Source organism: Vanessa atalanta, chromosome 4 (genome assembly GCF_905147765.1).
Source record: "Vanessa atalanta chromosome 4, ilVanAtal1.2, whole genome shotgun sequence".
NCBI lineage: Eukaryota > Metazoa > Arthropoda > Insecta > Lepidoptera > Nymphalidae > Vanessa > Vanessa atalanta.
In genome coordinates this window covers 7438294-7510382 of record NC_061874.1, presented here as the reverse complement: position 1 = coordinate 7510382, position 72089 = coordinate 7438294, and the positions used below count along the sequence as shown (strand labels likewise).

Sequence of the window (72089 nt, the reverse complement as noted above, 5' to 3'; positions counted from 1 at the left end):
AGTTAATTGAGTTAATTACTGCGCCTTTCACGGTGTGGCGACTGCGAATTACGATCGTAGTCAGTCAGCTACAGAATAAATATAGTAACAGGAATATTACAACTAAATTGATTAAAAGTTGTTATGACAAGCTAGAATTTAATTTTGAAGACCGTTCTAATAAATATAATGTTTAGACGTAACGAAATTTATAGTATACAATAAACTGATCAAAATATTGTAATATTGAAAATATTTACTAAACGTAATGAACATGCCTATTTGAGTGTAATACCAACCGTATTAGAATAACATTATTTAAACCTTAATCATAGCTTCTCTATGTATCCTGTGAATATTTCCTTAATACCACTATACTACGAATGTACTGGCCACCTTACTTAAAATCTACGAAACTCAAAATAACGAACGAATCCAAAAGTGAAAATTTGTGTGTTTTTTGTTTTGTTTTTTTTTTTTTTTTTTATTGCAGTTTTCTATTATGTTTACACCATTAAATGGTTAATATTGTGTTGCCCTTGCAACAATTGTTAAGTGACATTGCAGCATCTCGCAAAATTGTAAGGATCGAATTCTGTCATTTCTCGTAAGGATATGGCAGACTGCAGAATATACGAGACGATGTTGCAAATAAATAAAAAATGCGAGGGTTTTGGTAAAACCTATGATATGTAGAAATAAAAGTTTTCGAGTGGTCAGTGTTAGACCCTAATTCAATAAAGTATCTATCCTTGAAGGTTTACTGATAACTTAATAAAAGTACATATATAGCTTTGACAGCAAAATTATGAACACTAAGTACTGAGTGTAACAAACTTTTAGTAAAGTTTCATACGGTACAAAAATATTTCAATTTTCACAATAAAAAACAACAATGCTAATTGACGACATCGGTACATATTCAAGTTAATATCTCATTATTTAATAACTAAACGCGAATGAAGCTTTATTTAAAGTTATTTGTGTCTTAATTGGAGTTATTTTGTTTGCGAGTGTGTATCAATATTTTTCCTATATGAGTGTTTTTTTTTTTTAATTTATAAATTTCCATTAGAATTATTTATATCAAGGTTATAAAGAAACAAAAAATATAAATAGATTCTGTAAAAATTCACGATTTCACAGTATCTTTTACCTTATAGAGTGGCGGCAATAATGCTAGCAACATTTCCCCGTTGAATAGTCATTCCGATCCTTTGGACAAAAAATGAACTAGTCCTTCTGTCACCAGTGAAGGCTCCAATGCCCAAACCCAAGTGTTTTGTCTCTAAAAGTATAATATTTTCATCGTTTGTTCGCTTGAGCCTTTTCTACGGTGGTTTCGACACTGATTATTTTTGTTCCTGCTTTGACTGGGCGCCCATGTGTCAACGCATGTAGCGTCCTACGCATTTTTTAACATTTTACTTATTTATTTTGAAAACAAACACGCTTACTTACAGATAAAGTAGAAAATAATAATAAACTTAATTTAAAGAGAGAGAGAGAGAATCAAAGATTATCAAATTAAAACACAAACATAAACTACATATAAAACTAAATAAATAATAAAAATGAAATAAATCACAGCAACTTTTTATTAAAATATCCATAACATTAAATTTCAATTTATTAAGAGAGAAATGAAATATGACATTATTTAAAAACAGTTTATTGCACTGGATAGAACTTTAATTCGTAAACGAATATTTGACAAATTTAGTTTTGTTAGCGGAAACATATAGCATATATAATGTTACCACTTTATGTCTAGAATTACTATTACGTGGACTTTTGGAATTTAATTCAGAAAGAAAATTAGGTGAGTCTGTTATCTAGTTTAAGATATAAATAAAAAGATAATTAATTAATTGATTTTTCGTAAATAAAATGCGATACGTAATAAAACAATTTATACAAGCATTTTTGAGGGTAAATATCCGAAAGAACTCGAGAAAACATACGCCGGTCACATTAAAAAAAAACAAGCTAATTATACTTTAATATTTTAACATTCGCGCATAAAATACAAAAAATCTGACACTGGACAGGTTTTTAATTAAACGAATAAGTAAATTAGCAATCGAGTTTAATTAATAATATGCAAATAAATGTAATTCCAATTAACAGTCTTGCATTATCCGTACGCTGTTGTGCTAAAGTCAATTAATCATCGCTTAGCGTCGATTTGAATACTGATTAGACTTACAAGTACAATCGGCAACATTAAAGTGCTTAATATTGTAAAGTTCTTCGAAATGTTTTTTATTTTTATTAATTCTGTTTTGTTAGGCTTACAGTATATAATTATAAGTGGAACCAATCTGGAAATGTCTTATTGCTTGGTATTGGCTTCCTTTCCTTTTAAGGAGAAGGGTTACAGCATACGCAGTTCAAGTGCTGATTGACGGATCGGATATGCGACAAAATTTTATACAACGCGTCCTTCACGACATTTTTTTTCGCTGCCAAATATATCTTGAATTATAAACACAAATTATTTAAACATATATAAATAAAATATAAGCCGGCGACTTCCGTTTAATATTCACGTTTCGTTCACACACATGTTTAAAAGCAGAAAACCATAAAAGCTTTTTGATATAATTGTAAAGGCATGTTACGTATTAGTAAAAATATGTATTTGTCCGTTTCCAATATTCCAAGTATTTGTTTACAAATAACACACAACATTATGCACTGATAAATTTACAATCAAAAGTCCTGCCTTTTACAATTGTGTCTTAAAAAAATTAAAAAGTAAACATTCCAGCTATACAAACTGTAGTTAGGTTAAGTATCATGTAATCAAAAACGATTGATTTCTCGTATTTAAGATATTACTGTGATAATTTTATTAAGCCCCACGCAGGCTTTTAAAACGTTTGGTAAGGTAGATTTATCGGCCTCTCTTAAACCTTATAAATCATTGGATAAATGGTGTTAAATACAGAGTACAATATCAGTCATATAACTTTCTAATTCTATTTTGAAATACAGCATTACCAAAACCTTTGTTGACTTATGTACAATAATACCTTGTAGCAATGGACGTGACGATAAAGGCCGTGTTGTACGCATTTAAAGCTTGTAGCGCCCGGTCTGTTACTCCCCACGCAGCCTGTTAAAGTGTTAGTCGGGACAGGTTTATTGGTATCTCTTGACTCTTATAATTTTCAGACATTGTTCTGCATAGCCGTGCTCAGTAAAAACAATGTACTTTTCATTCTTTTTATAGTCAAGTTTTACGTTAACACTGAAAAAATAATTCATAAAGTGTAAAAATAATAGAGATACATTATTTAATAAGTTTTGTAAAAAAACTTTATTCTATTCATGATAGCTTTCTTTTGTGATAACATTGCTATCGCAATATTACTTTTCGCCCGTGCTCACACAGAGCCAGCTCGAACATTCACGAAAGTCAAACTAGATGAGACGGGCTCCTCACTCGCTATCTGTAATTAGGATCAAGAGCCGGAAGAGCTTCTAAAGTATTTGGATGTCCGACCCGGCCAACCGGGCACAATCCTTCCATAATTAGATCCTATGTAAATAATTAAGAGATTAAATTAATTTATTCGAACTCATAATGTGTATCATACGTCAATATTTATAGCCGCGCCAAATTCGCTTGTCAATAATGTTCATTGAAAATTATTGCGTTAATGGATTGTTGCTACTGACTTAGCTTAATTAAACAAGTCGAGAGTCGACACTCAGACGCATAATACTGCTAATTAAACGCGGGTTTACAGAGATCCGAAAAAGAGGCACTCAAACACGCTTAGCTGGTATTATTACAGTGTATTCAGGAGGCTCGGCAAACAGGCTCTCGTCGCCGAGGGTGCTACTCTCAAGTTTCGCGTTTAATTAGACAGATAGAGGCGCGGACGGGCCTTATTAGTATTGTCTACGGGGGCCCAATTAACACCCGGGTGGCACCGTGGGTGGCTCCAAGTTCGTTTTAATAATCAAGGGATACCCTTGCCTTCGTTAGCCGAATAACAGGATCGAGTTCTCATCACAAAAACCTGTATACATAGTTAATGTTCCCGCATCTTTGTTACCGGCTCGAATATATCATCCGCTTATTAGTATAACGCGCCTTGTAATTAGAGCTGCCCGGTTTGGTGTTTCTAAAAAATAGCAAATATAATTCGTTTCTAACAAAGTAATGAAAGATAATTGCGTCGTAATTACAATTTCGCCATCTTATAGCAATTTTTATTAGCGATTATGAGGAAAACAGTCATTAATTAGTGTTCAGTGAATTCTCTTTGCCGGCCGGTAATGGCTTTATTCATTATTCTTTGCTTTTAATTATGATACAAAGGCTTGTTCTTAATTAATTTGTATGTGGGCGCTATCAATTAGGCAGGAGCTCGGGCCGACAGCGCCTGCAGTCTTGCACCGCATGAAGCATATCGCTGCATCTCCGCCATAAAACTCTCATTACTGAAAGAGCAATTTCTCTCATTAATGAACATTGCAGAATATACGTTGTTTCCAATTAAGGATATTACTTAAGCTCAGTTATTTTAATTACATTCATGTTCGTAATGTTTAATTTCATTAACTTTATTCGTTCGCTGAAAATCTAAATAATGTTTAATATTATATAAAAAAAACCTGATAGATGTTACATAATTATACGGGTATATGCGTTGTAATAAATTGTAGCAAATCTTTAAAACCTCATACTTAATTACAGTTTTCAATAATATTTCCACATCTACTAACATAGCCATATCTAGCATTCCCGGTTCTTGAACAAACACATATAAAAAATAAATTCTGCGATTAAAACGATTATACAAACAAAGATACACGATATTATTTATAAAAACTCCAATGCGAGTGAGAACCAATGTATGAGACAGTTCGAGCGATGGCATATTCACTTAGCATTACATTTTTTTGTTGGCATCATTAGTGTATGTATCTGTGACAGATGTTCGATCCGAGTCATTATTAAACTACCCATTTAAATCCGTACTTGGCAAACATCGTTTACAATAATATACGTAAGCTAAAATTGTTTGAATAGCTTCGTCTGTACAAGTAAAAAAATAATAAGAAGCGAGCTCTAATTAATGTTTTATATATCTTATTATCCTTCAATTATTGCATTTTTTTCATTTTATGGCATTTCGTACTGCGATTTCAGTCCTAATTGCAATTAATTTACGATTTGCGTAGAAAAAGTCGCATGCGAGTCTAGTTGTAAATTAAATTGGCTTGGTACAAATCCGGAGTTGCTCTTCATAAGGCCTCTTTAATCACAGATTCTGTATAAATGATCCGTTAAAACCACTGTCAATTATAACAATTCTTTTAAGGCAACCGCGCTAAGGATTGCTCGTTAATTAAATGTCATGTTATATGATCAAATAGATAAATAAACGATTGGGTTTTTAAATTGTTCGAGAGCTTAATTAAAGGCTACTTCAGTATGTTTTAAACACGTACATAGTATCGAATCGTTAACTGAATCATTAAAATAAAATTCTGATTTTAATACTTTTTATAAGAGACCCATTATATTTCTCATAAATGTGTTTTTCGATTTTTAAAAATAATAAGAAGCGAGCGGTGAATTTTTTAATGATATTTTTATTTATGTCAAAGTTGTAATTGTATAGTAAGTATTTTTATAAAGATAAAAACATTTGTATGAAATCCAATACATGTGTTCATTAAAAAGGAAGTATCATAATGAAAATTGCTTAATGTTAAGTCATAAGATTGGCGCCAACGCTGGAATTGCGCACTCTCTACAACACAGTGACCATCATTTGTATGACTTCATTCGGACTTGAAACTTACAATACGTGTTTAACATCGTAATCATGCAAAGACACACAAAACATATGAAATTATATCTAATAACTTTTAAATATATTTATTAACAATAACTCAATATCCATAAAATATAATCTATCTCTCGTGTATGAATATTGCTAGCCGAAAGATTCAATTTATTATTTTATACAGACAGATTATACAAAAATCGAGAAAGTCATGACGTGGTTACCGTAGTGCTTGCGGTACTCCGCGTCGTCGCCGCGGGCTCGAGTGGCAAAACGTGCCCAGTAATAAGGAGCAAGTTATTCATTAGTGTTTTAAGAAAAAGTTATTAGTGCCGACAAGTTGAGCGTGCGCATGCGCTTGCATTTCTCTACACAATTTTCTGGGTCAAAACGTAAATCTTATGAGCTCGAGGGTATACCTCACTACGGGGATACCTCTAAATTCATGAATGTATGCATTTTCGACGGTTATTTTAGGGATTAATAAAAACAAAAAGCAAAATCAATCTTAATGTACTTTAAAGAGCTGTTGTATCTGAGACTTGACTGCGAATTTTTCATAAAAAAAGTAAAAGTAAAAATCATACAAAAGTAAATCTCAATGACTGTTCGTTTTTCTCCTTTATGAAATATGTATGTATCCTGTCGTATTATGGAATAGAAAGTGATATTCAGCCAATCAGCCATCAACATAACGAATTTCCATTAAAAGTATAAAAAATACACTATACGTTTAAAAATATCATCAGTTTAAAATAGAGTCAATAGTTTATACATTTTCAAAAGCTTTTTCTTGCTATGTTCAATTGCGAATACTTATCAAATGTTTAACTTCTAATTTGTATCGGAAAATTGAGATAAGTAGATACATAATACAAAACTAAATTGAAAATAAAGTATAACTCCTATAAATGTGATATTTATTTATTATTTATACAAAGTTGGTAACCAGTAATAAATAATAACTTTCAAAATAATAATAACTTATATATGTATACATACGCATATATATTTATCATCACTACTAGTATAAATAAGTAAATAAATGTTATTATTTTGGTACAGGTTTCCTTAGAAACTATGTCAAACTATGCTAATACAACGCTCCGGATTATCTATACAGACCTAGCTATGCCCCCCGTTGTCAAGGGGCCCTGCGATCCGTGAGAAAAATAACTTAAGGGGAAATGTTCCTCAAGAATTGCGTTTTATAGGCGCCTCGCTAATACATACTCCTTCTAATATATATTATATATAGGGTTAGGTTAATAATATTATAATATAGTTATAATCATTTTTATAAAATATGTTATTATTAAGATGGTGTATATATATCATAATAATGTTAGTAATGTGACAGAAATTAATAATCATGTCTATTCAATTGGGAGAAAATACAGAATACATTTGATGTTAGTTTTATTATGATAATATGTGATAAAAATGCGCGGGCGCATATAAAATTTTATGATAAAACCATCAACGGATATCGCCAACGAGAAACAGGTATGTGCACGACCGGAATACTCTTGAATTTATTGTCCTATAATAATAAATTGTTGGCATAACAATATGTGTTTTTTTTTTCGTTCAATTATGCAGAAGTAGCGTTATGACGATTCAAGAATTGTACTATTATAAATTATTTTATGTTAACTTAACTAAGCCCGAATTGTCTGGGAGAAATAAACATAATTATCTAAAGAATTTATATTACATCGTGTACAAACATATACATAACAAAAGTAGGCTTGAACTAGGGCTTTAATAACATAAGTTTGTCGTGTGGCTCCCGTGTTTAAATTCCAGAGAACGTTGAGACACCATCCTCAAGTAATTACAACAAATACCAGGATTATGCAAGTAATAACATTGTTAAAGACATTTTTGCCCGCTTTTACTCTAAAAACAAATAACACTTATCATTTTAATTGAATCCCCGCAATTCAGAATCCCCCGAATTGATTAGCAATTTTAGATATTCAGTTGTTTTTTAATAACATTACAAAGTTACTAGCTGTGTTTGAACGATAAAAATAATTATCGCTTAATTGAACTACTTTGAAATATCTCGTTTTTTCTTTTTTTTAGCGGCGATTGACTTCACATTAAGCAATTAAATTTGCTACAAGTTTATCAGAAATTATATAAGAGTATATATATTTATTAAATAAACTTTGCTATTTATTATTAAACAGTAACATGTAAAGTTTATGTCCCAACGTTAACACATAATTCTCGTAGTGGAGTAGTTCATGAAATCCCGCTAATGGATCAAGCGAGACGATGCTTTAAAAATATCCATCTAATCTCGGAGTCGATTTGGCTAAAACATTCCCGATCCATGCCCGCGCAGAAACGGGAAATGGGACGTCTCGCCCACTTATGATGAGCCCTGTCACACCGCACAACATACTTTAACTTAATCGACGTTTGGCGATTGCACTAATTTCTGTACATTTTAAACACAAAATGATGCAACGTTTACACAAGATTTGTGATCTAAACACTAGTAATTTTGGAATAAAATATAAACTTAAAACACAAAATCGCAATATCGCTTTTTTTTGAAAAATTGTGGTTTTAATAGCTTTAATAAAATTATATTATGGCAAAAAATCTTGCCAATAAATTTAAGAGAAGAGAGAGATATGCTCCTAACTGCTAAGCTATGAAAATCTCTTAAGTAATATTTATTTATAATAAGCAATAAGATGAGTTTAGGGCATAGCATACATTAAGTAGTCTTTTGAAATTAAAAAAGGCTTCGACTAAACGAAATATCACGCTATATGATCGTTAACTGGGTAGCATAAGTAATTTTGAACCAAATAGTCCCATTGCTCAAAACTACAATGACTGAAATATTTCTATAGGCCTTTAAAACAAATATTTTCCTATGCGAAGTTGATACGGATTCGGTAGTGTTGATTTGTTCATATTTAATGGACAGTTAGTCGGTATCACTGGACACGAGGAGGGAGGTAGATGGTATTTATTCAGCATTAGAAAGCAGGCACTCTCTGTTGATGCGGCACTGACATATCCGTTAATGTCTTTTCCATTTCCCGCCACTATACCAATCCCCTCCCCCGCCTGAATGGCGGCTTGACCGAAATGTTATTTACGAACTAAATAATGGTACTTTTCTATGTAGCCTACTTAATATTAATGTTCTTGATTATTATCGATATTTAAGTGTATCAAAAATCAACTAAAACCATCATCGAGTTGTTATCGATTCATGAACATATAGAACCGAAACAGCTCGGAATGTATGAATATATATTGATCTAATAAGTTACTGAAATCAAAAAGCCTTTAGAGATGCAAAAGTTTAATGACTTTTGAAAGTTTATCATAGTGTATACAAAAGTATATTAAACTATATTTGACTCAAATCCTTTTGAAACGTAAGTATTTTGTAACGTTTAACATGCCAACGCATCCAATACCATTTAAATTGATATCTTGGTAAATTAAATTCTTGAAATATTATAATTGACTTATATATGCACAGGTAATTTTAGAACCCGCCTTATCCCAGTTATTTAATTTGAAAAAAAAAATATCTTTACTATGCACAGAAATTATATGAGAATATTAATGAGTGGGATATTAAATATCGCTATAATTATTATATTATTTTACGACGATAATAAAAACAAAATTTATAAACGTTGATTGTCTGAACGAAAAGTGATAATTTGTGTTGAAAAAGTAATTAAAACTAATTCGTAAAAAGAAGATCGGTGGGATGGGTGTTTCTCCCCCGTTGCATCGCCCTCGCGTAGCCCTTGTGGTTGCCCGCTGCCCTTTTGATTGCGCATTATTCGCGTGTTTATATCTTAGCATAAAGAAAACATTACAAGTGGCAAATATTTATACGACATGCCATAGCCAAAAAAGAAAACATTGACCGCCATTTTTGTTATACTTTTAAAATTAAAGTCTAACCAACTACAGAAAAATCACGTTAGGCTGATTTTAAAATACCATTCAGTATAATTCACATAACGAACATCATTAAAAATATATAGGTCTGTCTGCTCTGTAGATATTTTTTATTTTTAAATTTAAACGTGGCATTTCTAACATATTCTATGTTCTCGCGTTTATACAGTCAGATCGTTTCCTAGATTGTTGCTATTGTGATAAGGTTTTTTGTTGGCGCAGTTTTGAAGGGGGCTTTAATTAAAAATGCTTGTTTAGACTGAGCTGAGAGGTTTTTTTTCTATTTGTATTTCAATAAATACTCAATTGTTTACTTTGGAAAATATGATTGGTAAATGTTCTCGCGTTTGATGTAATGTGTTCTATTAAAAAAAGAGCTTTGTGCAGACTAGCTAAAACGTACAAGTCACTCTACTGCCTCACAGCCATACTTTATCAATATAATGTGTTCAGGTTTAAATGATGAGTCAATGTTATCACAGGCACTACGGGCAATAACTTAATACACCTTAGATATCATGTTTAGCGGTGTTAGAAAGATTTATACAGTGACATTATCTGTGAACGAAGGTGACCCATTTCCTCGACTTACTTCATAAAATAAAAAAAAGATCCTAAGAAATGATTTCAATCTATTGCTAAAAATAAAATTGTGTATCCGAACAGTGCAACAGATCAGATTTATTTACCTAAAAAGACAATATGAAACATAGATTGTCTAAACGGAAAAAAAGTTTTTTGAAATATATTTTTATAAATTAAAATATTTTTTAAAATGCTCACTTACAAGCAAAATAATCTCCCATCATCTCTGCTCCACCCACATCGTCGTCCATTCATTTCTCCATCGTATTTATACATTACACACGGCTCAAGTATCCGATTATATAACACGCAAAATTTCAATTACAACTTGTAATTAGTTTTTCGAGAGTTTTTCTTTCAGTAAGGGAGGTGGAGGCGTGGAGGTGCGAGTGTGTGAGCGAGAAACGACTTGCGTACTGCTCTAACATGCAGCTGCGACGCGCTTTGAGTAATGTCCATGCCACTTATTTGATTATTTTTATGCAATCTGCGCAGGAAAATGAAGGATTTATTTACTGCATTCCCACCCACTGTTAATTAATTTTGCAAAGTCCGACCTGAGTATAAGCGCACTTATTAGCTTTATGCATATTTTTTCCTAGTGGCGTATCAAAAGATTCATCATAACATTAAGCATTGCAATAGTGTGTAGAATGTAGATACTAGATACTTCATTTATTTAAACTAAAACTATATCAGTACCTTTAAAAACTTTAAACGCTTGAAAAAAAAATACAATTTATTATAATGCTGCGAATGCTCGTCATCTTACAATAATAAAACAAAATCTATGTCTTAAATATATATCGATAAACTAACTTAATATACGGAAAATTCAATAAAAGGTAGTTAGTTTATTTATATTATTAAGGTGTAATATTTATGTTAGTTCTATTGAGAGGGGTATATTGTTCGGATGGTGACCCTTCTTGTGGATTGGCAGCACCGAAGCTGCCCGCTAATGCACGGAAGCCGAGCCATGCGAATTAATGGCAAGAATAATGGCGATCCCATTATGGATTGCCGCCAACATACTTTAGCCATGAAAAGAACCGAAAGTTACATTTGCGATACTCTGAATACTGAGAGCGCTTGGACGCCTCCACCCGCTACCCTCGGGGGTGGCACATAGAATGTTATAGAGCGACATATACAATTATTGTAATGTTTAATTTTAAACACATTAATACAATTTCTGAATTATGTTTATTATACATAAATATCTTTTTTCCGTTGTTAATAGTGTGAAAAAAATACAATTGTTGCTACATATTTATTATTATCTGACTAGGCTATATCTATGTTAAATATAACACGTATAATTTAATTTATTATATTTTTCAATATTAAAAAAAAAATATCATTTATACTTCTCCATAGTTTTCGTCGTTCCTTTGTCACAATTTTCTATGTAAAAGTTTGAATGAAACTCTTTTAAAACTGCTTTTAAGAAAATTAAAGCATTAATAGCGACAAGTCTAACGGGGGTCTTAGGTAGTGTATGTCTTAGAGTCGGGTGGCGGGACAGAGGGGCGGCGTGTCATCCCGAGTCCCGACACCCGCTTGCAGCGTCCCGGGCTTCAAGCTCGAAGGCTAGCGCGCCACTAATTGGCAATTTGTTCGATCCTTAGATCTGACATAATGATGCGAGTTCGTTTATTTAAATGATTCAACAGAAAGTTCTCTGTGGCTCCATTATCCGAACTCTGATGTCAATAAATGTCAACGCGTTCATTTATTTTCATTTAATGGTGTTTACTGACTAAGTAAACTTGTAAAATTGATAACACGTCTTTGAAATTAAGAAAGTTAAATCAATATTATTTAATTTGACTTATCTTCCATCGACAGCATTACATTACATAATTCTAATGTCATTAATTTCTATACTATATAAACATCAAGAAACATTTTTTTTAAATTATATACTTTGATAATCATTTCTATCACGTATACAATTCAGAACAATTATTTAAGCACGCGCATATTAGATTTCGTTTTATTGCATTTACAGTTTGCAAATATCTGATTTTTTTTAAATTTCTCAGCTGAAAATCAAACCCTTTGATTAAACTGTAAATATACAATATAAAACGGAACAATTGTGTAGCCTTATTTTGATTTAATATATTTATATTGACATATTAATTATAACAAAATCTTTATAAGACAACGATTTTTCTCACCGATTCGATTTCAATGAAATAATTTTTAAATCGATTACATTTTTATTTTATTTTCTTAAAGCTTATGTTTATAGATAAAGAGTATTAATATTTGTAGTCAAAATTCCTATATACAACCATATTTGCGGATAATTATAATGTTCACAGTAATTATGTATGAAAAAAATAGGCAGTGACAGCTATCACATAGCAATTCTATTAAAGGTTTTTCTTTCGATGGGTCGTAGAAAAGCTTACAATTAAAAATATATATATATTTGTATAAACTGTCAAATTGTTAAGCATTTAATAGGAGACTTACATAATTAAGACAATATTTTTGAATTAGTTGTGTAGATTAAGAGAAATTATTTAATATATCTATATATTATGTAACAGAATGTATGTCATGCAAATTTTATTGGAATTAGTAATAATAATGATAATGTTAGTTTGACGTTTATAGTTTGTATTCGTTGAAATATATTAATAATTATATATTTTAGCTTATTTTATAATTATGATATGGGTAATATATAAAATTGAAAAATGTAAAAAATGTATTTCAAATAAGATATTCCTGGAGTTCTATACCTTAAAGACAACAAAGTCCGTGACTGCAAACGTCGCGGAGCGGCTTGAAAGTTGATTACAATCATTAGCCACCAGTAAGCTAACTAATTAATATAACATTTTCAATAAAGGTCCTTTATAAGATTCTTCATGGCACGAAGAAAAATCAGAAATTTAATTAAAAAGTTTAAGTGGGATTTCACTGTCGAGCGTACGCTTCGCAACTCTTAATAACGCAAGCAAATTCTGTTCTTTTAAAAATTAATATTGAACATCCCTAGAAAAAAAAAATAGATTTGGCTGAGCAATTAATGCCCATGCCAAAAACTTGAATTATAAGTGATGAAAAACTAAAATTGACGGTAACATAAAGAATCAAACCATATTGTACTTATATACACCGTCATTAGTCAGTGCGCCGGCGTCGCTTGATACAGAGAAATACGCACACATTTTTGTGAGCTCATTAAAATTACATTACTGCTCTTATTTAAACAGCAAACAACTAAACGACGCTCGTTAATGCGTCTCGTCGTGGAGAATTTTATGGACATTCCCAGCGAGCGCGGTACACAATAAAAACGCAGTGCCGACCTAATTATAAAGAATAAAACACACATGTTTGAATTTGTGTTGTTAAGCGTATTCAAAAAGCGTCGGGTCACACATCTCACTCGTTCGAGTTTTTCTGTATAATTTTATCATGTAGACTCATAAAAGTCGTATCGTTAATGCATTTAAACTGATATAGGTATTTAGTAACGCAAAATGCAATAAGAAATAACTCCATACTGTATTAAGAATCTTATTACTACTTATCTGACCACAACCGGTTATATTTCACTTGAGCATGTCTCCATGTTTCTAACCGGGATTGCGACTCGCGTTTTGTTTAACAACCTGATGTATTTTTAAGTGATTCAAAAATATTGTTGTTGTATGAGGTCTCTTGCCAATTAGCACAATGTTCAAAGCTTTAAAGCCCAAAATATATTACATGACCGCGAGAATTCTTTTAAATCCACTTTACAAATGAAATGGTTTATTTACGAGTATTCTACCTTTATCTACCTACACGCTTCGAACCAACATGAGTAGTAAAACTTAAAGAATTATTTTCTTAATAGACAGTTATGTAAAAAAAAATGCACTACCCTCCTTATAGTAGGTAATTTTTTTTCTATTTATGCGTTTGATTGTATTTTTCTTTCGTATCTCAAAACTAAGAGTGTAATCAAAACCATTAGATATTAGATTTACACATAGGCAATTTCACACCTTTTTACTAATTGTTATATTCCTAAAATAGTGTTGTAATTTTTTATTTATTAATAAATAAATATACTATTTAATTAAATGACGGTTATCTCATGTAATTAATAATAAATTAAAATATTAATATAATAAAAGCGAAAATAACTCGGTCTGTCTGTTGGTCTTACACGGCCAAACCACTGAGTCGGATTTGATGAAATTTGGTATTAAGCGAGATTGAATTCACAGGAAGGACATACTTTTTTATGCCTAGTACCTGACGACTAACGCGAGTGTAGCCGCGGACGACAACTAGTAAACTATATTACAATGATGGCATGTGAATACAAGGTGATATTTTACGCTTTTTTAGAATATTATGTAATCTTGATCATGCACTTAGTTATACCTACTACTTATAAAATAGTAAATGTATACGTGCGGAACATTGATATTTACATACGTATATTTGACAAGCACTATGAATATTTTTTGTGTATTTTTTTCCTTCTTGTCCATTAAATAATACTTTTAATACGAATATTCTAGATGTTCCTCGAGTCACGAAATTTAACATTTATCGTTAATGTTTCAAAATTGACATAGAGATTAATAAGCCTTTAATTTTTACATGTCACTTATTCTATAAGTATACGCTGCTTAAAATTGCAAAAGAGCAAACACTACTTGGGGTAAGTTTATATATTTACCCAGATATTTGAATTAGAAATACTAACAATCACTTAAGCCTATTGTTAATGTGTTGCCAACCACGGAAATTAAAATGTATTTTTTTTTTCAGAGGCATAACTCTGATTATTTAACTCAACGCTGTCAAAATACAGCAAATACTTTATTCGAATCGGAGAAAAAGTAAAGATAAACAATTTATCTAATAACTCGGGTATATTATGTACTACAACTGTTCTTGATTAGTATATCATCATTACATAGTATAAAACAAAGTCGTTTACCGCTGTCTGTCCCTATGAGATGTCCCTTAGAGCTTTAATATTACAGAATGGATTTTTATGTGTTTCTTTAATATGCAGATTGATTCAAGTGGAAGGTTTATATGTAGAATACATGAGAGAAACACTGATTATTTTAGAGGTTTCTAAAGTAAAAAAAAAAAAACATTTTTTGAGCTTACATTGCAAACGCTGGCTGAACCCTACGAGATAGATCAAAATAATGTACTACAGTATTGTACACCTTTAAAAAGTCCTCAAAAAAGTCCGCGATGGTATATGTCTATCTCTTAGGGGTAACCCACAATAACCATTTTTTATCCTTGACTTTATACGAGAAATAATGGTTTATTTTGGAATATATGGAAGCGATTTTAAGCAATAAAGCATTAATCCTTATCCAATTAAGTACCGTAAATGTATTTAATATAGATCAATATGGCCCTTTACAGCATGTCATTTAAATTAATATTTTCGAATATATTTCAGATTTAAAATAGCGGACATAGAACATAAGTTTGACATAGCGGTTTATATTGTCTAATGTTTGAAAAACTGTGGCAGTTCTAAGATATTCTGTAGTATTATCGGTATCAGCATTGCACCCGTGTGAAGTCGGGGCGGGTCGTTAGTTATTTATATAACAACACTATTCTACTTAATGACCTATATCATCTTTGATTTTCTTCCAAACTTCTGATTTCAACTTCGCTGAAATTAAAACATTAAACAAAAACACAAAAAATTTTTTCGCGGAGCCGTAATTAATATAATAGATCATTCAAGATCTCGACCAATGATAACAATTCAAAGTCAATGTGGTTTATTCGTCTTGACTTTTTCTGGTATTGGTATTATAAGCTTTATAATTTTATTTTTAATAGTATTTTTATTTGTATACCAAGTACAAAACTTTATACAGACTTTTGTAAAAAATAGAGTGAGACTATAAATTAAAAACGGTATTTTGTGAGACAACTACTTTGGAAATCTTAACTATGCGTTGAATATAGTTTCATCACAATGGGATGAATGGTTTTTTCCCCATTGTGATGTAACTTTGATGAGTTGTTTTGCCTACAACGAAACTTACTGACTCAAACTTTGTAATAATTCTTTGTATAAACATATATCCTTTTATATAAACGTTCAGCGTGGATAGCTAATATTTTATAAAAATGCATCCTACTCGTATAGAGAAAAAGTAAGAGTAAGGCCCGACGCACATGTAGCAGAGTGCAGAGAACGTTATATGGGCCAACAATTACCAAAATAACGCGTAATATTATTGAAAAAAAAAACATGTATAAACTGAATGATTGTTGACTGTTCTTCAACAACATGCAAGTAGCATGCTAACTTTATGACTGCTCATAACCGCGAGTGTCCTCGCGCTCGACCTTATGCGCCAAGTATGCGCTGGCTCTTAATATACCAATCATTTGCCATCTCACGATACAAGGCATATTCAAAAAGCTTATTGTTTTTCTTGCACGAATAATCTCAATTATATTGTCATGAATTTGAAGAACTATGTGCATATCGTTGTAAAATAGTCTTTTGGTTAGAATAAATTATAACTCTGATTTTTAGAATTAATTGTCAATATAAAGGTTTAGGATAATTTTCGTGAATAGAAAATAGTTAGGTAGTAGTAGTAATATATATCTATTAAGGCTTTATGTGGTTTAGTGGTTTAAATTTCTGTTTCGAAACTACTTTCTTAAAGATCTAAAAATAAAACAAATGAGTAGTCATTAAATAAATATATTTATTTACATTTTAACGGTAAAATAAAAAATAACTTCGTCGATGTTTGAGATTTTTATTTGTTGTTTCTATGATACAACGTGAGAGACGAGACATACTAACCTAGCAGATAATTCTAAGTAACGACAGTTCAAATTTTTACATAAATACATCTTTTTAGTCGTAGAAATTTTTATATTACAATATGTTTATTTAATTTTAAAATTTTTAAGCATATTTCTAAATTCAGAATTTTCTTTTACATAAATATAAAACAACGTAGCGATTCAACACCACGTTTTTTATGTACAATCGGTATGTGCGATCAACATTCACTGAAGCTATGGCAAAGTAAGAAAATACAATTTACAAAATGTCTTAATATATTATTATTTATACAGAGGTACTTAACTATCAACCATTGCACCGCTTTAGAGTACCGAATAAGGTATTATCATTATTAATCTATAAAGTAGCATCATCTGCGAAAAACTAAAACTTCAAACGGAAAGATATCTTTGGTACAAAATAACATTAACATACCCACTTACCCGATTTAAAAATTGAAAAATAAAATGTAAATAATAACCACAATCAAAGTTCATACCTTGTATGATAACAATATTATGTACGCTAATGTACACATTTTTTTAACAATGAGATCGATTTTATCAATTAGTTTCAACTATGGACCTGACTCGTTGTATGAAAATTTATACACAATATTATATTAACTTAGAAATTAACTAAATTATACAAATATTTTATGAATGTACGTAATTCGAAGTTTTTAACTATTGTTACCTCAATCGCTAAAAAGGCTAAGCGCGTTGTGTATGGTACAGTAGAGTAGGGGCAAGAGTTCGCGCTCTACCCACGCGACGCTATCTTAACATGTAGACTCAAATCGTATACATAATGGAAATATCGTGTTCTGACGACGTTATCGCGACTCATCCTGGACATTTTGTAAAGTGGCCTCATGCATGTCCCACCGTCTATCCTAATGTAAAGTACATTTACACGCGGCAGTTTTAACAATGTTCGAGACACTTCGATGTAGCTGCACTTAGTAGGATTTGAATAAAGTCACTATGTTCGCTTAAACATTATTACTTTCTAAAATTGCACTTTTTCGTGAATCTGCACTGTTTTTTTTTATTAATAGAGTTTATACATAACGATGCAGAATAATTTTGCAGTGTGAGATGTGAAGAGACGGACGTAAAACGAAGGTAAGTCTAAGTTATTGTATGACGTTGAATGGTGATGACTTGCTTGAATGACTTGATGCAACATTGCCTCATGACGTTGAACACGTTCGAGGCTCAGTGAGGCTTCACCTGTGGGTAGAGAATGATCAATTATAGCACATCACTAAAAATATTTTATCATACTTATAGTTTATTTAGTGCAATAGGACTAACCGAGGCAATTAGTCGGCGTGTCATTGTCGGTCATCGTGCGGCATCGCATACGTCGGGGTCAGGTGGGCTGCCGTACCCGCTGGACGCATCGTCTGCTCCAGCGCAGCCTCCATTATCCTTATCGCCTAATGGGCCCACCGGTCCTCCCGCACATCCACTTGCCCCACCGACATATGCACTACTCGGTGACTGAAATAAAAACAACATTATTCGAATAAAATATAAAAGCACAACTCCAACGCTAATTCCATTTCAATGTTAGCAATTCTCCTGTCAAACGCCTAACAGTAGACTGTGAGCGCAATCAAAAAGTCGATTAGAAATGTCGTGCGGCTGAATGGGTTCCCTCCACTCGCGCGACTCATAAAATGAAATAGATTCCCCCACATTCGCATTCCGACAAGCGTTCGTACGAGAAAGATTAATGATCACAAAAGAAACATAATAAAGTGGAGATAGAATCTTCCACTAACAGTGTCCTTGTGGGAGTTATTTACTCCTACGAAGCCTACTTTTTCACGTGCCTTTTATTAAGGACGGGAAATTTGAAAGAAATTTATTTACATAATATGGCGTACATGATAGTTATATTATGTATAATAAAATGTGACAAATAGCGTTGTAGCCTTTTCGTATATAATAACCAAATCGTAATCATTTGATAAATACATGATTAGTATGGACATTGTGTATGAGGTTTCCTTAAGTCTTTTAATCTAATATTTGAATTAAAATTACTTCTTTTATTATAGCAATATTACGATTACACTCACTTATTGATAGTAAAATTAAAAAAAAAACTCCCAACGGTTCGATAAAAAACTACCCAGATCCGAAAAGAACAAAAGCAGGTCTTTATTTCCTTTTATGTCATATTTTTTATTGTTTATAATTGTTACAATAAAAAAGAAATAACAAAAGTATAATCATTTCGTTTTCAAGACATGCTATCATATATCACTAATTGTATAAATAAATAAGTGCTTAGAACAGACGTAGTACTAATAGCGCTTATTGGTCCACGTCACACATAATTCTGTAATTGATGCGACGTGGCGGTCGGCCCGCTGTCCACGTGGTGAGAATCGCAATGTGATACTCACCTCATGAAAGATATAATATTCACGTAATTAGAGACTGTGTTAGCAAATTACTTGTTTCAAATGAATACCTAGCGTAAAGTAAATGACGGTTAGCTGCCGTCTTTTAATTTAAAATAAATAATATTATATTCTAATATAAATAATAAAATGTTATTTTATTTAATATATGTATAATTGGCGTATTTTAGATTGTATTTAGCAGGTGCAACCCTAATTTAAGCGTTAATAAAATAATGAATTCTAAATAGATAAAATTTATACCTGTAATCCGCTAACTTGTCGCCTGATATGCGCTAATCCGCTAGGATTTGCTGCCATACTTGCAAAAACCAGCCTCTCCTCGTAATCATATTCGCAAAGTATCTTGTTGTCACACAGATAGAATCTGTCGCCCACACAGAACCTGCACAGATTTATAGACCCTGTGATACTAGTTGCAAGTCATTAAATAGAATAAGATTACTAAAGAATATTTTGCATCTGTTATTAGTGTGATAAGTCTTCTTTTAATATATTCTAATATACCGGTTATCAACGTTATGTATAATTTGAATAATATTGCAAGTTCAACTTTTGTTCCGTTTACTGTTTTCTACAAGATTCAATTGTGCTTTTATATAATATGTATAAGAAAAATGCGGCCCGTATTAACTCAGTATAGTTTTATACATATTATACCGTACACCTACGGTACCGTGTAATATATTTAAATAATATACTAATTATATTAATTAAGAGTTAAATAATACATTGATTATACAGCATATTAAATTTTTTACAAGAACGTTAAAATAAGCAATTACATTATAACATATAAAGAATGAAGTAATAATATATTTTATTAAATTAAATAAATTATGTGTTACCAACATAGCAAACGTATAATATTATCATTAAATGAAGGAAGGAGATTTACCTGTGATTGCACTGTTGACAAGCAAAGCATTCTAAGTGGTAAACGAAACTTTTGGCTCGCATTACCATTTCGAAGGCGGGAATGACTTTATTGCACGCCACACAGTTGCCTGTGGCACCGAATAACCTGTTAATATATCAAGGCATATTATAAATGTGAAATGCAATTTAAAATCTCGTATTTTAGTTACATGACGCATGTCAAGTAAATTTCAATTCAAAACATTAATCTTGAGTGCTACGTCGCCGTTATTGGTAGTTAATGTAAACGCGACCGCTTGCTGATAAATATCCTTGTATGGATTACAAATAGCATCAGAAATTCAATACGAATCCTCAGTCCATAGAATTTGTAATCTATTCAATAGCGCGGTGTCAAGTTACGATAGAAAATGCTAGTAAAAACTGAGATCAATTTACTGACGTGTTGCCTTTCATTATTCTTAAACAATATATCAGCTTTTATTTTATATATTCTCTTACTTTTTTTAATAAAAATTAAAGCTTGGTTTAATACTGATATATTTAAGTGTAAATTTTAATTTGCTAACTCACCTGAGATAATCTCTCTTGCAAAGCATAAGATCAGCTTTGTAATACAATTTGGAGCCGACTTCTCCTAGACGGCAGTCGCAACAGCCGCATTTAAGACAGTCTTCGTGCCAAAACCTCTCCATGGCTTTCAGTAGAAATCGCTCAGTGATGACCTTCCCACACTGAGCGCAAAGTCTCGCGCCCCCTGTGTTAGCCACTCCACTGCTGAGCGCATACTTGTTGTCTTCTTGTTGGCCTATTAAAAAAAATTGTTAATTAGAATTAAATAAAAATATGGTTTTCAAATTTTAGTACCAACAATCACAATAATAAACAACCCGAAATAATAAACATGAGAAGTTACAAGTAAACCATTCATATATATAAAAATCCTGAGGTATTTATTTCAATTACAATGGCTTGTTAATGTTAAATTACCTGAAAAAAAAACATCACTATGATTAATTTAGTTGCCTGCGAAGGAACGTGAGCTCATAACGCATTCTGTTTCGCTACAGGTTGGTAGATAATTGTCCATAATACGCGATTCATTACGGCATTCATCTAACTTGATTGTTTTCTCCCGTGTAATTGCTTCAATTAATTCGAGCAGACGCGTCCGCGTGACGTGCACTCATTGACGTCATTGGGATGCGCGTACGCATTTTTTCTGAGCGAAAAAATTGCAACTGTATAAGCGATGAGAACTCGTTACATTAATGGAGCATTACAATTTATGGCGCGTCTACTATATAAAGGCTTTTAAGACCAATGTTTAACTTTCTTTTAGATTTTATCGTCTTAGAATTTTCTGATTTACAATGTTTCGTTTTTATTATTCTGCATAAGCACGAACCAAACAAGTCTTATATAACACGTCACAATAAATAATGAATTATTGACCTAAGAGTTAAATTATTCAACTTGTTTGTCTAAGCATTTATGATATAAGTGATAAATGCATATCAATATCAAATGATTAAAATAAATATAAAACGGTCACAAGAGTCAATCAGTTTCATGTGACGCGTCGATCCTATAATAATGGCACGTCAAACCAATCAAGGATCCAATTGAAAGGGTAACTAGGTGGACATAACTCATCTCGATCGATCTTGCGCATCGCCGATACATCTCGTTTATTGGAGTCGACGTCGTGACAATAAAGTTAATTGGACTATATTAATGGTGGCTCGTTAATAATAAAATAATAAAGATGACGTACCGCCTCCGGGCGTTGCAAGGAGCAATTAGTAAGCTGCGAGGAGAGACCCGCCCACATTCACGGGATTATTTCTTAAATAAGCACAGTAATTCATGCAATAATTCGCAGCTATAAAACAAAAACTTTTCAATGTTATTTTATTTAAATATATTTTTTTTTATTTCTAGCTGTTTATTTTTTGTTCTGATATATTTAAGTAACCAATAAAATAAAGACATAACATTTTAAAATCTTTTATCATATTACTTAATAGAGTATTATCGTTGTAAGCTTTTAAAAAAGTACAATTTATATTCCGTATTTGCTTTATAATAACAAAAACGAATATTAACACATACAAAAAAAAATATTTATATTTCTGATTCATACTCTAAACAAGGAAAATATGTAGTAACTTCTTTTCGCAATAAAAAAACACTAGGCTTATTCATAAGCATAGCTGCAATTGTATTTTTCCAAGGAATGCCTTTCGAAGCGCAGCGCGCGCGCTCTTACCGGCCCATTATGCCCATTTCAGGCTGCGCATGATGTTTATGTTGTAATTATCGACTTGTTCTTACTAGCGATTATGAAAAATAATAGATTCTTGGCCTTATTCATACAGTCAGTGCATTGTAAGCAGAAAATTCTTTTAAATAATCTTTATTCAATGCCATACCGATACTGACTTGATAAAAAAACGTTACAATAAACATATTTGCTGAGTATCAGAGTACATTTGAGCCTATTCAGGTTTCGCAACGTAGTGAAACTTTTTATAAATGTCAAAGAGTTGCAAAATATTTTTTAATGGTATTTTCAACAAAGGTGTGGCTCAGAACGTGTTGGTATAAACTCACTGAGGATAGCAATAAAGTGGAGCGAGTTAATAAAGTTAAATTTACATAAATGTCCGTTAGTGAAGGAAGTCGCTTTGTATTTTCCATTTTTATTGCTACCGCGTCGTGAATTTGATAGAGATTTGGCTGCGAACTGGCCTGCTCGTATAATTTCGCCAACACAGCCGGCAGCCAACGTATTAAGGCGCTGAAATGAAAAGAAACCCGGAAATGGATGAAAAGTAATTTATTTTAGCGCGAGTGAAACGACAATAGTGCGACCACATATTAGGGCCATTTCGATTCCGAAGAGCCGCTTTAAATGTCGTAATTACATGTTCCTTTGTACATATGTATGTTAATATATATTAATTCACGATTTATATTGAATGTATTTTTTTTTTACTATAATTATTTTAACTTATATGATTTTATACCGTTGGCTTCGACTTTCTGATCGACTTCGGTCACCGTGGCAATTCAAGGAATAATTAACTGCGCTGGACATTATATAGATATTAGTGCACAAATATGTACGCAAACAAAAATACACTAACTATTCCCATAATCCGATAGGGTAGCAAATCTGACAGGACCAAAAAAAGTTCAGGCCCAAGACCAACGGCTTTACGTGCATTGCGAGGTACGGTCGCGTAAGCACTACTGCTTTCCAGACTTTGTCTTGCTACTGAGAATATCTCAACAGAAGAATCCAATAACTTATTATTGGCCCGACCCGAGATTTGAACTCGTCTTGAATACTGAGGCCTTACAGTCTGGCCACTAGACCAAAGAAGCGTAATATTAACTACGCTAAACATAAATTAGCGCAAAACAAATAAACAATATGCCGCTTCGTTGAGTTAGTTGTTGTATTGTGTTGTTGATTGAATTATATTAACCACTATACATATAAAAACAATCACAATACAGTGCAGAAATGTAATAACGAAATGGGTGTAGTGGTCCGTATCTCCATAGTAGGTAACATTCCTTGGATTCAATTAAATGCCAGGTTATTGTAATGAACCCGCATCACGACCACTCCGCAATCATTCCGTGCAATTTACAATCGTTCACTGCGTTTTGCAATTAACGTGGCCTTTCCGTACCAACAAAACGTGATGAATAGTCAATGTGCTACGCACATATTATCCTCCACGGTAATGATTTTAATTTCAGTTGAATTTGTTTTTTTATTACAATAAATTTTATGCATGTTAAATTAATTACATATAAAATATATAAATTAATTGTTTCATGTTTAAAAATTATAATATAAAATTACTTTGTTCGAAATATGTTAAGTTAATTTTCTTTTGCATTTTAATACACATCGTTAATTAAATGTACAGTCAAATATAAAATAGGCTGATTAACAGATACAATTACTGCGGTTGCTATTTCAAATGCTTTATGGTTTATTTAGTTTCACTTGTCGGTCACTCATTAAACAATGGAGCTGATTGCGTTGTTGCGATATCCATTATGCGGGCTTAATTAGATTTAACCAAATGCGGGTTTTGCCTTAATAATGAACGAATGTAAAAACATAACAAGCTCGTTCTGAATATCATTATTATACTTTCTAAAAACAATGTACCACGAATACATAAATTGTTAATTATGAAGACGTAGTTTTAATTACTGATCGAATAATTAGTTACTTAGATGTATTTAAATGTGAATTATTTAATGTTAGTTTACACATGGAATGTTGTACTTATAGAAGTGTTACATAAAATAGCGAAAAATAATGCCCAGTTCAGTTACATATATTTTTAATTTTTAAATTTATTACATAAGTAATTGATTGTAAGATTGGATTTTCACTCACAAATTTTAAATGAATCTTAAAAACTTCATAAATGATATAGGTATTCGGTACAAAAATGATGTGACATCACATCTAAATATTTGTTTTTTCTTATTTTTTTTAATTAATAGCATGTATAAATCAGGCTGTAATTTTTTTTTCTTTTCATGAAAAAGCAATAAAATGAACCTAGCTTCACGCTCGTGTAACGTACAGGCGTAAACTTTATGTTTTGTCAACAACTTTATTAAAATTCCTACTAAGCAATGGCTAAAGAGATCTCGCCATCGCCCTGCCTTTCCCTCTCCCTCCTAAATCCACCATCGTTAACATTTCCGTTATTAAAAAAGTACGAGACTTTGTCATCAGAGAAGTTAGTTTTTTTAATTAAAATTATGAAATTGATATTGCCTTTACGCTGGAGCTCGCTTCCCGACGCAACCTTGTGAAAGTTTAAATTAATTTTTGAATTAAGCCTAATGGCAGTGGTAAACGATTTCTAAAGAAAGAGTTTTCTGTTTGAGCAATTAAAATTCCAATTATTTAATGTCAGAAAACCGTATCTTAATTACTTTTCATTGCTGGTATTAAAAGATAATTTGTTTTTCCAAGAAAATAAGGGTATTTATTTATGCTGTAATTTCCAAGCAATAACTGTTACCACGACCAATTAATTTCTCTTTAATTTGTTCTTGTATATTATTAATATAATTTATAATTGCATATAGATGGATAAATACGAAATAATACGTTTCGCTAATCCGGTATATATACGGTGTTTTAATAGGAATATTCAGTTGTAAGTGTTCTAAACTCGATCTAACCCTACAATATCTATTTTTGTGCGACCGAAGCTGTATCTCATTTATCTTATTACATATTTTTCTTTAATTTAAGCTTATTCATCGTTACAATATTATGAATTATTTTTTATTATTTTGTTCAGTGTTAAGAAGCTATTTAAAAATATAAATGCTTGTGTGACAGATGTATACGTCAGTGTGTTCATGACTCTCAACCGAGCTAGTTTTAAGTTTATTTTCATTTAAGATTTTCGTATTGAATGTTCCCTAAAATTATACTATTCCTAAGTTAACGTTATTTTGATGATTTGATATTAACTAGCGATAATAAAATGTAGTGTAATGTTTTTAACAGTAATAAATCATCAATACAGGTAATATCAGTACTAACTTATTTTTTAATAGAAAACATTATTTTTTCTCATATGATTTGACTATGACTAATGTCGGTCTTGCGATATAATGAGGTTTTTATAGTAATCGCATTCATGGATATAATAAGTTTTACAAATATGTAATACAGATTTACTATACTCCTAATGGCTTTGCGAAGCACAAAATTTCGTGTTATTCGGATCGTAGCTATTTTAAAATTAATACATCTCATTTTACTAAACAATAAACAAAAATCCCAAACGGCAAAATCAAGCCGATAACATCAAGCATGGAAAACGTCTTGGTCTTTAAAAATTGAAAATAGTTATTATATAAAAACAGCAAGGCGCTCTTTGTTTTTACTTGTGGGACTTCCTAAATGACAGATTAGAGATACGGTTTCATTATTGCAAAGAGAAAATATGAACGTGACAAGAAATGGAAAATGTAGGTGATTATGATGGTTAATAGAAGATATAAATATGTTTGTTAAAATAAATATATTCAAAATATTAATTCTTAATTAATAAGTTAAATGATATATTTCTTTAAAATTTAATTGTTCATTGTTCTTTAAAATTAATTTTTAATATTAAAATCATAAAAATGATGCCAGTGTAATTTTTCAATAGTTGTTAGTGTAGAACGTCCCATACCTTGCAAAAAATTGTGATATTTTAATATAAAATACCATTAAAAAAAATTCTTAAGTTACATTCAGAGTTCACACATGGATTATATTAATTTATTAATATTTTTTTAATTTCTCATTAATATACTTTTGTTAAAACACATGTTCCATTAAGTACCAGGCAGAAGCCTGTAATTTTTAGACTATATATTTTATAAACATGCAGTCTACTCATAAGAAGTTAATTAACTAAAGCAATAATATATTTAATATTTTTATGGATAATATATAAATTTAAATGTTTGATTAATTATAAGACCATACTTGATTTCTTAAACGTTTTTACTTGTTATGGAAAAGTGCTTAACATTACACATTAAGCTTAGGCAACAGCTAAGACGACGAGCGGTGGCTGCATGGGACAATCAAACGTTGACTTAGTCAACACAATCAACGTCGTAAATTATTTTCGTCGAGAATGGCTACGAGGGCAAGTAAGCCTGACATAAGTGGGCAATAAACTTCAGCCAATTTGGAGATTCGCATCTGGAGGCTCTTATTAAAGCCCGAAAGTTAGTCCTTTTCATCCATCACTCGTAATACGTATGTGAGTTATTGTATGAAAAATTGAAGAATAAATTGAGTCGCTGCAGCAGCGGCGAGACATAAATCCCAACTGAGCCCTCAATATTGTTTTAAAGGGGAAGTGGCCATAAATTTTATCAGGGCCGCCCAAGCAGCCTCGGGCGCCGCGCTGCCTCCGCCACTACGCCGCGCAACGCTACGCCTCGCCACGCCACGCCGCACCGCACCACCACAGTGCGCCATGTACGCTTGTACCCACCCGACTGTCTCTGCAATTTTCCGCAGTTGCTTGTGCATTCACCGCATGTAAATTTGTGGCAATATTACATGAAAATTCTAAATACTTCTCTGAAAGTCTTTAATACTGAAATGCGTTTTTATTTATAAAATAATACTAAGTAATCACGATAAAAAGTCAATATTCTAAAAATGTAATACCACGTTAAGATATTCGATTTTCCATCTCGTCGATTTGCTTAATAGCTGTAATAACGCAAAACACGATTTTGATTATGATAAGGGTCCCATAAACTGTGGCAAAGTCGAAACGGAGTTGCCTTCTAAGGGAGTTACTGTAATATTAAGACCGGATAAAACAAATTCTCTTAGAAAATAGAGGGAATAAGAAAAGTAATTGGATCATGTTAAACTGTCATTTCGTGTTGGGTAAGTAGATAAGGTGATATTGTGGGCAACAATAAAAAATCGCTTATTTTTATCAATACGATCTGGATGTTGGACATTTCGCATAAATGTGATATTGCAATATCGTTCGTCCCCTTTTTAATATCGCGACGGACGTAGCCGGCGGTTTATGGCACAACCCTTCCCGTTTTATTCACGACCTGTTTGTCCTAATATTATAAAAAATTACGTCAGCGAAAAGAGCATAACTCTGGTAGTGTTTTTGTTTTGCTATTGTGTTATACAAATGAATATCCTTCTTATGTAAAAGTGTAATTCCTAGTAACAATATAAAAATATTCCGTCATAGCACGAGAACTACTATTAGCGAAGATGACAATTCTCAAAACAGTCTTAATATTGTGGGACGGAATTAGCGCTTGTGATTTCTTGAAGCTTATTCGAAGAGTAGAAACTGTCACTATGCTGAGATTTATTTGAAATCGTTTAGATGAATACGATCCCTATTTTAATATATCTATATATATTAATATCTATGAATTCTGTTTCTATTCATATAGACAAATGAGGCGACAACCTAAGGCAATCGAACCTACTACAAAATTCCTTTAAAATATGTTTTTACTACCCACTTAAATATATGAATACTATTTATTTTAATTATTCGCATTAAACAGACTATGAAGTTAGTTCGCAAATTTTGCAAAGTACAGTTAAACTTTAAAATATTATTTCCAGTTTTTCTCCTTGCAAATTTGAACACCCATAAAGTCTAGCGCGATTCTACTAGATAATACAACATTTTATATTCGAATCGAAGTTACCTTAAAGAAATAAATGATTCGACTTTCACATTTCCATTATTATTTAAATTAATTATTTGTATTTAATTTTATATTTTATTTTGTTTAAACGGGCCTTATAGTTATTCGCCTAGGGTGTTATATGTTCGGGTCGGGGGCGTTGTCCACAATCTTGATAAAAAAATATTTTACCTTGTATTATAATTCTATTATATCCAAATATGCGTACGTTAACGTTTCATTATTCTGGCTCACATGTCTAAAAAGTTTATATATATGTATATTCGGGTTTATCGATAGAGTGCACATTGTTATTAAGGCAAATTAATTAATTACTTACTGTTGGTATTGTCGGGCTTGTGCATGGCCGGCGGATCACGAATCATATTGAACTTGTCACTCGGGCATCACACAGCGGTAATATTATTATCCTGAAACAATAGAGAAAGAGGATTAGTAACGATCACTGTACAATCATAAAATTTAATTATTATATTATTACAATCATAACTATCATATAATTTTCAATATAATAAATGTAGAGGATACTTTTATGAAATTGCATTTTGCAGAGATCAAAGGAATTTTTATTAGACAGTATTTATCTTAAAAGGCAATACGAGTAATATATATCGCTGAGAACGTCGGACTTGAGCAGCACGCGTCTCGCAGTGAAACCTCATTAGAATAAACGATATCCTCTCCTTACGTCCACTCTGGGCGAGACCTTATTACTCCAACAAAATGCCGTCAAACGGCAACACTAAGTAATTTACGTTTTACCAAAATGTACCTTCTATCAAAGTAACAAGGTCTTATTTAGAAGAATGCTTGTTTATCTATGTGTAACAATATCTTTGTTCCTTGTGGAGAAGACACAAAGTCTATATTCGAGTACAAGGAAAATAATAAACGCACTATTAGAAGTGACTCTCTCAAAAGGTTGAGACGTCCATGCATGCTGTAAATTGAAACTCGAAGGAGGTACTAATATGTCTCGGGATCGAAACTTGATACTATGCATACAGAGTACACCTACCATTTATGTGTAAAGGAATGTAATAGTTATAATAGTTACAAATATCGCTTCTATGTAAATTATACAACGCACTTAAAAAAAATAAAGTAAGTATGTCTATAAGTTCCCACTGCTGAGCAAAGGGACCCTCTTTTCTTGAGGAGTTGGTTTTTTAAAATTATTGCAACTGTTATTAATTGAAAATAGGTAAGTTTTCTCACGATATTTACATTCTCCCTCTAGCACGCGATAAATTATAGACAAATTAAGCACGCGAAATGTCAGTGGTGCTTGCACCGGTTTGAAGTCGCAATATCCGGTAACAATTCACGTATCACAGAAGACTACTTCGCCATATCGGCTCCACTGACAATATACATTTATAATTCTGAACAAATTTTGAAATGTGATATTATCCTATTTATTGCAGAATGTTTTGCTCCTTAGTCGCATTATTTCGTAACATTATATCCCATGTAGAAATCCAATTTAAAAGGAATGAATAAACTTTCAAAGCCACATCGAAACTCCCATCAGCACCTGTTACAAAGGCGGCTATCAAATTACTCGCGACATACCCGCGGCAGATCGAGCTCGCCTCCATCCATAAATACGATATTCGTTATGCATTTCTCATATTCATGAATCCGTTTTATTGGCCCCAATAAAATATGAACATCTCAGAATGGATACGAGAGAGCGAGCAAATCTAATATGGATTGCTTGCGCCGGATTCGGTCCTATTGGGTGGGGGCAGGCAGCTGAGCCGCGATGCGACTTATTGCCGACGTAAGATTTTAAGAAGATACAACTATCGTTCTTCGTTCACGTTCTTCTCAGCTTATATATTACAAAATTACATTCATAAAAAAGATCTCAAACGTCTAACGGATCAGTACATCCATCCATCTTAGACGTTATACAATCACTCATAGGTGGCGCACACCATAATCTGACACCCGAAGTCGCCGACAAAGGAGTAATTGTCTCCGTGCCTTACATGCCGCATAATGCGAATTTAAAGGCTACTGTCGTGCTAAACCAGGCATAAAAAAGATCAGTCCTTCGCCGACGTGTCAAAAATTCAACAGAGTGCCGGGATAAGTGGAATGGATGGCGGCGACGCAGGCTCGAATAAAATATTCTATGTCAAATCGTACGTCACTGGCTCTCAACTTGTTCTCACCGAGAGTGCTTTGGGGGAGTCTCTTATTTATTCGCTTTAACGTCAGCGGCACGGCTCTTTTGTGCCCTTACCGATTTACAAGCGACCATGCGGGTACTTTATAACGTTCTAGTGCGTGATGTGAGTGTTGATTACCTTCGTACTTCATTCGTTTAACAACATTTTACCCGTGTTTTCTGACTTAAGTTAGAGTTTTTCAACTAGAAAATGAACACATATTTCATTATACCTAATAAATATCATGTGATTAAATGGATAACTTATTAGGTTTTTGTTAAATAGCGGGAATGTGGCGGAAGTCCATTTAAGCGCTCTAGGGTTGGTACAGCTAGCAAAATATACCTCTATTATGATTTCGTTATCCACATGATCAATTAAGCAGCATTAGTACGTTAAAATTCACCCCAGCCGTCAATTACGTCACAACTGTCGACAAACGTGACGGTAGATTATTATGGACATTACTACAACACAAGCGATTATTATTTTTGATTAAAAAAATACCGAACAATTATAATACACTCCTTATTAAATGCATTCTTGATTTGAATTGACCCTTTTAAGCTCTACACTGTAAAATATTTTCATAATTTTAAATACAAACAATTTGATCTAATCACGCAAAACTAATCTGGCTACACTCCCTTCTGACTCGACACTGATCGAATTCATTATTCACCAGCAGAGAGCAATTAAACCTCCACTAATCAATCTCAAACTTCAGCTAAAGCTGAACTCTAATCAAGAAAACTCTTATACCGTGAAAGCTTTTCGAACAAAATTTAACTTAATTAAAAATGTAAATTAAATTCCTAGGCGCTTCCACAAGCATCACGTCGGCCCGCGCACCGAGCGCTCGGGGCTTTTGATTGCAGCTAAAAGGTTTGGGATTAGTGCGCGAAAGAGCTTTCAGTGCATTTGTAGAGCTTTTAAGTGGGAAGCTTTCGCTTAAGACACTTACATACAATGTAAATTTTATGTACTACCTCGGAAATGTGTGTCGTCGATACACAAACAAACGGATCAGATATTTATGAGATCCTATATAATATTAGTAGCTATCTATAAATATTCTACTTATAAACTTGAATTAATGTTTACAATTTGGTTACATAAAGTGAAACATGCACAAAAATAACTAGACGTCAATTTGTGTACTTGTACGTTAGGGCAGAAAGAGTGATGGGACCGAAGCAGTGAAAGGGGTGTGGGTGTAGAGGGCCGGTTAGGAGCGCGGGTCGGACCAAGCAAGGAAGTTCGGTGTCCGGAAATAAACCGCCCGTAAAATTGTCAATTCCGAGGGAACTTCGGCGCCTGGACCCGACAATTTTGAATAGTCCGACTGCCGGCCCGTCGCGGTCTCTCTCGCTATACGGTATTGAGAAGTCATTACTTGTTGGCATTTGCGCGAGTCAGCAGCAACAAAATAAATAACTTAACTTATTAATTTGTAACATTAATTTGAAATATTTTTCTTTAAATAATAATGGTTTAATATTTTTTGCGAACAATATAGTAGCGATTAATATATTTTTATCTGTTGATACTTTTGTATATGCACAATCAACAACGCTCGACAACGGCACGTCAGCAAAATACGCCATGCCATCTGGGTGCGCGCCAAAACAATCACTGTTATTCACTACTTAGTTGTACTATAGAGTAACATTACACTACATTCTCTATTATGCTCACTGTTTAAATTGATGTCGTGAACAAGGAGTAATGCTATTTAAAACTTACGTAATCGGACGGAGCCACGTGTACAGAGATAACAAACACAAGAGCAATCCAATCTTAAAGAGCAGCGAGCTGGAGCTTATTATCGGAAAGCGTTCTACCATTAAGTGTATAATAAGAGCGGTATGAGGCCAGCGGTCCCATCCTCGGACTGCACACGTGCACCTCTACTTTACACGAACCCTCGCGCTTTTTGAACTGAGATCATCGCGACACTCATCCGTGAAATTGATTCTCGAGAAAGAAAAGACGAAAAGATAAATAAAAAGGAAATAGGAAAACACAAGCTAAGATTTGGCGTGAAATTGTTTTTCAGCGCCCGCCCACCGCCGACGCGTCTATGGCGCCCGGCTCGGGAATTTCCCAATTACAGAGTGTAAATGTATTTACTTGATTATGTTGGCAATGCGCTTAAGTGTTACGCAATAAGTTCGGTTGTAAGAATAGTTCATGGTAAAGCGCAATTATGTAATATGTGAATATTTAACAAAATTTATGAAGAACTTAAAATTACTATGTATTTATTTTTAATATTGTACTACAATGTACGAAATCTTTTGTGAATCCAAATAATACAAAAATAAATGAGTCCTACATAAACAGTATGTTAATAATAGGAGCATGTTTCGGCATCAGATCGTCCGAATTGGTATCTTAAAACACTGTGACATCTCATCCACTACGTGATCCATTTGGCGAAGTAAGAAGCAATCTCATTCAATACCGGCCTCCCCCACCCAGCGCTAGGGTTGCTAACAATACGATACTTTGTGCGCGCCGTATCACTAGACGCAATAAAACTTTATATTTCTCTTTAACTACTTCCTCGTAGTTATCAACGTGTGATACGAAATGGGGCATAAATATTAGCTTTTCTTATTGTTTGCATTAGAACAAATGAAATATATATTTATAGCGAACTTAATGTGTAAAAAAACATATTAGATCATTCTATAACATTCGTTTTGTTTTGCTATTCAAATTAAATTTAAAATTATTTTTTACTTAAGAGATATCAACCCTACTATAGTAGTCAGTATCGCTTTTCCCGATTGTATTAGATTCAGCTGCCCTTTTCATCTACATGTCGTTCTTACCTCTCGAGGGGATCAAACAGGAGATATGCCTTATAAGTGATTGGCTAGTGAAAACAGTGCCGTTATTGACGAGCGATTGTAATGAATGACTATTACAACATTCGTTATAATAAAAAATCCATTTAAACATATATCTAAGTAAATATAATAATCATAGTAATAAAATATCTATGTATCTATGCCGAATAAACTCGGATATAAGTTGTGAATTCGAAAAACTATGAATATGATTATCTACTCCATTCCAAAGGCTATCATCCAATAAAGCTAGTACGTAGCAAAGGTATCAAATCTTTTTCGTCCGTAGTGAAATTGAATATTTATCCGGGTAGTATCTCTATTCTGGAACAATTTTTATGTAGGGAGAACACAATCTTGAAATATTCGGGAGGGCCACTCCACGAAGATATTGGGAAATATCTTGCCTACATTACCTTTATTGCCTCGCGACGTCGCGTGCCCTACCTGATCTTATCTGAGATTATTTTCGAATTATTCAATATTCTTACGAAATCCCATACAAACTAATCACCTTTACATTTGTTAATATTTTATATCCTTGTTATGTGCAATACGCTTTCCAAAACAAAGAAACGGTTTAATTTCATAATATTTATTAGAAGATATTTTATATTTCTTTGTAGAAATAGATAAATAGTTTATCTTTAGCTGAATTATGTTAAGATTACAATAAAAAAACGTTAAAATGTAAACTTATACATAATTTAGTGCAATTTACCACTTATCTGATACTACATAATCATTTGCTTAGTGACCGCTTATCAATGTAGTGATGTGATGACTTAGATACGTATATTTATTCGGATTCACAAAAAACATGCAATATATTTTTAATTAAATAATCAATAATATATATATTTTTTTAATAATTGATAATGCATTTTTTTATAAAACAGTTTTAAACTGAAGAAGATAGTTGCCAAAATAGTAACTGTATTGAACGTTTATAGACTTATATTATATATTTTGCTATCGTTAAACATTACAAAATAAATAAGAAAAGTAGTTGGAACTCTAAGACAAAGCAATACGCTTATATTATAATCCGTTTATCAGAACGTGTGCATTCCGCTTAAAGGTACATCTAGTTTTTAATATATGATGTTATCATTTATCACCCTACCGCCAAATAATGCATACCTACTGTTTCCACTGCTTAGTGGTAAGAAATTAAATAAATTTTGAATAAATATTATATTCTTAATAAAATATGTCGTGATCAAAATTACAGATTTATGATATGAAATGATGATGCAATATATATAATGTAGTTTGATAAGTTTTTCTACCTACTTCTCTATATTGAATACATCTACTCTTACTTTTTGTAAGTAAGTAAGCAACATAAGGTTATTTACCATACATTATATCACAAGGGCGTTTGAGAAAGTTTGAGAATTGATATTCGTTACATCCCTAGTCTACAAATTGATTTTGACAGTACGACAATTCAGTGTTGTCATTTTAAAAGGATTGCGTTAAATATTGCAAAATAATAAATGAATTTTTATTTTATTCGATTTATTTTAAAATATAAAATAACAAACATTTGAAGTACTAAATGTACCATCGATTTAATTTTATTATACATATACAGAGTTTTTTTTCGTAAAATAAATAGTTTTGCTTTCATAAGTTTTTGTTTTGTTATTGCTTAAATGTTATGATATTGTTTTATTTGAATATACGATATAATAAAACAAATTATGCGAGAAAATTGTGCCCAATGATTCGGTGCCTGTATTTGTTCAGATTATATTATATTTTTTGCCATTTATATTGTGAATAGAGATGATTGTTTGTATGTTTTTTTATTTTCTAAATTAAACATATATATCCGTTTTGGTTTTAAATGTTTGTTTTAAATTAATAATTATTATTTAATAGTTGATATTTGGTAGAAATTGGCCAACGTTCAAGTGCTTTTATTGTTTTAAGGAGGTTATCCCTTATCCTTATTGATAAGATTAGGACTAAGTATTATCATTGGTTTTTTTATTCTTGCTGGTACACTAACAATTTAAAATGTATATATTTACAATCGGTGATATTAATTTAATGAATTAAGGTAATGGTTTTATTTCAATTTCTCTCATTAATAGTTTTGAAATTCTTTTATTTTATTTTTTTGTACATATTTGTGACCATTTTGTCACCGGCAACGTGGTTAACGTTAACATAATAAAAAATGAATTGTTTTGTTTTTGCGTGACGTTTGATTTTGTCTTGTAGTTTTTTGGCTATTTTTTCACATAATAGGCGACATGGGTTTTTTTTTTTTTTTATTTAAATTCTCGTACTTAAATTATGGCGTATAAGTTTTCTTAAGTTTATTTAAATATCTGTATTTTTTTATTTTTCAGGATTCATTTTATGAGTTCAGTATTCATAAATGAATTTACAGTTGTTCAATACAAAGTGGAGGCATCATGTTCTTAGTAATCTTCGTCCTCAATCCAATGTATTGTTCACTCAGCAAGTGTGCTAGTATTTGTCCTTGAAACGACCTGTCAGTGTAGACCTGTGAAGTATGGAAAGATCGTTTGATGTTACTGCGGCGCGGCATTCGGTAACGTACCTTTTACTTTTTACGCTTGAATCAAATGCAAATACATTTTTTTTCAGAAGTATATTCGCCATTAACAAACATCTATTTAATTGGTATATGACAAATATCTAACTTAAGCATTCGCAATTTTTTTATCATAACCTATCCGTGTGTATTACTGGATTTTTTTCAACGAAATGTTATCAGTATATATCATTATGTACTAAAATAGATACCTATATAGGAACCTGTTTATTAGTCTAAATATTAATAAACATATTAGTTAAAACACGTGAATAAATTAAACAGTTTATATATTATGTACAAGTATTCATGTAAACCTAACAATGGAGACTTGAACAAATCACAATTCTTTATTGTTATGGTATAATAATTTATTTATTTATTTATATTTCTATTTATATGTATATTTTGTTAAAAAAAGAATTAGTTAATTACTAATTAAATGTAACATTCAGTAACATTAAATACCCATGAGATCTCTCAATGAGTTTTCTTTACAAGCCTTATTAGTCACAGTATAGGGTCAAAACTTAATAGTTGAAAGCGCAATTGTTCTTGGTACAATGGTAATTACATTATACACGACATCTCGTGACCGAATGGAACATATATGTATCTTATCGAACTGAAGTAAACTTTGACCCAATATTTTGTAAAATCCGAACGGACTCTATTGAAATAAACTTTTCGAATTAAGAACAAAATCGTTCCCACGCAGTTGCCGCGTGTACGACAATAAACCAGACAATTATAATTTATTCTTTCACCGATCACTAGCCCTTTATATAAAGGTATGTATCAAGACATAAAAATGATTTCGACTAAAATGGCTTAATAAATCAAACATGCAAAAAAACCACTCATTAAAATTTGCGGTTTAACCCCACATCATTTTCCGGTATATTATTTCTTCATTAATTACAGACAAATTTATGTCTATTCATGCAACAGCAATGATTGTTCTGTTTTGTTAATTACTACTGTGTTAATTTTTAGTTTAATAACAAAAGAGGCAGTACCAAAGAAATGTGTTATTACGTCGGTTTTAGGCCACCGCAAAAAAGTATGCGTGATCGTTGCAAACTAAGCTATGTTAATAAACTTTAGCAGCTAAAGCATGTTATAAGTGTATTAAGATAAATAACATTGTTGGCATTAAACACCGCAACCGAATTTAGAGACTGGGTTTATTTAATTACAGTTGTACATAATATTTTGACAATCACGAGTAAACCTGCGTTAATTTTACTAAGTTAAAAAACGAAATCAAATTAAAGTGGGTGTTTGATGGTTTGATCATTACTTAGGCGGATTAATTTGTTGTGTTGCAACGCTTGGAGCGGAAGACGCATAAATTCGACGAGCTAGTGGCTGGCTGACACCTGTGATTGCATTTACAATGCTAATTCACGGCACAATATCACGTCAACAGCAGACGCGCTTCTCGTTTTCACAATCGCGTTGTGCGTGAAATACGCAGCCATCCATCACCACACCCAAAAATCCTAATAACATATGTAGTTTCAAAACTCTAACTTTTAAATATTCCTCGTTAAAAACGATATATTCAAAATGACGCGTTCAGTGATTGTTTATTTAAATATTTAGATAATAGTTCGTGATTTAGAAATTTAAATATAGTTTTGAAATTTATTGTTGTACTGATTCCTCGATTTCGTCGAGAGAGTGGGTACACGTTCTGATAAACTGTCGGATATAACCGACCGCAATCGATTATCGAGCAGTTAATTGATAATTACTTTCTTCCATTACTGAACGAAAAACGCGGTGATTAACTCCGAATCGCTTTAACGAGCACAATGGGTCGGCGTTCAATTAAAAACCCTTGTCGAATGTCGACGGCTTCACAGAACGAAATCGAAGCTGACTTAATCTCGTATACATGGAAATAAGGAATTGCTCGCGTGCGGAAAGTTTTTAATTAAATATTCACCCATTTGTAATTAAGACATGATTCAATTGGGCACAACAGAGTTACGTGACTTATTCTCAAAACCTTTACAGTTAGTTAAGGTACAGCGGAAATAAAAACAGCAACAATACGCTTTTTTTTTTGTAATTTCATGTAAACCTAGCTATTTTTATATTTCTTGAAAAAATATATTTTATATTGAATATTATTAGTGTTGCTCGCGTGAAAGTACTTCTACTAGGTGAATAGATCAATTTAGTTCCGAATTTTTAAATGTAATTTAAAAGGTCAAATTTCTTTATTATATTTATTTATTCACGTAATCAATTAACCTTGTAACCTTGGACCCACAAAACGTATTATTAAATGTTCATTAAGAAATGTATTTTTATCATGCATTGCCGTTTTAAATACAAACCTTGTCGGTGTTAACCATGTCGTATCGGCCAATTAAATGTACGGATTAATTAAGACGGACTTAATATAGGTTTAATAAAAGTTTCGCTAGAACAGTTCAATATACGTCTTAGTTATCTCTAAGTGATCCCCAAATGGTCCCACTGTAATCTCCTAGACATTTAATTTCGCCGTTTTAAATGAATCGCTGAGCTCATATCCCATCCCGAAATCCTCGCTACGATTGGCTCGTTCCGGCGTTCGTATAAATTCTGAAGGAAAATCATCTGCAGAATTCCAATAGCAGAGTGCTGATGTCCAAATTCATGATATATCGATGCGAGGGTCGACTCGCCTGTTTATGAGATATTTCATAACGCGATTTCAAGTAACTCCTTATGTTCGTCGCAAATTACACCGCAACCTGTCATGAACTTGGTCCATAATATGGCTTTCATGTCCTAAATTTAGGACTATTAATTAATACCAAATTCAACTTAAAAGTTCCAAACGTACAAACAGTTATTTATGCTTGCGATAGCAATAAAAAGGTCTGGTATGTCTTTGTTTCACGTAAATCCTGATATGGATGACATTGCTAAATGTTACAGTATAATAACAACAATGGCATTTGCAACAGCTAAATTAGCAACAATTTAAAAGATATGCTTTTGAAAACTGTACTATAATAGATTTCGATTTTATATGCAAATATTTTTATCATGAAATTGTTAGTTAATTTGGTATCAGAAGTGATTCGAATAAAGTACTCAAAAGATTGAGAAAAACATTGTCACATGAGCACTAATCTTTTTGGGAAACATGTCATCGTCTTGCTAATACATACATTTCAATAAAAAGACATAACATAAATTGCTGCTTTTAACAGACACGTGATAATTAATAAAGTGCCGCGCTAAATAATACTTATTTTCGAAAGGAATTTGTGAGAAGTTGTTGCGATAATAATAATAAAAAAAGACATGAGCTACTTAAGTTTAATTTAATTGCTCTATTTGAAACTGATGAATTGTATATTATTTTTATTTATAGTGCAAAGCAAGAATATTAATCGTAATATATAAATAAATGAATGAAAAATTATTCATATTATTTAAAATAATAAAATACAGTAACTTATCCGAATACGGTGATGAAGAGTTGAATTTAATTTGATATTATCGTAAATATTCGTATAACCTATTTTTTTAACAAAATAAATCGTATATATATAATAAGTGTTTGTGTTGTATATTATGCAAATAATAAATAAGAACCTTTTAAAAAAGTTTAGCTACTTATGTAAATATAATTTTAAGTGAGAAACGCAACGCCTGGCCGGGCCACGGACTGGAGCTCACTTGCTTTATAAACAGGCTTCCGTATTTTTCAATCAGAGAGCTGTCAAAGCGTTCTGACACCCTCATCCTATTGGCTCGCACTCGCCGAGCACCGAAATTGGTTTTCTACATTCAATCCATACAAAGTTTAATGTTATTCGTTTGCGATATCACCGGGATGCCGCCGATGTTTACCGACGCGCCAAATCATATTGGATTTGCAAACTTTTGTTTGCGGACTTTATTTCATTTCTCTGTTAGTTCAGGCCGAGAGAATATAATTTTATATATACCGTCCTCCACGAAACTCAACATCACCAATAAATTGTTGTACTTACTTCAAATGAACATCTTTTTTCGTTTTATACATATGATTGAATATAAGTGCCAGTTACAAATGAATTTAATCGTTCATATATCATATAAAGCCAAACAGTAAGAGCGTCATGGAGAAGGCTGTAGTATGGCCGCGAGCGTTCATAAATTGAAGGGCTGGTACCTGCGGCTTAATACACCGCTGTTTCCGATTCATTTCCGGACGACGCGCACGGTGCCGGATATTGCTTTTAAGGTTGCGCCGCACGCCACCGCTTCGAAATACTCGCATCATCCGCTCTCGCTACGCCACCCGCGCGCCACTTACAATGACACGCATTCCCCGAAACCAAAAAACCAACACTAAAAGATAACAATGCCCATTTAATAAATGAATAAAATAATGCCCTCTCTAATTGTGAGAATAAATTATTCTCTATACGCATACTTTTATTATTTTTTAATTAAAAGTTAATAAATAACTCTAAAATAATGACGGAACGCTTCGACGCTAATTTTTATTTTGTTAAATAGGTTCCCACATGTTTCACATCGCATGTTTTAAGTTTTTTTTTGTTTCGTTTTAACGTTACCCATGTGATTTGTGTAGCTTGAAAAGGCAAAACCTTTTACTGATTATAATAACGTTATAGCATGTGGATTCAATTAGCCGGTTTTGCAACACATTCAGTAATTAAAACGTATGAATATGAATAACCTATTAACTATTTTTTTTACATTACTTACTTTACTTTCAATTTTAGTTTTGATTATGGTTATAGTTGATGATGGTGAACTTCGTATTCCACTTGAGCCTCACTCAAAAAAAATATTAGATAAAATAATGATGCTAAAAATTCAGTTGAATTGAACTGAATTAATTATTTACAAACGTACTTAATAAATCTTTGTTATATTATTTAATAACATATAAAATAATCTGCTCAAATTAAAAATTAATTAAATTAGACTGTATGTTAAACTTATGACGTAACAGTTATGGCCTATACATAATTTATTTAAAAAAAACCATACGTATTCTCATAAGCAAATTTAAAAATAAAAAATTTAGAATCAATATTAAAATTAGTAATTTTTTTTGACATGATAACTTTAATGACATTTAAAAACAGAACGTCGTAATTATTACATCTTACAGCTGACTGTAAATAGTTTCGGTCGGAACAATATATTTGCATTTTACACAAACTTGTTGACTGTTTTTGATTATGTACAAATTTATAACGGTTTGTAATAAACATAAAACATTTAGAAATTTGAGTAAAATATTACGTCAAAACGGTATGTAAATAAGAAACTCGTCTTATCGCAGCCTGATTCTGGTCGCGAGTATATTAAATCGTTTCCATTACTTTAAGTAGATTTCGATGTTTATGTCAAACGCAGCGGCGATAATACAGCGATTTATTATAATATACTCTCATACTAATGGGGTGTAGGTGGAATGAAGCGTTCACTCAAATTAATAGACACGTACATATTTTCACATGATTACTATGAATATTAAATCGTATCTTACACCACTAAGAGAACACGCAAAGTTATGTTTCATTTAACGTCGTTAAGTCTTAATTTATACATCTAATGGTTGTTTGTAGCAAGGCTTGCGTATAAAATGCTTGTAAAATTGAAAATTGCTTGCATGACTAAAAACTTATTTCCCAGTTTATTTATATAATTTAAGTAAACAAATGACCTACTACTTTAAGTACGTTTTAACTAAACATCAAATAATATTACATGATAGGTGTCTCGTAAGTAAGTGTACCTCAATTTATCATTATGCAATAGGTTTAACGAGTTCAGGTAAGAGCCTATTAATCTTTCTTTTAATTATTATTTTATAAATCATTAATTGGCAATGTTCTCAATAATAATTTAAAAATTTAATAATAAATTTACATCACATTTACATTGACATCCATGAAATCATAATAAGCTAATACGGTATTACTGTGGGGTAAATCTCCCTTCGAACATAACAAAACCCTACGATCCCTTTTAATACGATAATGTTCTCTATCTTTCGTCTGCAGTCACACACACGACCCTCGTGTGCTAATTGAATTTAAGGAATAAAATCCAATCGGCCCGATTCTTTATTATTCAAGATCCAATTTGGATAAGGCCTGATCGGTCCGCGGGGGGGCGGCGGGAGGCCAGTCGAGAATAAAATTGGATTTGTCACTCAAAACATAAGACTACCTTAAAGTTTCGCAAGAAAGTATTGTATATCCAATTTTATTATTGATACTAGGTATGCTTGCTCGATTACTTATATCGCGTGATTTAATTAATTCACCATATTCATGGACTGTTAATTTACTTCGCCATCAGCTATGAAACTAAGTTAATTAATTTTATGTTACGTATTTTTTTATGTATTTTGTTATTGTTTTTGTTTTTTGTTTTTCGAATATTTAAGCGCATATATAAATTGAATTATATTTCAATCTTTCAAGTCAATCTTTAAGTAAACTACTGTAACTCAACAAAGTGTATCGTACAGACTAGCATCAGAACTAACCCATAACATTAAGTCGTGCAGCACAATCAATGATAACAATCTTCGTTTGCCTTTGAGAAATCCTATAATGTGTAATTTTAATTCTTTGGCAATATTTAAAGAAAATTTATTATTAGGTACGGGTAATAAATGTGACATTTACAAGATTTAAATATCACTTACAAAATAATTACTTATATTGATTGACATTGATTTAAAAGCCATATGGATTAAATAAATTGTGATCAACTTTTATTCTAATAGTCTTTTTGTACTTGAATACACTTATGTAATAATAACATTTTAATGCATTGTATTATGTAATAAATTTTGAAGTGACCCACATAGACATTGGTGCTGAGAAATTATGAGCAATACTAAAACCGTTCAAGCTCCGTCAAGCTTGTGATCGAGATGTGTCTGTTGTTACATTGGCTTACACACCCTTCAAACCGGAACACAGCAATACAAAGTAGTTAAGTTTTGCGGTAGAATATATGATGAGTGAGTGGTGCCGAATAGATAAAAGGTTTTTAATTCATTCCGCGATGGTACGTACCCCGACGAGTAAAAAGTACTAAGATATAATATACGAATATGCTTTTAAATGATACATAAAAAATGTATATAGGTTCTCCATTAAGAAATACTCTATCACAGAAGATATTCCACCGCATCGAAACAAAATATTTTAACAATATATTTGAGTTGTTAGAAGGTAAACATTAACTTTATATTTGTTACCCTTTAGATTATTATCGCATAAGACAGATCGTCCCGGCTGCTTGGCGGGAATCTGCAAAGAAATCTAATACTTATAGTGAATTGCACTTTATAAGCTATGTTGAAGTAGTTACGTTTCATTTTTGATTCAATATTACATATATGTACGAATAATATTCCGCATAAATATATATAAAAAAGCAAGTTGAAATTATACATTTTTTTTTTATTATTTTAGTATTCTTAAATACTACCTATTACTTAGTTGTAATTAAGAAGATATTTACTTTATTTTATTTCTATCGTCTTTATTAAATTTAATGAAAGTATTAAATAAAAATGGTGTAATAAATCATAACTCTACAATAACAATACTTCGATACCTGTATACTAAGCGACTTCTAAGTTGTTGCATTTTATATAGGTTGACTGTATCTAAGAGCTATAATGCAACGAGTAAGCAACATATGTTGTTCGACTTGCAGAGCGAGTGATGCGGAACATCAGTGAGCAAACGTGTGCCCGACGTGCCCGACCTGCCCTAATTGCCGCTTTCTTGCCATAGTGTCTGCGCGCAATTACTGAATTTATTAAAATAATTGCCTTGGAATCCTTTTTTTAACCCGATAATGCATTAACATCCTACTTAACTTAAATAAAAGAGATTACATATTTTATAGACTTAAAAAACGTAATTATATCATAATGTTTAAAATTTATATGTACGTTAAAAAATGTTGGCATATTTATAAATGTAAATAATATGTTATTTACGTACACCTAATTAAATAAGTCTCCTCATTTAAATAACCATTACCAAGAATATAAACAGTAACCTAATGTTTATTTGAGGCCAATAAAGGTCAGCGAAGCAGCAGTCGCAATGTTACAATAGCAATAAAACTTTATGGATTTGATATTTAAATGCGAAACTTACGTTATATAAATAACGTAGGTACTTCCAAAGTAGTATTGAACAATAAAGTATAACATTAAAAATAACGTATTTCATTGCGAATACAAATTTCTCTCCATTATGTAATAAGTAATAACTACTAAGGCCGAATATTCGCGGTATGTTCGGTATTTAGCACGCTTTCATTGAAAAAAAAAATATTGAATACTTGTATGTCGTATCACAAATAATATTATCTACGAATGATATTTTGATGAGTATATTGCATTTTTTTTATAATGCTTTTTATTTTTAATCAGTTTGTGATTAAGTATAAAATATTATATCATATCTCGTTAGTACAAATTATAATATTTATTTAGCAAAAATGGGTATTCGGTTCCATCGACATTACTATTAAAACCTAACCGGAACTATTTTAAATGTAATTTTAAAATTAAAAAAACACAAATAGAAATTACGAAAAATTCTATACGTAATAATAAATAATAGCATTTCATCAATACATTTCTAATCCAATAATAAATAGTGATAAACGATGAATAGTTAAATGGTTATTATTAACGTGTCAAATTAATTTTGCAGCAATAAATAAATCAAAGGTAAAATATGAACATGCACTTTCTCCAAGAACCAAGCAAAATAAATCTCATCGTGCAATAATTGCATAAACTTTCAGAAGATGTTTAAAGCGCTGGTGTAGTGAATCAGTCGACGATTCACTTAGCGCTAATTAAATCCGCCGCGGGGCGTGCAATACGATTGAATCATGCCGCCTCAACTGAATCATATATTACCACTGACTTGCGGATTAGCGTGTAACGAACTGCCGTCTATCTGTTGAACGTATGTAGTTGGATTTCAATTGTAATCATGTCATTTTTATGGTAATTAAGCTGCTTATATTGTCTGTATATATGTATCAATCTTCTATATATAATGTATAATTTTCTTTCGAAACGTGTACGTATCGAATATATGAAACTATGATCAATCGACGCAGAATCATCTGTAGATGCTTATAGACTATTAATTGTTTGAACTCCGTTGATCTTTTCCCCTTTTTTTGCCCAGCGAAGCGACAGATTAACAACTAGCGTATAAGTTCGACTATATATTTCTATTTATGATCTGATTTTGAAGATTCCATTTGCTTTCGTTTTAGTAAAGCTTCAACGTAGGTCCGATCCGTCTCAATTTTATTAGTATAAGTTATTGTTATTTTTTATTTGAAACTGACATTTATGCATATATTTCAAGTTTTACATTTTTTATTCTATTTGTAAATTTACAAAAAAATAATTTGGTTTGATTACTCATTTACAAAATAAATACTTAATAATAATGTTCTTAATGAGTACTTATCTATCCAATAATAAAATCTCATGTAACGAACGAGATCAGAAATTTTAAAATTGATATATAACTAGGTACACAAACGATCATTGGCGGCGCGGAAATTAAATAGCCGCTCATATCCGGACTGTGAAGTGTGCCTCGACGCGTCGTTCTCGATAGAACCGATGCACGTACATCGTGCATCGGACGCAGTCTTCACAAACCAGTCGAGTTTTACAAATGGCTATACTCACTCTTATTCATGCTTCACGTTTCATGGATGGTAAATATTACTCTTTATACTTTAATCTCTTCGATTCCATGAATAGTTTTGTTCGACTAGTCCTTGTGGACTTTGACCTGTAAGCTTTACAAGGCATTTCGACGTGTATATCTCAATAAAAATGCGAAACATATTTATAATATTAGAATTATTATTAGTTTCGTAATTATTATACAGTTAATGTATGTAATATTACTTACAATTCTACTTAAGATCTTATAAATGCAATCGATTGTTATTCAAATACATTTATCTCAATAAGCAATTAAAGCAATGTTTACAGCCGTTTCGTCGTATCAGCGCACGCGCAACAAACGTGAGGCGACAATCAAAACATATTATAGCCAATCAATTCTGATCAAATGCTGACACAGATAGATATTACCAAGAATATAAACGGGGCAATTAAGTCTGACAAATGTGTAGGTACAAAATAAATCCTAATAAACTGTTTTAAGGCTAAACAATCTTCGCGAGATCTTTGTATGAATCAAGAACGCTATTGTATTTTATGATATTTCTTTAGAAATACGTTAAACCTATTTATTTTCCTTGAACTGCTATATAAATCAAAAGTATCTAATTCGAATAACAATAACTTAAATAATTTTAAAGCAATTAAGACGCACAACATATTTTATGTTTAGAAACTTTTATGATATTCTTTCTTCGCTTACACATCATTTGTTTGATATTTTAAAAGTCTTGTAAACACAGATTTAATAGGACAGGTGTAGTCGAGTACCGAGACCCTATTATAAGTAATGACGATGAACGAACATTTTAGAGAAAAGCACTCCTGTTAGTGCTGGCGAGCCAATTAGAAGTGTTAGGGAGGTAGCTACTACCGCGCCGAGTCGCGCCGCCGGCTCTCGTCTTCCAATTAAACTCACACCCGTCGACAACGTACCGCCGGAGCCCGGAAGCAAGTACGTTCGCGTAATTGTGTAACTTGTTTCTAAACAAACCTCAGTTTTTATACCATAGATAACAATGGAATTATGTCAGAAAACACAAGAACTCCCCCTTCATTCTGCGTAACTATTGAGTTGTTAATTAAATTCACACAGCTCTATCGCTAGTCACGACTTGAACCTCTTGACGCAGTATTACAATTGGATAGGGGCGATTTCGCGTCGATATGAGGGTTTCGATCGAAAACGTTGATGCTTGTTTAATTACAACAATAGTGGCCCCTAATGAGAGTTTGCGCTAATAAGCGCAACAGAATGTAATCAACATGCTTCGTCGCTCTAATGAGCTGAGTTCCTGGCAAAAACAAGCAACGTCGACATTTTACTGAAGATTAATTAGGCGTTCTGCCTATACAGGGACTTGCACTGCCCGCACCGGAAACTCTTCTGTTTCTAGCTTGTTACTTATTAACATGTTCCTTAGGCGCTGTACGCTGAAAACTCTCTTAATTAATGATTCCATAGAAATCGCTATTTGCGGCATTCGTACATTTTCACTCTTTTTATAAAAGTCTTTATTTGAGTACAACAAAGGCGTAACTACGAGCAGTCTTCTTTAAGTAACTTCTATTGACAACAAAGTATACAAACCTGTAAACGTCGTTAACTTAAATAAGCACGTTTGATTACGTCGTAGCTAGCTACCCCATTAAAACTTAACGAGGGGCAACCCTGGGGAAAATAACTAACCCAATTTCCCTTTGCCGGGAAATCATTAAAAGTCTTAAAAGGGTCTTTTCATATATATTTTTTAGCCTGAAGCGTACGTGCAAATAAACACATTTTTACATACTCGAACAAACAATTCCCGTAACGAGGCGGGAGAGTAACGAGCGCGCGCAGGCGGCGGTGTCCAGCTAGCCGCGGGTCCTATCCGCGCTCGCGTCCGCTGCGTCGTCCGCGTTCGCTCCCGCGCTCGCCGTCTCACTAATTGGGAATATACAGCCGGATATGTGTCTCGTTACTCGCGCCTACCTATCCCATCTCACTGACACCGCCGCTGATTTATCACGGCCTATACATTAAAATTGACTACTAACCCTTTACCAGATTTGACGGCAGTGACAATAATATATGTATTTATGAATATGCTAATTAACTTACGATACTTACAATGTTCTTCATATTATATTTTTTTATTAATCCATGATATTATATTGTTCCACATAAATATATGTATATATATGTATTTGTGCGCGTGTGTGTGTAATCACCATATGTTTTCTCTTTATTATTTAAAAACAAATACAAATAAAACGAACCAATTAGAATACTATCCAATTAAAAATAATTATAATTAGCGACAGTTTCAAGCTTCTTAATTAATTATTAGATTTTCCAATTAGCTCTGTTTGCGTTCACTGTTTAATTAATGGATGTGTGCCGTATTAGTGTCGGTTACAATCTGATCCGAGACTCGGCAATTACCGACGACTACAAAACACATCGAATTTCGCGTAATTGCTGAGAATATTACGGCTCCGAACTAAATTGTTCTCGACTTAATTAATTAAGCTTTTGTTTCAAACTAACAGCAAAGTGTAGAGTTGGCAATTCTAAATTGGATCTTGTAATTACCTTACCCTCTTGTGCAGAAACTGTCTACTTTCAATTATAGCCAAAGCTTACTTAATGGAATCAATTATAATTGGGACACAATACGCAACCTAATTAGTTAATGTTTGTATAATTAATTCTAAATATTTTAGCAGCCATAGTAGCACTTACAGAATACGCAATATTAACTCGTTGAAAACAAAACACGGTCGTTGACTTTCGTTAGGACCATTCGTCGATTCGCGGCTCCGGAAACAGTATGTTAAAATACAAGATGTTAAATAATACAATGCTAATTCAAGCAGAATACTTTTTTTTCTAAATCCCGCCTCAATTGTACACCTTTTATATCTAGTACTTATAGATTGCATTATATACAAGTATTATTTTTAGTTCAAGAACGTATTGACAAAAATACAAGAACAGAAAGATATATTTTCAAAGCGATTAAATTACGCTCTGGTAACATGTTATAATCGAGAATATTTTATGTTATAACAATTAAAATAATGATGACTAAATGCATTACATTTTAATAGCGCTGAGACCACATTTTAATTAAATTTAATTCGACGATAGTTTAGAATTACCGACCGCTTCATTAATTGGAACACTAATAAATTATATCATTATTAATTAAAATATAGGCCGTTAAATTAATAATTATTTTTTAACATAGAATGGGCTTGTTTAATTAGCCTAATCTTGTTAAGGATATTATGTGTAGATATATAATCGATAAAATCGTTATAATACTAATAATAATAACATAAAATAGAAGTTTAATTAAATCTTTGTTATTTGATGTTCAATTTTTTGAATTGAATACTTAAATGACCGCGATATCATAAGTAGGCGATTGCTAGTGTTTACAAGTGTTGGACGTGTCGGCGTGATGAAATAAATTATCTTGTATTCAAACTACAACTTCAAAAGGCGATATAAAGACTTTGTCCTGCAGTAGGTTGAGTTTAAGTGATTCCAGCTGTTGTCGAGTGTTGTCGGAGGGGAAAGAGTCTAAGAACGAAGTTTAATTAAGACACAACAATTAAAATAACAAGCGACGGGCGTGGCGAGTCATTATGCGGGGTCATGGGAGCGCATGCGACGTCACTAATCCACTAGACGTACTTTGTTGCTTTTTCTTTTGTTCTGCTCATGTAAAGCGTGTGATAAAATAATAATGTCATTATTTACTCATGGATATGTATATATCTAGATGTGACTATACCTTAATAGATATTTATTAATAAATTACGTTGATGAGCGATAATATTTTTCGAAATAAAAACAAATTGCAATTTTTAAATAAAAGTTCCATTTGTTCGGTATAATGATTATTTTAGCAATAACACTTCGTACATATTGGGATATGAGAAAGCCTTTGTACTGTTGTGGGCCACAGTACAGAGGGTTTCTCTCCTCATATGGAGAATATTTTAGAGTTCGATCCACCACGCTGCTCATTGCGTGGCGATGAAAACTTAGGTATTAGATGTAAGATGATTTTTTTCTAATTAATTTGTTATTTGGTTTTTCTATTAACATTTATTTTAGAAATGTCAACATATACATAATTCTTTAACAAAAAAATATATTTAGATATACGTTTTTCTTATTACCCAATCGCAAGATATATAAAAAACAAAAGACAACAAACTTTAATCAATAAAAAAATCAGATATATGCAATATTAATGTGGTTATTAAATACACAATTGCAAAATTTGTTCATTACTGCGTCAGTTCTGCCCAATGGCAATGATTAATAGCTCGAATCATATAGGATTAACTATGTATGTATGGATGTTTAATATGTTGTCGTAGGAACAGTCGCATAAACATAAATAAAAACTTACAAAAGATAAATACGTATGTACTTATCTTTTTAATGTACACCTATACTGATTAATAACATAGAGCTTTCGTTAGTAAAGGATTTGTTTTTAAATGTTAATTTTCTACTTCTGTATGTAAAAAATACTCTGATATTTTAATTTTATCTATAAATTAATAAAGTAAGCCTATTCATATTTTTTAGTAACATCACGATTGGAAACGATTGAACTGCAGCATGCAGTTAGTTACATCCATTCAACAAAATCAATTAAATGAGAGCAAGAAAATCTAATCTTTGAAGCACATGACTTAACATAAAAATATATTTAAGGAAATAGTAATCATCAAAAAATAAACAAACACATCAATTGTCATATAAACAAAATCAAGTACACATATTAAACGCTTCAATATTGTATACATAACTGACAAAAACTTTTATTCTATTAATATTTCACCTTATATCACCTACAAGGTAATATAATAAATATTAAGCTTACCTTTACAGATGTTGTCTTGTGCTGAAATATACACACTTCAACTAAAAGTGCTCGTTTTCAACGTGTCTTTCAAATCCAGAACAACAATTTCACAGTTATTATATTAAAACACTAAACCAAATTTCGCTTGTCCACTTAAATTGTCACTTTGAATACGATTTATAGGCTCTATCGCTTCCGAATTATGAAGTGAATAGCAGCTAGTAACGCACTCGAGCTGACGGTCTTAACGTTGATATCGCCTCGGTCTATTAAAATGTTTCACGATAATTTTAAGAAAATATCGTGAATGTTTTTAATGAACGAACACGTGTAAAGTTTGCTGCTCAGAAGAGGCAAAATAACACGTCCACTCTCAACGGGAGCTTGCGGCGGAATGAGCCGAGCGCGAGCGACAGCCGAAAGAAGGCCGACACGACGTCGTGGTTCGGGCGCAGTGCTAAGGGCGGGCGCCAGAAAACGGGGTGGAATGGAACAACACTCTAATATAATGATGGGGTCGGAACACTTTAATGCTTTAATTTGAAAAGTACACCAACAACAGCTTTAAAACCTTTAGTAAACAGTCTGCAGGTGTGTGCTCTTTGATTCATTGATAAACGTTTTGCTTTTAAAGAACCCTTTAATCAAATAAATCTAGTGTAATTATTGAAATGTATAAGCCGGGCTTATTCCATTCGTACATTGTACAAACCACTAAGAATATAATATTCCATCGCTAGTGAATACCAGCCTAAATTCAATTCCACCCCATTCTCCATACCCTTTTCCGTAGAAAACCAATCTTCTTTACATTCCCTCGTCGACAAATTTATGCTCGTCCATACGTCCCCACGATAGGTAGCCGCTTGTGAGTAGTAGAGTCGATAGCTGCCGGACAGTGTACATTATTAAGCAACCGGTGGTCAACGGCAGCCGCAAAGAAACGGCAAGTGTATGTCCAGTGTCCGAGCAACGTCTCTGAGAATTTAATTTCCCCGGGCGGGCCGCCCTTGCCGCCATTGTCCGCTCAGTATTTCATTACGGCTCGAGCTTTTCTATTAATAAATCACTCTTCGCCTGCGCCGTTTAATTACGTCCCGGATCCGGCCAACGTCTGATTACACTTTCATCGAACATCTAATTGGGAGTGCAGTCAAGTCGGGAGGGAACGTGTGTATTCTTTGTTAGAGAGATATTACTCCCGGCCTATATTACCTCGATATGAAGCAATCTTGCTGAACTAAGTTCGCACCAAACTAACTTTGATTGAAATGACGAACTGAAATATTAATATTACGTATATTGCACTAAAATTATGCAATCATTTATATTTTTTGTAATTTCTTTAGAACTATACATATAAGGCTTTGTGTTTTAGAATTATGCAGAAAGTTAAATTGACATTATTGTATTAATATTCCTTGAGTATACTATATGCATTCAAATATTATACAAACGAATAGAGTTTGTATTCAATAATATAATTAATAATGAATAATAAAGTAATTACATTTTTTTATTCTTTTATCGAGAACCAAATCCAGTAACCAGTCACCTAATCGTTTTTCCATTTCAAGTAACACGAGGTAATTAGTGTCTCTAAAGCTATGGCGAATACGTGGCAGCGAAAGGCCGCGGTTCGACGTTGTGGCTCAAGACCTTTTTTAATTTCCTGGAGCGGACGAAGGCTCGGCGCGGCGCAGCGGCCGCGCGGCACCGGCCCACCGGCCCGCCCGCCCGTTTAACTTATTGCCACGGTTAACGAGAATACGCCGCTGTGTGCCGGCGAAATTGAAGGATTTACTTCGCGTCCCTCCTTTATTAAACGTATTGCACACTCGCTTGTTCAATGTGTGCGTGCCACACTACACGCAGTATGCCGAAATTACATTTCGCATGAGTCGTAATAACAAGGGCGGGCGTAAATCACAACCATTATTAGTTTCTCTTGTTACTCGTGCTATTTGTCATTTATATTGATGCATAGTAATGATATCACCGTAAACAAAAATAAGTACACTGAAATATTTTGCTTTTTTGCCATAGACCATCATCTTTTATTAAAGAAATAACAGAAATAATGGAGTCATAACTAAGTAATTTAAAAGAGTAACTTTCTATATATATACATACATATATTGAAAACAGCACCGTAAACATCCTACGGTAGCTCCACTCGTTGACCTATAATAAGCATAAATTGCTCTAAAGCGCTACATTCAAGACAAAGGCAAACCTACGGTCAATAGGTTCGAGCGCAAGACGTAATATGACCGGACTTCCCGTAAGCTAAGCGTATCGCTTAAAGTTTCGCAATATTCGCACTCCGAGTCCGTCCTTTATTAAAAACTATTCTCACATTTTTAATTAAAACTTGTGTTTCCCACTAAAACTTTATTTAAGCAATAAAGGCGGCGCAATTAGCGGCGCTGTCCCCGCCGGCGACTTTACCTACTTTTTCTCTGCTTTAATGAGTGTTTTTTAATAAAGCCGGAGACTGCTGCAAGTTTATTAATTTAGTTTAACTCGTGTCACGGCACCGGTTCAGCACTTCTGCCTTAGCTCGCACGCTGTTAACGTATCGTTTAATTTAAATACACTAATATTACTTACAATAACTTACAAGCGATAAGCAATTAATAGATTAATATAATACCGTCGGTAAAAGTAAACTTGTAGTAAATAATTGTAGTTTTCTTTCGATTTAATGATAGTGTAGTTACACTTTATGCGGAATTGCATCATCGGCATCTCAATCTCTTGCTAGCAATTAAAACTGAACCAGTTTATTTAAATGACTTGAAAATGTAAATAGTATTACACAAATTGAAATTACATTATTATTCCCTCGATTTATAAATATAGTTATACATTAAACATTATAACGCCTTTTAGAATGTTATAAAAATACAAAATTCGGTACCGTTTTTTGGCAAGCAATCGAACGAATGTATTTTTGAGCATACACCACCATTCCAAAGTAAGTATCGTTGTCGAGCAGAACTAAAAGCTTGAATGACGTGCGCTGCAGTCCCCGCGCCGCCCGCTAAGTGTTCCGGCCATAATTACATTCCCGTGTCTAACAAATGGAGAATCGCTGTTGATTTGTGTTTAGAGTCCGTGATCCACACCCGCCCGACCGCGTCGCCAAACCTACCCAGTTTCGTTAATCGATATTACTGCAAAGCTTATAAAGTTATTTTGTGTTTTATTACAACATCAAATAGGAAATACAAATTTAAGTGCTCTTTAGCAATAGAGATAAACAAGTACTGATGTATACACTAAAATCTATAGCGTATAATAAATTTGATTATAACTTTATAATAACTGCACTATTAGTGCAGTTATTATATTTTTAAATAAAATGAGTACAAAGGCGTCAATAGAATGGGGGTGCTGCATTTTTAACTCATTCCTTAATTGCTCGCATATTAAACTGAGTGTAAAACGAAACACTCGGCTAGTCGGCCTAAAAGCTTGGCAGATTGGATCAGCACATGGATTTTCCATTACTGATTCTTTATGCAGCTACACATTGGACCTGTAGTAATCATTTGCAATAAAATTGAAAAAGCACTTTCCAACGATTTTTAACGAGTTCCATTTTTAGTAATAGTAGATTAGGTATAGTAAAAGAAGTTTAAGCGACTGGGCTACAAGGCGATGCGGAGTCCGATAATTTTGTTCGTTGGCTATTAGTTGTTCGTTGCTAGTTGTTGCAATGGTTCACATGGAGCGTGCAGTCGTTAGACCGGTCGTATATCCCAGGATAACCGCGAATATTGGCCGCACTAACAATGTGCGTCTTTATAAGTTTTTAACGAGCTCGGACGGTATAAATTATGTGCGGTGCGGGCATTGGGTCTCGTTATCTCGCTAACGGCGCAATAGCGGAAGCTTAATGTAGCGAGAGGTTTATTGTAGCCACTTACGAGGCGCGGTGCAACTCCTTTGACACGGTAGCGTTGATGATAACATTTCGCCAATGTTATTGCTTTAAGACGTAACAATTTTCTTTATTAATAGTGATTACAAAAACACTTCAAATATTTTTAATCTTCGAAATTTTGAAATTTTAAGTGCAAAAAATCAGTAATGACCTCTTAAATTTCCAAAAGGTAATAACTCGTCTCCTTTCTCTGAATAATATATAACGCTAATAACTTTTTTGTGGGTTCGATTTGGTCGGGTTTATTTAACTAAAGCAATTTAGCAATAAAGTCATTGCGTTTATATCCTTTTAAAAGCTTTAAGCTTGAGAGCATTTTTTATCTTTTTATGAAATACACAAATATCTGTTATGGTATATACAACATTTAGTACAAAATTTAGTGTTGAAAAAGTTAACAATAAAAGTAAACCTATTATTTTATTTTATTAAGGTCAAGAATATCAAACTTCAATTAAAAGTAAAAATTATTACTAAACATCTTTAATTAAGAGGAAACTGTTCATGTAACCAAAGCAACATTCCGCTTGAACTGTAATACCGAAACCATTAAGGGCGGTTGAAAGTTAATAAGTAATAGGTACTGTAATTGCCTGCCAGAGTCGTATTCAACATCTCTTATTAAACTGCCGAACAAAATGACAAGTTACATTAATATCAGACGGCATTTGCCTCAAAATGATTTATGAGATTTTGCATTTTTTTTTTAATTAAACTAATCAAAGTCGTTTTATATATTCGGTAAATTAATTTAACAATTGCAGAATAATAATAATAGAGAAATATTTTGTACAAGAAAATACCTCGGAAAGTTTTTAAACTTTACAGTATATATATAGTAAGTTGCGGAGATTTGCTAGTATATTTGTGTTTAGGTTAAGGGGTAAATTTATAGAAGGTTATAATTGCAATCTTGCGAGGTACATTATTATCGTGTCTACATACGGCCCTGGCCGGCCTCCAACAGGGGCGTCACGACTAAATGAAGGTTACCTACCCTGCAATTAGTGCCCCGCAATATTAATAAAGAAATCCTTTAATTCTTATTTTTATAAGGAAATTCTTTACGTGTTTGCCCAAATGAGAAATCATTAACGAAACTCATAATACTTTAATTGGCGAGCGATATATCACTTTTATTTTTAGCAAGGTCATGGTTATATTAAATTATGTATAATGTGTTTGGAAAAAAATCATAACCAAGTCCGTTTTTTGTATTTATATTTAATTAAGTTATTTACCAACTCTTTACTACTTGTTTCGTCACTTTGATTCGGAATACTAATTGCCGTGACAAGTTTTTTTTTTATTACGTTCCTAAATAAGTACCTAGTAGTTAATTTAAGCTTGACGTAAGTACCGCCCGTGTCCCGCTTCGCTTTCACCGGTTCTGCAAGTACTTATTTGTACTAAGAACTGATAATATGTAAATATGTAAATATGGAATATAACTTCTTAATATCTAAATCATGTTCCAAAAAACATATTAACAGTTGATTGTGATTTTTTATATGTAAAACGTATATATCAGCAATCTTTATTAATATTTTACAATAATGTATTATTGATATAAGTTCTGATATTCACACACAATATAAATATATTAGAGAAAACAATATTTATGAGCTATATTATCGGTATGACGGCTAACTCGAAAAAAATGCTTAATACACAACACAGAGAATAAGAGATTTCAAAACTTACATTTTAAATAAAAACTGTATTTGGTAAATTATATCATACATACACTGTATATACTCTAAAGCTGTATTGTCAAAATTTCTATATTGAAAACTTGTTTGTTTATCAAGACAACTTTTAAAACAAACCGGATGGACATGGACTGAAATGGAAGAAATCTGTCCATTTCCGCTTCTAGAAGAATGTGAAGACACACCTATATCCTATTTTAGTAGCGAAGTAACAAATCAATATTTGGAGTGAGTGCTTTTTCGTGCAATGGAGAAGCTTTTATCTGGACAAGGGCCGCGGCGCAAACACTCAAAGACAGAGACATTCACTTTAACATAACGCGATTTAAACCCCTACGTGCCGCCACAGCTTTTTGCTCTTTACTGATTAAAGAATGTGCCTTTTCTATATTACATTTTATTTTGTAAAAGCTTTTATGTTTCTTGATTTCTAATGGGGTGGTGTTTTGTGTATGTTACTTATATAATAAAATACACAAAAATAACATTCTAGTTTAGTATTATACCTCGAGACTGATTTTTATGGACTGAAATAACAAAAATTCAGAGCATATACTTTTAGCAATAATAACAAATAAATGAGTTAAGTATTACCATAAAATAGGTAGAAGGACGTGTAAAAAGCCTACCTGTGGGTAAGCGACTACTTCTGCCCGCACACATTGGTATTCTAAGAAACATTAACCGTTTATTACATCCCTAAAACGCCATCAAGTTTAGGATCTAGGATTTAACGACACCCTTCAAACCAAAACACAACAATTCTGAGTTTTGTTGTTTTGCGGTACAATTTGTGATTTTGGTTTGTGTTGAATGGATGATGGGTGATACTTACACATAGAGGCTTGCACAAAGCCCTGCAACTAAGACTTATTGATGATAGCTATGATATAAGACATTCAACATCTTAATCTAAAAATGAAAAAAAATAAAACTCAGTTGATCTAAAAACATTTATAATATAACAATCAATGTTTTAATTACGCGAGTTTTTTTAAATAAATAAAAATATTTCTCCAAAAATAAAACCAGTGAAAGCAGAGGGTCCGAAAGACAAGCCTATAAAAATAGAAAGGAACCACAGCATTGGTCTCGTAATTATATACTATTAACCAAGGCCAAATATATTTGTGGTAAAAGGCGTAATTTTACAATTTATATGCACTTGAAGTTTATCGATAAGACTAGCAAGGAAACCACTTAAACCGATAGTATTGTTATCATTTTAATGTAAACAATTAATTTTTAAATTTATATTAAGAAGATATACGAGCAAATGGTCCATCTTATCTTAATGGTCAATGATCACTGACACTATAAGAAATATCAACCACTGTGATTGTCCATTGTTAAAATGACTGGTGTTCATCTGTATTTTTCTACTTAACTAGTTAATATTCAATTAAAATTATATTATTATACGTAAAATATAGAATTCAGTTAATAGTTAATTAAAAAACATTAGTAAAAACATTATTCATCGAGTACCTTATTCCTCGGAAAGTTTAAAAAATATATTATTATGTTTTTAGTCTGGCAAGTTTATCTGTTCCCAATAACGAACTTACATCGCCAATAAGAAATATTATTTACATCGCCAATGCACCGGCAACCTTGGGAAGTAAGATAGCTTATAATTACACCCACGCATCTAACAATACCAAGTATTGTCATTTGGCAGTAGAATATGTTTTGGTTTGTGGCAAATTGATGATGAGTAATACTTACACAGAGAGGCTTGTACAGTAAGTGGCTTGCACAAAGCCCTACTACCAATTGCCATTTTGAATAAAGTCAAGGCACCCTCTTTAAAATAAAATTATCGGAAATGCTATATTAGTGTATCAATAGATGGCTTCGTCATAATTTCAAATATCTATGTGTTATGGTTTAAGGTTGAACTGTTTGTTGAAAGTTAGTCAGGACATTCCCTTATATGATATTGTGTCTATATTATTTATCAATTAAATCAACAGAATTGGTTCTATCAAACATAATCTTGTTAATAATTTATTATTATTAATTTTCAACAATTCCGAGCGTTGATTACATTCACATGATAAAACAATAATTATACTTTAAAATTATGTTGCTTCACATATCTCATGTGATTATAAAGTACAATGTAAAATGTTGTATAAATGCAGAAAAATTTAATGGTAACCTTAGAAACCAGTTTACAAGAATAAAAAACGAAAGTTCAATCACATTGATGGTTTTCAATACGATAAATATTTACCTATGATATTGCTACGCTTGATATTGCTATTAGCTTTGCATCAGAATTCTAAAGCGAATTAGCTTCGTCAACTAATATTTAAACACTGGAAAAAAAACATTTAATTAAGTCGGTCGATGAGGTTTAAACGTTACGGACTTAGTGGAACTAAACCACAAGCGTTAATTATTATCTGCGAGAGTGCTCTTTGTTTAGTTGCCAACTCTAAATTAGTTTTCGAAATGGATCATTCGCACCCCGTGCACCCCACCCCCACCCGGCCCCATTCCCGGTAATTGGAACGTTTCAAGATGACACCACTTCGCCTCTAATCAGTTAACAAGATACCCACAACATACTATTGTCATACCGATGTAATAGAATATTTATTATAAGTAAACATTTTCAAACCAAGTCTTCGTAACGCTTTACAAATAGCGCTTAACGATAAAAATCTTTCAAATTGGTAAGACGACAAAAGATTATTGTAAAATGTTTTATTAAAAAATTAACCATTTTTCGAAAAAAAAAAAATATAATGATAATATTAAAAAATATGTGACAGCTCAGTTACTGTAAACTTAACAATTTTAATATTTTTGATTTTTTTTATTTGTAATTACGTCTTAACTAAATACATTATAATAAACACTAGATCTACCCGACGGGGATTTGTTCGCGGAAAGTTATAAGTACATAATATATTGGCATAAGTGCATGAGTTATTTGATGTTACGTTTCGGTCAAATGAAATGACGAATCTACGTTCCAAACTGGTTTTACCTTAACATTTAATTAACTTCGTAATAAAACGCCTCCGAAGATTTTTTAAGAACCTATTTGAATCAAATATATTTTAAAATAGATAGTATAGACTAAGGTCCTATCCTATCGAGGACAAGGTTTTTAGCTTATTCCACCATGCAGCTCTAAGTTAGTTGGTGGATATACGTGACAAAATTTCATTCGATACATGCCTGTTACATTTCACCACAAGCTCCGCTCCTCTCAATGTTTTTTACGAAATGAGATAATAATAAATTAATTCGAAAACCTCCTCCAAGTTTCATATATCTTTGTTTTAGAAACTGCAAGACATAGAGACTTGGTTGCGTTGAAAATCAATCAGGATATTGCGTTTTTATATGTTTGTATTATATTAATTTACTAGTTGATTTGTACGTTTTTTACATTACTGCTTCGCCTGCGTGGATCGTATCTTCATTACATAGTATAAAACAAAGTCGCTTACCGCTGTATGTCCCTATGTATGCTTAGATCTTGAAAATTACACAACGGTTTTGATGTGGTTTTTTTTTTTATAATAGATAGTTTGATTCAAGAGTAAGGAGGTTTATATGTATAATATATGCACAATATAGTAATGAAACACTGATAATTTTATAGGTTTCTGAAGTGATGTCGTAAATAAATACATTTTTTGCGCTTACATTGCAAACGCTGGCTGAACCCTACGAGATAGATCAAAATAATGTACTACAGTATTGTACACCTTTAAAAGATCTTCAAATAAGTCTACAATGGTATATGTCTATCTCTTAGGGGTAGCCTACAACAACCAGTTTTAATCTTTACGAGAAATAATGGCTTAATTTCGAAGCGATTTTAAAAAATACAGCATTAAACCCCATCCAATTAAGTACGTTAAATACACTGTGCATTTAATATAGATCAATATGGCCCTTTATAATATTTAATTTAAATGAATATTTTCGAAGATATTATTACAGATTTAAAACGCAGGGACATAGCGGTTTATATTGTCTAACGACTGAAAAACTGCGAACGTTGTAAGACATTCTGTAGTATATTTAGTATCAGCATTGCACCCGTGCGAAGCCGGGGCGGGTCGCTAGTGATGTATAAATGTGTGTATAAATGCCATTTTTTTTTCAAATCGGAAAGTTAGTTGCTGGGTTAGCTCATATAAGTAAACAAACAAACTCTTCAGCTTTATATTATAGTACGGTTTATATGTAGAAATAGATTAAAATATAAATGCCAAAGATACATAATGTGGAATTCGTACAACATATTGTTTGTAGAATAAAACAATAATTAAATAATAAGGAACCAGTTAATCCTCAATCAAAATATTACTTATAACTTTAAAGTAACTTAATACACAAGGACAATTAAAATACACGAATGTTTGTAAGAATGTATCGACTATCAATAAGTCATGTACTTATTTCTTCATTTTATTTAAAAAAGTAAACTAATGTAAGTTAAGTAAATAAATGAGCACTTAAAATTTAATGTGACATAACCTACTTATATAATTACTTAGAATGTTTCTGTACCGTTTAATTTACACAATAAAAATATAATATATAAATCATAAAATTACTTTTTATTTTCACTAAAATCTAGTCATACACTACACATATTTACTCTAAAAAATAAAAATAAAAGTACTATTACATTTTACTATTTTTATGTTGCAAAAACAGAATATCTAGTGGTCTAGTACATTGCATAAAGCTACCGGGATGTACGGTTCTTTTTTTCTTTTTTGGCACTCAGGAGTGGGTATGGGCACTTATCTTAACAGTTCGTTCATTAAGTCGTCGACGATTAAGACTCATTAAATTTCATTATAGCATTGGTCCCGCGGCGGCCGGCCGTCGTCGCTTAGACGGATAATCTCCAGCTGTCAGGCGCTAATGCGTTTTAGAGTACGTAATTTGAACCGGCGAGATCGGCGGTAATTAACGCCCGTAATTAAGCTAAGTGATTATTGTAGATGCAAGAAAGCCTAGATATGTAATTACTTACCGATGATTCCTATGTCTGTAGATATAACGACGTTGAATAAAATTAACCTGTCATTGGATTTTTTTAATAAGTAATTATAGTAGTACATGATGTTTTATTACATTTCCTAAAACAAATTGAAAACCTGTCACGAGAAGCTGCATGTCCTATGAAAAACCGAATGAAAAACAATTCAGCTCTTTCGCAATTACATATTTTTTAGGGATATAACACAATTCCACTTTTGCCATTTTTACTGTATTTATGAAGAATTTGCGCAAATAAAAATGGAATCCTCAGTGAGATAATAAGTAAGTGCTATATGTTTCAGATTTCAAATACAACGTAATTTAAGTTAACGTACACCCGGGAGCCGAGTGAAAGCTTTACGTCACTTCAATTTTGTGTTAGAAGTAAGTGTGCGCCTCAAGTAACCCGAAGGAAGGGTAATGTATTCCCAGATATACATAAGTGAAAACATTTTAAGAAGCTCCACGGACCCACTGCATCACCCCCGGGGTTAGGGCCTAAAAGCACTATCTCGAAGCCAAAGCCTTACAACTCTTCTCGAATTCAACTTACTTTGCTCTGCGCAGCGATACCCATATGGAACCGTGTACTACTGAAGATAATCTTGAAACTTCGTCTTATTAATACATTTAATATGAAAGATGCATTAATATTTTTATACTTAATTTTATGTTTCTTGGCTTACAAAGTACAGTACGATTTAGACGAGAAAAAATATACTTATTATAAATACTTCGGTACTTTTTATAGTCAAAACTTCATATTACACTATTATTTAATAAATGACCAAATTACATAATATGAGTTCAAATTTAAAAGCATAACTTACCAGCTATTAGATTACTAATAGCAAAGTATTAGAAATATTAATTATCTTAATATACAAAGTACATATATTGTTAGGAACATAAGTTCTTAAGATTTATTCAAATGTATTAAAAGTGGTCAGTCGCAGTACCTATATGAATTCATGTAACGAATTCAAGTTTAGCATCGCAAAACGTGAAAAAACCGCATCGCACTGGGTCACGATAGAGACACGCTTCAGAAAACAACAAGCTCTGTGCTTAAATTCTAGCGGCCGTAATAAGTAACAACTGTCAATTAAGTAACTTAAATTTGTAATGAAGTATGTATCTATTTAGTTTACAAGTACATCACTTTTTCTTTCCATTAAAATATTAGTTTTTAAGTTCGTTTGTTTATTTTATATCATTATAACAATAGAACCTAAATTTTGGATCTCATTCTATTTCTCCAAATCACCGTCAGCATACCAGATATGGTGGCGGCACTGTGGCGGAAGCGAATCTCGATGTTTTGTAATGGAGCTTTTTAAAATGGAAGTCGAACTTTTGTCAGACACTTTTAGCCGCGCCGGAGATACATTTAAGCTTTTTAACTTTTCCACTCCGGTAATGTATCCCACTCTTTCCTAACGTCGTAGAGGTGTCGTATAAGTTTATTTTTTATTTGAACAGCGGAAGTATCACTTTTTATTTATTTAACTTAACACGTCCCCAATAAGGCACATAAATCATAAAATATAACTAATTTATTTGACTTGTATCTAGATTTTATTAATATTTTTTTGTTAGCCTTAACATTTCGCCTATGATCCATTAAGTAAATGCACTTAGGCTGCCACTCGGTACTACTATTAATATTGCATTTCTAACTCTCCCTTCAAGTTCCCGCACCACCACTATTTCTATAGACCATAAATTTATCATTGAAATCCATTTTGATAATAGCACATATAAGTACTAAATAAAAATGACGATGACAACGAATTACTTTTTTACTCTTTGAAATAATAAAAAAGATGACTTAAGCATATTCCTTTGAGATCACAAGGTATATTTAGATTCAATAAATACGACAAATCCTTTTTAAATGAAAAATGATAAAAAAAAATCATAATGTTACATGAATGAAAAAAGAAAATCTTTAAAGAAATGACAATTGTGTGTGGCATTGGAGGCTTTCTAAAATATAAATTACATCAATCTCACAAAATCAATAAGTGCTTGTAGGTAATGTAAGCGCTTAACGAGCCGCGAGTAGAACTCCTGAGCGGATCAGTAAATGGAGTGCTTCATGCATAATGTAGCACCGACAGAGTGTTGTTTTGAAAAGCATTCTGAATTCGTTATTTTCATCATGCCAGGTGATGCCTGCACATCTCATGAAACATTAAACGACATATCAATACGATAACAGATTTGGCACGCATCAAATTATTCCACTTCAATACTACTGTTGATCCGGGCGCAGATCATCGCAGCGCTGTAAAGCGAGAATTCTATACCCTAACATAACTTTATTAAATGATAACAGGAGATAACCGGCACCTCAGAATTAATTAATCCACTCAGAGATTGCATCTAAAAGCCCCTCCACCCGCGCCTCATCCCCGGCCGGGTCGATCCGTTTCCAGCCACTTAAACTTCACGCGCCGCGCTCTAGCTTCCGTTTTAATTACAAAATTAATTCAAAATGTAATTAAAGTTAACAATAAGGCAGCAAACAATTGAAGTTATTTACGTTAGTTTATGCTTTATGGTGAGCACTGTCTTCTTAGAATAGCGTCTCAAAATAGTTACAAGTAACTTCAAATGAATGCCTTCTATTCCATGATTTTTTTATATACTAATAACAATTAACATGTAAATATAAAAATTAAATCTATTTCCGCACTATATATCTGATATATGTCAGTGTTGTAACAAAATATATATACTTGTTTTGAGTCCTAACTCGAATAAGATTTTAAAAGATCACCTAGGTAATGGAAGGGGTGTCAATAGACATTTCTGCAGGTTGCGACTCATCCACTTAACATCGCTATACAAGCAATAAAGCTCTGTTGAAAAGCACTTAACGGGATTGATTCAGACCATTTACCATTCTTTAAACAAACACAAAAACCTTTCCATTATCGTAAATTATAAAACCTTTTAGCAAAACGAAGTTAAAAATATTAGATGTAGGTTACGATTGATTAATTTTAAAATGTAATCATAATGTGTTAATTTCAATTTGTATATTAATATGTATGTAAGTTGCAGTATTAATCAATCAAAAGTAATTAATCTCGATCAAACTATATAATACAAAAATTCAATTATCATTTGACAAATGACAATTACATCAATGTTACAAGATTATTGCTACAACTTGCAATTAAAAATTAATCATTTTTATCAAAATTTGAAGGGTAAGTGAGTCCGTCTAATGGCGATGCATTGTCAATTTAAATAATGGCCAATATTTCTTACAGCTCCGTAATATCTATGAACGTGACCACATACATATATCATAAAAAAAAACAGATAAAACATATTCTAGAAACCAATATCTGGTCCACCCATTAAGAGATTTCGAGTTGCTCCTTGCCTCCTCTGTCTCTAAATTGTGAAAATAACCTATTCAAAAAAGAATTCATGTCAGTGTCCACGTCGACTAAGAGCCGATTGCACTGTGCTCGGTCCTGCTCTGTGATGCCGGTCTGTGATTCGTAAGAATTGATGCTATTGTGCGTATCTTTTTCGCTGTACCGTTGTCTTTGCTGTAGTGATAGCTATAATGACTTCTTCCTTCTTCCATATTAAAATTGCGTAAGATCCAAGTTGGTTTCCACACCCCGGTACTTATACAACATTATCTATGAAACTTTTCAGTTGTCAAGGAGCTCGCTTTCGTTAGAGATTGGGCTCGGACCTTGAGTTCTCACTAAAATGGGGTCGTTTTCTTGGGTGTTGTGATGTGATTTTTCTGAGTGCCTCCTTTCATTCTCCAGCCTCCAGTTGCCCTGAAGGATGCCATGTGACGGATCCCCTGTTTCACTATTATGACCTCTAAGGATTAATTATTATAGATTGTGGCTTCTGCTTCTTCGAGTTTCACCTTTAGCAGGATTTACTTACATACGAAGACTTTGGCTAAATATTTAATTATCTTTTTAAAACTTGGTGTCTGGACTTGTTACATATCTGCTTTAGTTCTTTTGGCACTGCTTGCTTTGAAGATTATAATTTTTAGTTGTTTGAAGAACTCCTCGACAGCAGATGATAATGAAATCGTTGTTGTTGTTTATTTATTAATAAAGCTTTAAGGAGTGAATCGATGGGTGGTTTTAGTTATGGAAAACTTATTTCTTTTTTACTTTTATTCTTTAATTTTTCTCCGTTGGGTCCGCTTTAGAGAGTAGATCGCAGTATTAAATCTGGCTGGCTGGATGGCGTTTGTGGACTTAGGAGTCTCAGATTTTGGCTCCTTCCTTCGTAATGTAACAACTTTGTGATGTTCTGAGGCTTTGACGCACCCGATTAAGTTTGCAACCTTCCCTCTGTCAAAATCTACTATCACTACTTCTATGCTGTAATCAGTATAATAGTGTGTACACCGGTTTTCATGGGTACGCCACTCATACGGTACAGGTCTCGGGTTCGATTCCCGCCCGAGTCGATGTAGAAAAATTTCATTAGTTTTCTATGTTGTCTTGGGTCTGGTTGTGGTGCCGTCGTTACTTCTGATTTTCCATAACACAAGTGCTTTAGCTACTTACATTGGGATCTGAGTAATGTATGTGATGTTGTCCAATATTTATTTATTTAATATTTATTACTGGCTAGCTTGATAAGTAGTAGACATGCTTGTGCATACTTAAAAATGTCTGCGTTTCTATCTATTAAGAGGATTGTTATGTTGCACGTAAACGGCTCTTTCGTCCGCTACCTTCGCTTAGCGCGTTGTTGTAGTCGCTAAGTTTGTATCTGCTTTGTAAATTGTCAATATGTTATTGCAAGGTTTAAAACATAGGGCGTTTCATTCACAAAAGGTAACCTTCTTATCTCCTATTAATAATCCAGTTAACAAAACTGAGCATTTATAGGATTTATTTAACAAAATATGAAGGGATTTTCTTCTAATAATAAAATAATATGATGTATTTCTTTTGCATAAATACCCGTTAAATTCGCCATTGTTATCTGCAATCTGTCTTTTAGTGTGCACTGAGAGTGTACAGTGAAACAACAAGGCAAAATGTTATACACTGTATAACGTGTCATCCCTCGACACTTTACCCTTCATGCCAGTGCTTACATAGACAGACTTACAATAAACGACTGTCTGAGTTTAGATAAATATTACTCCGAAGTAGAATTCTTAAATATCTTGAGCTGTGTTTCACCTATGTAAAAATATTTAAAAAAGATAAAGCGCTGCGACCTTATTGATCACATATTATAATTAACAGTTCCGCGTAAAAATCCCCCTTGCATACCGAAAAAAATTCACAACCTTTTTGCAAAAACTTGTCTCGGTAATCAAGCTGCGATTATTCGTATAAATACTAAATATAATTGTTTTTCACAAAACAATACAATAATGAAATACAACAAAGCAATATGCTAATTCTGGCACTGACTTACTTCTATACTCTATTCCAACGATAAGAGGAGAAAAGATACAACAATTTAACAACAAATTGATCAAATCATCGGTAGCGTCATAGCTTGATTAATCTATGGTATTCTCTATAGATCTGCGTTTGGAACGTCGACGAAACTGTTATCGGAATTTTGGAATTAAAATTTAAGTGGATAAAAGTAGTTAATTGTAATGTTATTGTATTATAAATATATTAATCATAAACTACTAGTAGTACACAATATAGCTTAGTTATTAGCAAATCGCAATATTCTGCATCGAAACACTTCGATTAGATTAGGCTATATATATACATATTGTGTGAGTTTTATGTTTTTGTGGAAAAATCTTACCTAACTCATTTTGATGAAAACATGATCTTATACAATGTAAATATCTTCAAACTGCCTTGATAAATAAGAGTTGAATAGTCTACTTTTCATTAAATAATTTTATTTTATTTGTATATTTGAATACATTAAGGTTTATAATAAAAAAATAAAAATAGTTACAGTACAAATTATGACGTCGCGTCATAATTTTATGTAATTTGGCTTTTACAGTCAGCACTTTTACTGAGCGAAAAGTGAACCAGCCCTCCTCTCATCAGTAAAAGCAACGACGACGTGTTTCAACAAAATTTTGAATAAGAGACGCGAATTTCCTTATAGACTCGCGCGTCCATATCCGCCAGAATGTCTAAAAGCGGAAAGTACGCGAGAGCTGTCACCGTCTCCTATATAAGTAAATTTTTTAATAAAAATCATCTTAAAACACTACACTTACACTTGGTTTGCAAGAAATTTGAAAGAATATATTCGATTAAATTGTAGGAACATTTTGGTCCGGCTTGGGGAGGTTTTTTAAAAAAGCAACATTAAGATCGTGTTTGATATAAAATTATCTGTGTCCGTCATATTGAATGAACAGGTAAGGAGAAGTCTTTCATTTATCATATGCATGAATAAGGATCTACAAATTACCAGAATGGACCTAGTGATCTGAAATTAACATTTAAATGCATTTATTAATTGGGATTTATAAATTTGATGAATAATTGAAAAATAAATATTTTTGAAAATACACGTCTAATTTGTCTACATTTCATACATTTTAAGTTTAAAGGGTCATTTTTTTCTACATAAAGCTACTTCTTCTAGTTTGTGCGAGATGCGATTGTCAATGTCAAATTTTGATACTAGTAACTAAATACTGACTCGCTCGTTCCTAGTTTTTTTTTGTTGATATTTGATTTGAAGGTCATAGTCTTGTCTAAACACGCATATAAATTTTTCTAAATATTTTTTAATTTGTTTTAATGGTATAATGCCGACAACAAGGAAAAAGGTTATAAAAACAGTTTACAAAGATGAAGATAGTGAAAATGAAGGAGGTGATTTTAGTGATTCCGGTTCGGAAGCAGTTATAACTGATCAAAGCAGTTCAGATGAAGAGGAAGAGGATTGCCGTCATTCCTCAGAAGATGATTTTCAAACTAAAAAACCGAAAACAAAATATCGATCAACCTCCCTTAAAAAGTCTAACACTGTTAAGAAAACAAACTTTACTAAATCTATTATCCACAAAATAAATAAACAACAAGAACTAGATAGTGAAGAAAATGTAGATGTATCATCAGCGCTTTTTTCTGTCAAAGATCTAACCGATACCGATAAACTTTTACCTGTTTTGAATCTCTCAGAAAGCGGTCAGTATTTATTTTGTTCAGACAAATTAAATATGTCGAGTCCAAAGTGTTTACATTGATAATTGATAATTTGTGTTTAAGATAAACATTGAAAATTTTTCTATTTACAAATAATCTTTGGGCTATATTATTGTGATAATTTTCTTATAATTTATTTTTTGTAGAACCTACATTCAGAGCCCAAATCTAATGCATATTTAAATGTTATATGCAATGAGCTTAGAAATGATAACCAAATTTAAATGAATTTCATTAAATATAAATATATTTCATAAAATTCATTCATATTTCAGACAGCAGTGATGATGAATCACCAACTGTTTCAAAACGAAATAATGTACCGAGTTTCACCTCCGCCAAAACAAGTGAATCTGATGATGATGCAGATGCAAAAATAGAATATAAGGATGTAAGTTGTTTTATAAAGCAAGATAATTTTTTGCACTCCATTATGGCGGACTTAAATTTTGTACACTAATAGTAATTTTATTTACTCAATTTGGGTATATCATATTCAGTTTTTTTTTCATACTTGTGTATTTTTTTAAATCCTCTTTAAATTTACCATTGCAATTAATATTACTACCAATAATACTAAACTAATAATTTTTATGCCACTGAAATTTCTGATTTAATTTAAGGTAATTTTAAATTGTTTTAATAAACAGAACTGTGTTAAAGATACTTAATTAGTTATTGCTGTTAGTAATTCACATTAATTAGAATTTTTAATAATAAAGATGTATAACATATCAAACCTTATATATTTTTCAGGTATGGTCAAATAATATACAAAATGATAGTGCAGAGATTGCGAAGAAAACTTTTCAAGAACTTGAACAACATAAATTAAAAATTGAAGAAACAAAATTATCAGTTCAAAAATATACAACTAAAAATGATAAAATCCATGAATCTGATGTAAAAGATTTACTTGCTCTGGGTGAAGAAGAAGTACCAAAAGAAATTATTACAAAAAAGAAAAAAAAAAAAACTAGACAAGACAGTGATTCAGAAATTGAAGACTGGGAGGAAGTTAAGGGTAGGTACATAACTTATTATATTACATATTATACTACTTACTACCAAAATTTTATATAATAATTGCTTAAATACCACTTATGTTAATTATTTACGTAAAATAACTGTATAAATTTCTTATATTTTTATATATACTTAAACTTTTGGAGTCCATTGCAAGATGTATCTGCTAACTTTTACAACATTATACATTACATATAATAATCTTGAATAGACTTTAGAAGTTATTTATTTTATACTTTAAAATAGTAACATCAATGGTTTAATATCATTGATTTATTTATATTACTATATACTGATTAATTACAATTACCCTTTTAAACTTTTAGAAGCCAACAATATACCGCAACAAGGCTTGCAACTCATAGTGGATATTCCTAATGATATTTGTAGGAGAACAAAAAAACTGGATGTTGAAATGATGATGAAGAGAAAAATTAACAGAGTTAAGAAAGAATATCAGGTCTATATGCATAAAGTCCACGTTTTGTGTTGGTTAGGGCATGGTAACTATGTTAGTCAAGTTCTAAATGATCCAACAGTTCTGGCAGCTGCATTATCTGTAGTGCCATCAAAAGACTCTTACCCTGGAGACAGAGTGGATATGAAATATTTGGAACAAATTACAACATGGTTCAATGATAAGATGACATTAAATCAAGACAAAAGTGAAAACAAGTTTAAGCCTAAATTGCCCCCTCTAAAGAGTATTTTGCTGCAACAAATTAAAAGTAAAGTTTTTACTACTAAAAAATATATGGTTTTTGTTTTTGTTTCTATGTTAAGAAGCCTTGGATTGCAGTGTCGAGTTATGTTTAACTTTGTTACTCTACCAATTAAACCACCCACTTCTGAGCTTTGTTCATTATCCACAAAAGAAAAAGAAAGTAAGAATGAAAAAAATAAAGAAGCAAAAATAAAAGAGGAACACAAAGATTCAGATAAGCCAAAAAATACATTAAAACATAAAAAAGAAAAAATACCTCAACTTGATGGTAACTATGATTCTTCCAGTGAAGTTGATAATATAATGCAGGCAGATGGTGGGGATGATAATAAAGTTTCTGTAAAAACTAGACGACAAAAGACCTTGGCCACAAAAAAATGCAGCAACACAAATATAGATGAAGAAAATGTTTCACCTCCTAAAAGAACACGAAGAAATCTAAGTACACAGGGAGAAAAAGGAAATGATACCACAACTTCCATTAAAAAACAAACAGAAAATAATTTGAAGACTCTTCCAGATAAAATATGTACAACAAGTAAAGCCATTGAAAGTAAAAATGTTAAGCCCGCTGAAACTACACGCAAGTCATTAAGTTTGAATCGATTAGAATCTCAAAAAACTGCAGAACCTAAAAAGGAAGAACAAAAAAGCATTTCCATAAGTTCCCGAAGAACAAGAAGCAATAAAATTGTATCTAATCAAATTCAATCTGCAACAAATAAACAGCAGTTGATTAATGAACCTAATGAGCCAGCATTGAAAAATAAATCCAAAAAAGGTCCAAAAATTGTAATTACAAATGAAAATAATGATAATGTTTCAAGTGAATATTTTGGTGTTGTGACAAAAAAAGAGACAGCACTACTTGGTAGAAAACGATCAAGAACATCAGAACCTAAAACATCTAAAGACAATAATAATCAGCAAACAATTAAAAAAACCCGAACAAGAAGTGCTCATACTACCACTGAAAACAAAAGTAAATATTTTAATAGTGACTCAAAAAATCAAGTTCTGATAAGTGCGGGTTCTGTAATGAGGTCCCGGACTATTAAGCAGACAGATAGTGGTTCAGAAGACGATAAACGAGTCAGCCATAAAGACATAGAAAAAAAAAAAGCAAAACCTAAAAATGATGTAACAAATGAGCTTATTGATATTATCAAGGGAAGAGTTCAGGAAACAAAAATTGAAGGAAAGAAAGGTATTGTTAAAAGTGAGTGAAAACACCTGTTTGTCTAAAAATTTTCAACATGACAAATTTATAAAATAGTTTTATATTTTAGCAAAGATCAAACAAGAATCTGATGAAGACAGTGATTATTTAGCTGTAGAGTCCCCAAAAAGTAGAGCAGGAAGCGACGACGACTTTAAACCTACAAAAACGATTTCAAAACCTAAAATGAATGTGAAAAAAATTGATCGTCGTGTCATATCTACTGATGATGAATTACCGTTAAATAAAATTGATGTGTGGTGTGAAATATACGTAGAAGAATTAGAAG

At 32.2% G+C, this 72089-nt stretch overlaps 2 protein-coding genes across 3 annotated transcripts in view; one reads left to right on the top strand and one right to left on the bottom strand.

Moving 5' to 3' along the window:
* Positions 1 to 17105: 17105 nt before the first annotated feature.
* Positions 17106 to 51389, bottom strand: LOC125077763 (LIM domain only protein 3-like). Its single transcript, XM_047689806.1, has 7 exons — positions 50998 to 51389; positions 29064 to 29154; positions 21044 to 21278; positions 20490 to 20615; positions 19835 to 19976; positions 18471 to 18659; positions 17106 to 18386 (listed from the first exon to the last, which is right to left on the bottom strand). The coding sequence occupies exons 2-6, from the start codon at positions 29107 to 29109 to the stop codon at positions 18501 to 18503; spliced, it is 708 nt and encodes a 235-aa protein (XP_047545762.1). The 5' UTR covers positions 29110 to 29154; positions 50998 to 51389; the 3' UTR covers positions 17106 to 18386; positions 18471 to 18500.
* A 16859-nt stretch (positions 51390 to 68248) lies between these two features.
* The window catches only part of LOC125077757 (DNA repair protein complementing XP-C cells homolog), a 7020-nt gene continuing 3179 nt past the window's right edge, over positions 68249 to 72089 (top strand). Inside the window, exons 1-5 of one of the 2 annotated variants that reach the window (XM_047689799.1) lie at positions 68249 to 68813; positions 69107 to 69222; positions 69588 to 69855; positions 70184 to 71788; positions 71871 to 72089. The exon at positions 71871 to 72089 is cut by the window's right edge and continues 56 nt beyond it. In XM_047689799.1, coding sequence (XP_047545755.1) covers positions 68432 to 68813; positions 69107 to 69222; positions 69588 to 69855; positions 70184 to 71788; positions 71871 to 72089 — 2590 coding nt within the window. In that variant the 5' untranslated portion in view covers positions 68249 to 68431. Of the gene's footprint in view, positions 68814 to 69106; positions 69223 to 69587; positions 69856 to 70183; positions 71801 to 71870 lie in introns of both variants that reach the window. The other variant, XM_047689798.1, reaches the window with a different exon arrangement.

Bases quoted from the DNA above. Each gene is read 5' to 3' on its own strand.
- LOC125077763 (XM_047689806.1), bottom strand. From the start codon at position 29,109: ATGATTCGTGATCCGCCGGCCATGCACAAGCCCGACAATACCAACA. The intron at 21,279-29,063 runs GTAAGTAATTAA...TTTTTTTAATAG, and splicing joins CAAGCCCGACAATACCAACA to GCCAACAAGAAGACAACAAG. The intron at 18,660-19,834 runs GTATAAATTTTA...TTTTTATTTCAG, and splicing joins GACAAGTTAGCGGATTACAG to TCACCGAGTAGTGCATATGT.